Below are 57356 nucleotides of genomic sequence, written 5' to 3'. Positions count from 1 at the left end.
TACTAACACAACTGTACACGCTCGACATAAAAATTATACTAGCAGCGCTAAATGAGATGCCCCCAGATGGGCGCATGCGACGGGTACCCGCTCGCCCGCAGCGGTCTTTCGCAGCGTGCGCCCGCGCCCGCATCCGTTGGCCCGAAAAAGTCTGAATTAGGCTTGTTCAGACACGTGCTATTCGTCTGTAAGAAGCCTAATTTAATGAATATATCCAAAAATATTTTCACCTCAAGACATTTATCAAACAAGATTGAATTATTTGGATTGTGAATTGGAATGGAAAATACCTCATTGCGGGGTATATTATTGAAAAAAATCAATAATAACTAGTATAAGGTACAGAATAAAATGTTACATAAAAATTGTACATCCATTGCATCGAATTTATTCTCTCTTTATAACATTTTTCTACGCACAAACAGCGGTTTATAATAGTTTTATGTGTTAGACAAATACACTGTGATTTCATTTGTATACAGTATAAAACTCTTAGAAAGGTAAAATATCGAGTTTGGCAAGAATTCGTAATAAATAAAAATTAATAACCACTACATAGTATTATATACAGGATTCGTACACCGATTATTGTTCGAACGATTCGGGTTGAGCCTCGTCAGGGGGTGAGTTTTCCCGTGCTGAATTTGTTTTTTGTTTTGAGCTTTCGACATCAACGTATTGACTACGTTCGGATAGTCGAGCGGCGCGAGCGCCAGCACCGTGGGCGCCACCGGCGGCCGCTCCGGCCCAGCCCCGCCGCCCGCTGCGCCCCCCATACCACCCGCAGGGCCGCAGTACGAGTTGCGGACTCGCACGCGCGCATCGCCTTCCGCCAGTTTACTCTTTTTAGAGGACGACTCGTGCGGAGCCCTCGGGCGAGCGGGGTCGCCCGCGGACTCGCTTCGCGTCCGCCCGGGCTGATCGTACCGATCGACCAGCACGCGAACGGACAGGTCCTCGACGGCAGGGGGCGGCTGCGCGGGGGGCGAGGCGGGCGGCCGGCCCCGGGAGGCGGAGCGGCGGAGGGGCTCGCTCTCGGAACGCGCCTCGAACTCCTTCTTGAGGTTGCTGACGAGGCCGACCGGAGGCGGCGCGGCTCGCGGCAGGTCCCCGTGCGACGCGGCGGCGAGCCGGCGCCGGCGCGGCCCCGTCCGCAGCCACGTGTCCGCCGGCGCCGACGCCGACAGCCGCCCGCCCCACGTCGACGCCCCGCGGTCGCGCGCGCTCCCCATGCGAGCCGTCGCGCTCGCGAGTTCCTTTAATATGGCACAAGTTTCGTTAAACTTCCTAACGTTGGCGGAGATGTCCGCGGAGAGCGCGGCGCGGCGCCGCTCGCCGTGCTCGCTGATGATGCCGAGGTCGGACGCCGTCTTGGGCGGGTCCGGCGGGCGGTCGTCGACGCGCTCCTTGGGCCGCTTGACGTCGACGTGCGGGCGGGCTGCTCGCGTGTCGTGCGAGCCCCAGGAGGAGTGGCGCGAAAGGTCGGGCACCACGGCGCTGTCGAACGAGCTCCACGAGCTCTGCCGGCTCGGCGGCGGCGCCTCCTCCTCCCGCCGGTACTCCGAGTCCGCGTTTCGCTCCCCGGAACTAAAAAAAGCGTCACTAGTTTTCGCCCTCACGTCCACTATTCCACTATCACTTTTAAATATATTATCACCGTCACCAACGCCCCGGGCCTCGTCGCCCGGCGTCCACTGCGCCTCCCCGGGATCCCAGGTGTAAAATTTGTTTCCTTCGAAGTCTACCCCTGGCCCCCTCGGACCGGCGAGTCGAACCGGCGACGCCTGGGTCCCGATATCCCCGCCACCGGAGCCGGCGTCGCCGACCCTGGGCGACGCGGCGTCGATCGGGGCGCCGAAATTCAGCCGCTGGATCCGCCTCGAGTACTCCCTCCTGTCGCTCGACGCGGCGTTTTCTATCTCGTTGACGATATGTTTGACGGACAGCGAGCCCTCCTCCTTTAACCTGATAATTTGATTGGGCGAGACGCTGTAGCTGCCGTTGGCGCAGGGCATGAGCTTATGACGGGTCTCGGAGGCGAGGTTCTCGAGCGACACTGAGGTCGGCGGCAGCAACTCAGAGGCGAGCTTGGTGTCGGGCGACCAGGAGCGCGGCCGCCGCGTATAGGAGCCGGTCAGCGCCAGCACCAGCGGGGTGGTGTCCGTCGCTTTGTTTTCTATTTTGGTCGCCGACTTCGGCGCTTTTAAATTCGTCTCCGACTTGGATCTCTGCAGCTTCTCCTTATTTTTCATGGCATCGAGTATGCCCTGGTAGGTTTCGAGTTGGTTGAGAAAATTATTGTTAGGTTTGATGCAGCTCCTCTTCTCCTTGACGTGCTTGAGAGCTCGGTCGAAGTTCCAGTTGAAGGCCTTCATGGCGTACGCGATCACGACGGAGGCGGACCGGCTGATGCCCATCTTGCAGTGGACGAGCACCTTCGAGCCCTCGTTTCTCGCCTTGTTGATATATTTGAAGGTATTGTCCCAGTGCTTTAGTAGATCAGTCTTTTCGTCGTCGTAGACTCTTATATTTAAATAGTCGAACATCCCGGGAAAGAAGTTGTCTATTTCTCTTGTAACGTTCAGTATGTGCTTCACTCTGAAATCGAAATAAATTATACATCAATCATAGTTTTCAACAAGATTAAATTTCAAATTATTAAACATGGGCGTACCGAGGGGGGGCAGCTGCCCCCCCCCCCCCCCTGGATCAATTCCCCCCCTTTAATGGTATTAAACCATTCAAAACTAATATATTATATAATAATAATAATTTAATGTTATTAAACCATTCAAAACTAATATATCAGAGACATAATTTTTCAATATTGAAAACGTGTTGATTAAAAATTAATTCGTACGATATTTGACGTAATATGTAAATAAATACTCGATAAATTGCTAATTAGCAGCTTTAATTAACACCGATGACCGATTCCACTCGAACTCGTGCAGTTGATATTCAATTTATAACTAACTATCCTGTAATACCGACAAGAAATCTACACCTATCTCTTACCAACATAACAATACCCACCCGTTCTTCTGCAGCTCCTCCAAATTGCTCGCGTTCCACTCGGAGCCGAGGTACACGTGGTCGAATATCTCAGTGGGCGCGTCCATCTGACCGAGGATGATCAGCATCTCCTGGTCTATAAACGACTTGTACTCCGCCAGGTCCATATCCAGTTCGTCCTCCAGGCGACCCCTGATGGCCTTGCTGGTGACCTCGTCGAGGTCAACGCTCATCATGATCTCTTTCAACGTGCATTTTATTACGCGCTCCGTCTCGTCCCTTTCGCGAGGCCTGGAACAATTCGTTCACAACGTTAAGTATTTTCAAACAGATCAATTAATTCTTACTTATATGAAATGGACAATTAGTTTTTACTAATTATAAAATAGTCTGTCTGTCTGTTACCTCTTCACTCTTCAAGCCGCTGAACCGATTAAGATAAAAAATATCCACAGCCGAACATATAACCTCCTCCTTTTTGGAAGTCGGTTAAAAATTTGTTATTGAAATACTTACAGGCATAGCCCAAAGGATATTACTTTTTATAGCGGCAGAATGTACGATCACTGCGCGATTAAAGAATTTACGGGCAACATCTAGTTTCTAAAATTAGTAAAGGTTCTGAGAAAGGTTTAAATTTTAAAATACCACCACCACTGGATGTTTTTTTGTTGACTTAGGGCCTGTTTCACCACTTTCTGATAAGGTGCTGAATAGGCTATTCACAACTTTTTTTGACAGATTCTCCATACTTTATCCGTCAAGTTAATTTATGGATAGCCTATTCGTCACTTATCAGGAAGTGGTGAAACAGGCCCTTACATAACACGCGGAGTAAATGAAACATTTAGGTACAATATTTGCATTGTGTTCTGGTGAGGATCTTGAGATAATAAATGTCAAATTCCCGACATGCCTTGGTAATTATACCTACCAAGGGATTGACAACATTAGACTTTTATGTAACATATTTTATACATCTTTTAGTATAATGATGACAACATTTTAAGAATCCAACTCAAACGGAGACGAGATATTTTTGAAATGCACCGCTCCGATCTGTAAGGTTACACTTACTACATTAATTCCCACAGCGTAATGTAGTAACCATTGTCTATAAACAATCATACTTTAAAACTACACATATGAAATACATACCAGCACACATTTACCCTATATAGAGCACACAAATCATGTAATTGTCTTAACCCTGAGTTTCGTTGCCGATGCATTTGATTAACGCATTTGCCAACAATTCATATCGAGGTTAAGAAACTAGGTCTAGGTGCTAAGTCGCTGAACCACAATAAGGTTTTGGTGTATTTCGCGAACATCTAACTCGGTAATTAAATTGTTCACACTCAAACTGTTAACAGTATTAGTTGCTTCATTTACCGTCGAATTTTTGTGGCAATTTGTTTGTTTCAATTTACATTACAATTAACTTGCGCACTTTAAGGAACGTGTCCGGGTTAGTGGTTCCCAAGTGACCGCGTTGGCTTATATATTTTATCCCATGTTACTCAGGAAAACTAATGAGGAAAATCACAATCTAGTCTATCAAAGCTATATTTGTAAACAGCGCATTATGTTATGTTACTTTTAGAGTTCCTTTTTTGGTTCGTAATATAAAAAAAATATACTAACCAATTATAGGGAAATTTAAGTTTAATATCTAAAGTATTGATGCAACATTTACGCACATACTACTAATTTCAATATTGTATTAGGTTGTATCTTTGGAATCTTACCTTAATTAATTATAATAAGTCAACTTCTTTTACGGCACTTATAAGTTATAAGGCTTCTTTGAGAAAGAAACAAAGATATTGCTTTGAATGTCCTCTACATTCAAAGCAATATCTCGATATTTTCACAGAATTTTTTTTTATTCGTTACTTCTGGTCCCATTTATCACCGAAGTTGTTCTTAATCAAATAAGGATCATAATTTATGTCATTTGATTCATGTATGTGTCATTACTAAGTGTACTGTCGTATCTTAGGCCTATAATGAGTGATACTGTAGAATGTAGAGTTTGTGAAATGAGGCGTTCGTAGAATCGGGCACGTAAAGCCACACTATAGAGATGCTTTATCTAATGGGGCTTTACACTGCGCTAGCCTCTATTTCGAATTATACATCAAAACACTACAAATTTCTCCAACTCTGGCCCTTCCTTGACGAAGAAAATTCTCGTCCTTTTGATAAACGGAATATAAATGTAATCTATATATATAAAACTCAAATGTGACTGACTGACATGGTGATGTATCAACGCACAGCCCAAACCACTGGACCGATCGGGCTGAAATTTGGCATGCAGGTAGATATTATGACGTAGGCATCCGGTAAGGATTTTGATCAATTCCACCTCAGAGGGGTTAAAATAGGGGATGAAAGTTTGTATATAGTAATACTTCTTAACGCGAGCGAAGCCGCGGGCAAAAGCTCGTATAACATATACATACAGAATATAATATTTCTCGTTGACAAACAGAAGAAAGAAGAAATCGTAGCCCAGCAATACATCGTCCGTATCCTCAATACTCACTTATGTCTGAGCGAATCAGGCGACGGCGGGCGACGGGACTCGAGGCAGTCCATGGCGTGCCACTCGTTGAGGCAGGAGCGGTCGGAGTCGACGCGGCGCTCGTAGTACTCGCACCACGCGTGCGACGGCCCGCCGGCGAAGTGGTTCAGCTCGCGGGCGCGCGCGCTCGCCCGGTGCAGCGTCTGCAGCGCCGACCTGCGAACCGATAACACGAGTTTAGACAATACTTATCCCTGATAGTACCATCGAGGAAATTGATTTCATTTGGTTGGATCGTGTCAATGTTAATTGTGATCTGTCGGCTGGGTATGACGTAACGCGCATCTGCCTAAGTATCAACTTCTCTAATAACCGTAGTAGAACTTTAGACAAAACTGGTGATTCAAAAAGATGGTTTTTACACCGAGGAGGTACCACAGGCCTAGCCCTAAAACATAAAGTTGGATAGAGAACACCACAAAGGTGACATAAAAGTTGTGACTAGAATTAATAGAATACCACTAGGCATACGACTTGTGAGGTTTGACTAATGGTGGGGGAAATGTCAAAAATGCCCTTAAATGGCCGGAACGTTCGAGTACGTTCCCTTCTATATTTATGTACTTAGATGAAAAAATTACGCCTAAAAATAGGCCCAGACGTTCACCCATCTATACTCGGTTCAGTTGTGTCAAGCATTGGAGCCAGTAAATACAAGAAATCAATCTATAATATGTACCATCAAGGAAATTGATCCCTAATCAGTTGACAGGCCAACGTCATTTGGTGGGATCATGTCATTTCAATGTTAATTGTGATGTGTGGGTTACTGGGTTTGACGGGAGTCGGGACCAAACTACGTAGGTCCCCCATCTGCCTAGGAAACAATTCCTGTGATTGTACATGATATATCCAGATAGACTATGCTTCTTTGTAGATACTTACTACACAATAAGTAATGTAAGACCAAGACGAGGGCTTTCCGTCGTCGTCGTCACTTTCAATACATCGTCAATCGTGTCTATTAAGTTAGGGTTTTGGATCCTGTCAAAATATTTGTCAGCATCCAAAAGAAACCTGTTCAGTAATTTGCAAGTTGTAAACATAACATAGTATAATTAAAATTATTAAATGCCTTATGAATCACCCAACAATAACCAAAAAAAATATCGCTACGTTTCGACCCGGAAAGCGCACTTTCGGAAGTAATCTGAGTCATGTATTAGTAATACTTATCATTAAGAAAACAAAGACTTGTCCCTTGGCAATAAGAATGAACCAATTAACATTTTAGCAATTCTGCCTTTGTTACCCTTATCCATAACGCCAGTAAAATAATTCATAACCTCCTCGACGTCCTGACTCCTGAGGATGACTTTTACTTGAAACAGGCGAAAAACTGATAAGATTGTAGTTTCCAAGCACTTGCTATAAGTAGGTAGTGAAAAAATCGCTTTAAGTAGTACATTGTGGCTTTTTCTAACTTTCCTAGGTTTGTGTCATAAACTCATAAGTCATAAAAGTTAGACGGTGTATGGAAGACGACGATTCCAGGTACGTAATTAGTAATTGGTAAATATGAAAATGTACCAATAAAAGAAATCGATTCATAGGCAAATGGCAGACTTTTTGATCAGGCTGTGTCTAGTAAATATTCCTGACCTTTCGGCTTAGATTGACAATACCCGACCTAATTACATAATATACGTATGCCCGCCATCTGCTATGAATGAATTTTCTTGATAAAATCACATACAAAAAATTCCATCCAACAATCAACTAGCTACGTAATAAATAGGTGTAAACAATACGCACCACATGGCCTGCACGGACACCGGCTTGAATATGTGCTGTCGGTTGCATACGCAAACACTGAAACCCCTGCGGACAATACATGCTTCATCAATTACTGCTCGCCAATGGAAACTTCGTCGAATTTAATTTTATATTTGAATACCAAGAGCAAAATACATATTTGTTTTTTTAATCAGATATTTTGCTCATGGGCTCAGCCCAAGGTAGGTACTTAGTCCATAGTATTGATGGTTCTGGCAGCACGATGTACTTAATTGCGATGTTTAACCAAATTTTTGGTATCTGACTTAGCTGTAGGAAATATCGAAAACAATTTGACTAAGTACCATGATATTATTGAATAATAACATTATAATATGGTACCAACTCATATTGCCTTTTTATTTTCAATGTATATTAAGCACAGAAAAAAATCCCGACTAAATACGACATCGCAAATACTAAAAGGCAAAAGCTACAGGTAGCATTTTAAGCGCTTCTTTAAGTAGAGCTTAGGCACAGTGTAAATGCTTAAGCCTTCTTCATTCAATGAAAATAGTCCAAGAATCGGGAAAATTTCTTATAATGGTCCGAAAAAGTCACACCTTAGTAAAATTTGTAAGGAGATTTGCGACTGATCTCGTGACTTCTTTATTTCGTTTATCGCATTATGGGTACACATATTGCGTTAACCGAAATAAAGAAATCCAGTGGGGTCTTATTACATAATACATAGGCATATAAAATGTAGAATGACTAGAGGATTATTATCAAAACCAAAAAAAACCTTAGTCAACCAAAACAGCTACCCGTTAATCATGGCTGTATCGTGATTGAAATTCCACTTAACTGATATGACGCTTTTGGTTGATAACAAATGAACATTGTATGACTTAAAACGTTATTGCTGTCGTTAAAAGTTATTTTCTAATTCTATAATATGTATTATCAAATCATGTACCTTAGAAACATGAAACAAAAGTTTTTCTACACTGAACATCGTAGTCGATTGGTTAGTATATATTTTGACGTTAGCCAATATAAAACTTAAATAGATAAACTTCAGCCAAAAAAACTTCAGAAAATAAAAAATTGCACTACTGATGGGAAGAACTCACGGGAGAGGGGTCACGTTCTCATGTTTCTGTATACAAACATATACAAATATACAAACAAGTGACATATAATCAGAAATCTACGAACGCTCATAACATATCAGATTTTGTGACGCGAGTACGTTTTTCTGCGTAACTGAAAAGTTTGATCGGTTCCGACAGAGTTCCGTAGCAAAATGACAAGGCCATCTTTATTCTTTTGTCGCAGACCTCAGTGAACTGTTGCGAAATCGCGAATGATTCAATAGCCCTGTTTTTTAAGATACAAATACGTTCTGCTATAAGTAGGATAAGGTTACAATAAGAAATTAGGTTACGGGACAGTCGCGTAGACAGAAAAACCTAATGTAGAGCGAAGGTAGAGCAAATATTTGTCGGTGTGTTTTGTAGTTTTAGGATTAAAAAAGGTTAAAAAGAGAAGAAAATGGCAGGGAAAATGTACCGTCTATAGATAATTTACCGATCAACCGGCCAACGGCAATTTATCTCAAATGCCAAACCAAGACTGCTCCAAACTGTGGTCGCCGTACGAAGGTTTAAGGCTAAGGTTATTTAAATTAAGAGCAAGTGTAAGCAATATATATAGCATTTTCCATTTCACCAGTTTGTTACGTAGTATACTGCTTATAAGGGTTCAGTTTTGAAGGGTAAATGTCACTGAGCTAATCTTTGCGATCAGTTCTAAAGGTTACTGAGCAATAAATTAACCAACATAATAAACATAGACCTGCTACTACATTATGTTAGATAATATGTATTACATTCATTTTAGAATAGTCTGAAACTGTAGTATTCTTAATTCTGATAATACATCTATACTAATATTATAAAGCGGAAGAGTTTGTTAGTTTGTTTGAACGCGCTAATCTCAGAAACTACTGGTCCGATTTGAAAAATTATTTCAGTGTTAGGTAGCTCATTTATCGAGGAAGGCTATAGGCTATATTTTATCACGCTAATACTAATAGGAGCGAAGAAATAGAGGAAAGTGTGGAAAAAACGGGGCAAATTATTTGAAAGGGCTTATCTCACGAACTACAAGAGCAATTTTTCTGTTATTTGGCACAGGTAAGAAGTAGACTACGTGAAGGATCATAGGCTATTTTTTGTGGACTAATTTCTCTGTGAAATATCTAATTTACGCGGGCGAAGCTACGCGGAACGTTATATTTCGCGTGGTCCCGAGTCAAGACATCACGCGTAAACGGCTGGACCCATTTTGCTGAAATTTGGTATAAAGATACTTTGAGTCCCAAAAAAGAACATAGGATACATTTTGTCCCGGAAAAAATACTGTTTACTGCACAATATACTTTTATGATTTGCCTGTAAACTATTCAATATATTTTGATAGAATTAGGTATGGAGATACTTTGAGTCTCGAGAAAGGACAAGGAATACTAATTTTGTCCCGGAAAATGTACGGTTCCCGCACAATAAACTTTTATGATTCTCGCCTAAACTATTTAATATATTTTGATGAAATTTGGCATGGAGATTGGAGATACTAATTTGAATCTGGGACAAGGAATGTTTTTGTCCCGGAAAAATGTGCGATTCCCACACAATATACTTTTCTAATTCGCGCGTAAACGACTCAATCGATGTACGGGAACAACTATAAAGTCTACGCGGACGAAGTCGCGGGCAACAGCTAGTTTATTATATTATACTACTAATACGTAGAAAGTATCAAAGCGTTATATTGTTTAATTATATTATTAAACAACAGACAGTGGTAAACAATGCGAACATTTTTGATTACAAGTGTGAGATTGTAAGGAACACCGGATTATAGTGAAGGTTGTTACAACTTAGCATTTCAAACAAGGGCATTCCAATCACTGGTTCTTCCTAACCTTAAGTGTTTTTCAGAACACACGACTTTGCTCACTACTACTCAAACTATGCAAACTCAAATGTCGCAATCGCTGGTATCAAGCTAATCTGGCTTATTTTAAACAATGCGAATAAACACAAAATAAAGACGCTGCTTGCTTAACACTGCTAAGTTCGAGGCTACAGTGCATGTTTACATCCTATACAAATCCGTAATGTTCTTTAGAAATAATACTACTACTTTTGTCCACAGCAGCGCGCTTAGCTGGCCGCCAAAGAAAGGGTTTCTTCCTTTTTTTTTTTAATTAAATAAGGGGGCAAACGAGCAAACGGGTCACCTGATGGAAAGCAACTTCCGTCGCCCATAGACACTCGCAGCATCAGAAGAGCTGCAAGTGCGTTGCCGGCCTTTTAAGAGGGAATAGGGTAATAGGGGAGGGTAGGGAAGGGAAGGGAAGGGAAGGGAATAGGGTAGGGGTTAGGGGTTAGGGGATTGGGCCTCCGGTAAACTCACTCACTCGGCGAAACACAGCGCAAGCGCTGTTTCACGCCGGTTTGCTGTGAGAACGTGGTATTTATCCGGTCGAGCCGGCCCATTCGTGCCGAAGCATGGCTCTCCCACGTATAAAGCCTTCAGTAAAAAAGACGAACTGAAGGATGTACGTAAAGATAAAGTTTGTACCATAAAGACAGAGCTATTCTTTCGCATTTTACTGTAACCACGCTCAGTCTGGAGTAGTGTACTTGGAGTAGTGAATCATCACTGTGAAAGTATGTTACCCCATTATCTACGTCACTAGGTTCAAGACGCAATTAGCATAGTCCACCGAATTGGCTTATAATGCCCTGTCTCTAAGATTTTTTGGACTGAAGTTTCGTTTTATAAAACTACTGAACACATTCAATTGCGCTTATGAATCAGCTAACGTCAAAATATTAACCAATCAACAATGTCGAATATATACTATAAACTCTCAAAGCTGAAAATATTTTCTAGTGTATTGAATCATCACTCACCCGTCGCCGTCCAACTTGATGGAAGTATCGGCGAGGACCCGGAGTATCAGTCCAACAGTTGTCTGCTCGTTGCAGTCGATCCCCAGCAGCGCCGCCTCGTCATATTGACACACCACCACCAAGTACCTCGTGCGGCCCGCGTGAGCACTCTCCAGTTTCACCGCCTAGACATACCGACCAAACTATTAGCTGAGCTGGACTTTACTACTGAGAACTGAGCGATTAAAATATTGTAGGCGAAAGTCGTATCTAGTTATTTGGCTTAAATGAAACACAATTTTAGTACAGTCCTTAGCATACCGGCAGATACCAACTGACTTGTAACATCGAAATAGCCTTCCCTAATGCTCATTAACGCATTAGGGGATGGTGCTTGATGATTCATTGGATTCATAAAATAATTATTAATTATTATTATAATGCTGTGTGATTTTGTATCTTGCGACAACACTGCACAAGGCGTATCTCCAGATACAACAATATTATGTAAAAAAATCTCTGTAAAAAATTTGGCAGACAACGGATTGTGTACAACTGTTGCATTGCTGTAGCAAAATAATAATAATACCCACACTGGTTTCGGTGACGGTGCAGTGGCCGGTTTCATTGAAACCAGGCCTGTACGCAGTATAGTACCCAAGTGTGTGTGCAGTACACAAGAGCACTCTCTATTCCTTTGACTCTCATAACCCAGTGGGACGGAAGACCGACACGACTGGCGAGAGATCAGGCGCAGGACAGACTTTTTACATGCCCATCCGACGCATGGATCATCTTACTTGTTAGACAATCAGGTGATCAGCCTGCATAGTCCTAACCAAACTTGGAAATAACATGTTTCCAATGCGGGAATCAAACCCACGACCTCCGAGCCACGCTCTTAACCACTGGACGACGGAGGCGTTGTAGCAACTCAAGATACAAAATCATCCAGCATATCATACCGATGCTTTATGAATCCAACGATTCAACAAGCACCTTTTTAACCCACAAACTAAAGAGTACTAAGTTTGACGTACGTTTGTCTGTGTGTGTGTGTGTCTGTCCGTGGCATCGTAGGCCGTAGCATCTAAACTGGTGGACCGATTTTTTTCTAATGCTCCAATTCAACAACGAACATATTATTGTCCTTAATAATAATTTTCATAATACGCTCTACCTGGCCATTCGCCCTACTAGCCCCTTCAGCTACGTCCTACGACATTATGTTCAATATTGTAATCTTTACAAAATGCTTGAAACTCTGAAGAGATCTTGTTCGGTAATAAGACGCGAGTGCGTTCCAAAAATAGTGAAAACACCTATTATAGTAGTCTACCGAAACAAGCCTCTAAAGCTCACCATCTTGAGCGTCTCCTCCGGTCGCACGAGATAGAACATGGAGCGCAGGTGGTGGTGTATGTCGGGCTGCGGCACGGCGCGCGGCTGCCGCTGGTCGGAGCACCCGTGCTCCGCGCCGCCCAGCACCAGCGCCGCGCCCTTGTTCGCGAAGTAGCACTCATTGAGACTGCAACAAACGGGGATTTCAATGCTGAACTAAATAAAAGATTATAACTAGAAATAACAATAGGTGCACTTAGCTATAATATGAAATGCATACTTGCATACAGTGCTTACACCAGTTTCTTTCTTAACGATCTGTTTCTTTGTGTAGTACTTAAGTTTCGGAGTTTAAAAACGTCAGTGATTGGCCAGTTTATTGAAAAAAATTGAAGTCTATTTTAATATTTTGACGAAATTTCGCGCAACAGTTCGTTGATTTCAAAGGTAGATAAGAAGCTAAAGGATTACGATTTTACGAATTTACGAGCGATAAGTACAGTCAACTGTACAGTAAGAGGTGCACCGTGCAGCTTAAAACGACAGGCATACATCGTCAAAACAAGTCGTCCTTCGAACGAGCGAACCACTTGTAATTGTTTTCGTCGCATTTAATTAGCGCACTTAAATTTTTCTACAATAAAATAATAACAGCATGAATGACGCCATTTTAGCAGTTGCGCCAATCCGTCTTGAGTCGACGTTTACCTTCCTTTCACCGGAGCTCGGAGTTCCAAACTGGCTAAAGACGGCTAAGCTTTTCGACACACAGCGACGACGCGCTGGCTGGCCCTTGGATGTGGGCTTGCCGCAATAAACCGATCACGGCTCATTCGTCGTGCGTTCAAACTATTAATAGGTACATCTTGTGAATCTTGTGATATTTCAAAAAGGGTCCTGACATTTTACTTTAACAAAATTAGGTTTTGATACTATACAAGTAAAATAGTAATTTAAAAGCTTTCTATCCTTATGAAAAAGTGTGACTGTTTTTCTGTCTGCCTGTTCTTTTTCACCTCTTCCTGATTCAACGACTCAACTGATTTAGATTAAATTTGGTATTTTGCTTAGATAAATGATTGGTCTCGCGCGCGCGCTCGACCGCGAGCGCGAGACCAATCATTCATCTAAGGTATTTTGGTATGGAGATACATACCTACATGTACTTTAAGGACCGGAAAAGTACATGATAGTTTTTATCGTGGCAAAATGCACGGTTGCTCCGCATAAACCAATTTCTGCGAAACGAAGTTGAATAGATCTAGTAAATTGATAAAAATTAAGAAATGAACTCATTAAATTCTGAAGTAGAGTCGTAACCCAAATCTCAATCATGGCTCACGCACGGGTGACGCAATCCATAAAATCGCTTTCTTTAGGAGCACATTATTTCTATACGGAACTCGTATCCTTCGTAAGTTACCGTAAGTACCCGCTACATTACAGAAAATTAATATTGTCACTTCCAATACGGCAGCAAGGGCGGTTGCTCTCAAGGTTCGTTAAAAATAGAGCAGCGGCGCGCTGCCAAAGCCGCGCTGCCTGTTTATTGCTTACAGTGGAGCGTATATTAAACGGTCGCATCAGAAGTTCGCTTGCCTAAATTTGTTCTTCCTAAATCGGGGCCGCGCGCTTTACATCTTCACCACATGGCACATCTGACACGACGCGTTGCAATACGTCACGACTCACGACAATCGTTTACGTATTTTCTATTTATACAAGGGTCATTGGTCATTCATTAAATGACCAAGCTGTGAAAAGAGAAGTCGAGACGAGAGTCCCACAGGACTATTCCGAAAGCAAGCTATGGCACGATAGCTACAGCTACAACAGATTTTGGATTTGTAACTATTATTTTCAGTAGCTGTGATGCCACAGGTAATAGCCATGCCACACGACGCGGTGCGGTGCCGCACTGGAGGTCATCTCGCCGGACTACCGGCCACACGGTGAGTGCGGCGCCGCAACGTTTTGCAGTACTGTAGCAGCGACGGACTCGAGCTCCACGGGCTCCACCAATACATACACCCCTCCCCGCCTCGTCTTGATTCCACCGCACGACCTAAGACCGCGCACCGTCAATGTGACGGCATACATATATAGAGGCAGCGAGAATAGTGAACAACGATCTCTTCAAACTAAAGTGGGTATATTTGTTTTTGTTTATGTTGAATTGAATTCTGAGTAAGTTGTTACTGCCTAGCGTGTTTATATTTTATAGGAAATATTGGTTTCGAGCAGTCATAAAAAATGCGTCGCCGCCTCAGAAGTTCTCAAATAGAACAAGAACTTTTGCGATTTATGGATATACAAGAAGATGTGTCGGGTGATGAAAGTAGTGATGATATAACAGGCAGTGCTAGCAAAAACCGTGACGCAGAATTTCAGCAATAACTTGTCACTTGTTCATCAGAAGACTTCGAAGTTGATTTATTCGCTACAAATGAAGATATTATTGTAAATTCGCGCAAAGACGCGTCCTTTGCGCGAATGGTATCTGTAATCTGATAGATCCATTAGCAGCTTGTGAACAGCATGCGGTGGACGATGAGCTAGGACATCTTTAGTACCGGAAATCGGTATGTTACAAGTAGCAAGTGACGGCACAGAATGGACCTGTATTCCTCCACACGCTAGAGGAATAGAACGTCGTTGCCAGCAAAATATACTTCCTGGCCTAGCCTGTTTACGTTTTTGTGCAATATACTTGATTTAGCAGCTATAAACCCGTGAATTCTATATCAAAAAGTCATAGGAATAAAAAATTTCGTTATGATTTTATCCTTGAACTAGTAAGCGAAGTAGGTGCAGAGTATGTGAAAAAAAAACCATGTGTGTGGAAAATGTACAAAAGGGTCAAAAAGAACTATTACTTGCTAGAAATGTTACTCAGTTTAGTGCTGAAATTGTTTACCGTTGATAAAAAAATAAATTTATATTATTTTTATGCAAAATATGTAATAATTTCATAAGAATTCTGACTTAATCTCTAGTACCGTCAAATTGACCGCTGCGGTCTTTGAAGGTATAGCATGAAGCCCGGCCCTTCTAGTGTTAATTATATGTCTACTTCAATTTTTAAGAATAATAATAAAATAAAAGGGAGGCTCCCATACAAAAAACACCATTTTTGGCCTATTTTTGCTCTATAACGGTACGGAACCCTTCGTGCGCCAGTCGGGCTCGCACTTGGACGATTTATTTAATGTTTGTGCCATGTGATTCCCGGATTATGACGTCTTTTGTTGCAAGTGCAGAACTTTTATTTGCTAACCAATTTTCGTCTAATGATCTTATCAAAACAAAGCAAAAAATGTTTCAAATTTTACAATCGACAAATTGGCAATATTGGCATTGAACTAATGTTAGAGCATGTCTAGGAGCGTCATTTGATACAGTTTCGATGGTTCAGAAGTTCAAGTATCAATTATTATTTATTAGCCATTTTTTTGGTCTTTCATTTGTGCGTTGAAATTATGAAACAACGTCCAAAACATTTTCTTAAAAAAATCGGCCAAGTGCGAGTTGGACTTGCGCACGAAGGGTTCCATACCATTATACTTATAGAGCAAAAATAGGTAAAAAATGTGTTTTCTGTATGGTAGAACTCCCCTTAATTATTTATTTTATTTAAATTTTATTATAAAGAGCTTTTGGTCGCGGCTTCGCTCGCGTTAAGAAGTATTATTATATACAAACTTTCATACCCTATTTGAACCCCTTGGGGTTGGAATATTGGAAAGAGGCATCTTAAAGATGCCACCGGGACTTGACAGAGGCCAAGATCCACATTGGGTCGGTAATCCACAGCTAGTAAATGATAAAAGGATGTTTCTACTAAATCCATACTTATTATTTGAAAGTTAGAGTTGTCGAGGGTTTAAAATGCTTCCACACATAATAGATTGGGGAAAAAGTCTTTTCGCATTATAGAATGTATGAACTTGTCATCAAATCTCTTGGGCTACTATAACCAATTGTGTCTGTCTGATTTTGGTATCACTAAAAAGTTTTAATTTTACAGAAGACAATTCCAAATTCAAATTAGGTAAATGTGAGATTTTCATTTGTTTTTCTTATTGTTAAAATGAGTGATTCTAATGAAGAAATTCTATACATTATAAAATTTTATTACTTACATAAAAGGTAAAAATGCAACACAAGCCCCAAAAAAAGTGATTTAGACGTGGGAGAGCCATGCTTCGGCACGAATGGGCCGGCTCGACCGGAGAAATACCACGTCCTCACAGAAAACCGGCGTGAAACAGCGCTTGCGCTGTGTTTCGCCGAGTGAGTGAGTTTACCGGAGTCCCAATCCCCTACCCTATTCCCTTCCCTACCCTCCCTTATTCCATTCCCTTTCCATCCCTACCTTCCTCTATTACCCTATTCCCTCTTAAAAGGCCGGCAACGCACATGCAGCTCTTCTTATGCTGCGAGTGTCCATGGGCGACGGAAGTTGCTTTCCATCAGGTGACCCGTTTGCTCGTTTGCCCCCTTATTTCATTAAAAAAAATGTGATGTTTATGGACCTAATGCAGTATCTGTGAGAGTAGCGCAAATTTGGTTTAAGGGTTTAAGCGTTTTCAATCCGAAAATTTTGATATTAATCTTTGATAAGTATATTGACGTCGCTTTGGTCGCCCTGTTACGGACAAAACTGAGGTCATTTTTGAAAAAGTGGATCAAAATCGGCATATTAGTAGTTACGATGTAGCTAAAGAACTGGGGTTTGACCACAAAACGGTTTTGGCGCATTTGTAAAAAGCTGGGTACACAAAAAAGCTCGATATTTGGGTGCTTCATGAGCTCACTGAAAGAAACCTAATGAAGAATTCAAAGTACTCATTAAGAATCACTCAACTGTACTAATTTGTGATTCTTTATTAGGACGTAATGAGACCGAACCATTTTAGAAGAAGCTGATAACTGGTGATGAAAAGTGGATCACGCACGACAAGAACGTGCGAAAAAGATCGTGGTCAAAGGCCGGTCAGGCTTCACAGACTGTAGCGAAACCCGGGTTAACTCGCAACAAGGTGATGCTATGTGTGTGTGGTGGGATTGGAAGGGCATTATTCATTATGAGCTGTTACCGCCAGGCAGGACCATCGATTCTGAACTGTACTGCGAACAACTGATGAGATTAAAGCAAGAAGTTGAGAGAAAGCGGCCGGAAATAATCAACAGATGGGGTGTGGTTTTTCGTCATGATAACCTCCACCATAACAACCACTCAGCAAAAATTACGGGCTGGGAGGTGTTAATGCATCCGCCGTATAGTTCTGACCTTGCACCTTCAGATTTTCACATGTTTCGGTCGCTTCAGAATTCCTTAGGCAGTGTCAGGTTGACATCACAAAAGGACTGCCAAAACCACTCGCAGTTTTTTCATCAGAAGCCCCAAAATTTTTATAGCAATGTGATAATGTCCCTACCAACAAGATGGCAAAAAGTTATCGAACAAAATGACACACACACACTTTAGTGAATGGTAAATAAACTTTATTTAAAAAACCTTTTGAATTTTTAAATATAAAAATGCGAGGAAACTTTTCCCCCAACCTAATAGTAAGTCCAAATGTGGTTTTGACAAAAACTGAGCTTAAGTCAACGGGAAAATCCAGAAGACAAATTCAGGTTTCTGTTCCAAAAACCAGGATTTCCCAGCTTATCAGATTGCCTTTACTCACTCACTCTCCTTATAAAGAAAAGGAAAATCAGAGTAAATTTTCTACGATGAAGTTCCTGTGTCTCTACAAGTCACCAAGCAAGTGGTGAAGGAATCGAGTTTATATAAATAGGTGGACAGTCTTTTGACTTTCGACTTTTTGTTGAATTGTTTGACCAGTTCCACTTATCAGACTTTTTACGTTTAACTGAAACTAGTCTTGGCTCAGCTAGGAACACTAGAGGAACCTCATGTTTTCATCATATAAGTCATATAACAGCAATAAATTTTTAGTTTAGTGACTAGTGAGTGACCCCCTCCAAAACTTTAGGCTACGACCGCGCCTGCATAGGACCTATCAACTTCAGAGTTATTTTTTTTAGATAAAATATATTGGTTAAGTGCATTGTATAGTTACTATACAATGCATTACTACTACTATACTACTGCTTTACTATAGTAAATAGAATATACTTGCCTATAACAAAGTAATGTTTGAGTTATTAAAATAGTAAATGACTGCGATATATTTTCTGTTACAATTTAAATCTAAAGATGGTATATAAGGAAGGTACAGTAAAGGGTTGTAATTACCTAAACGCCACCATTTCAGGTATTAGAAAACACTGTAGTATGTTTTGAAACCGGCCACCACTTTTATGTACATGGAAATATTATTTACGAATGCAAATTCTATAAAAAGACACGGCGAACTTCGACGCATCATTGTCCGACGGTTACCGACACTCGTTTATAGTTGATAAAACAATTTAGCAGCGCGCGAGACGTTCGGTTCAAACGGCGTCAGCAACGTCACTATTTTACTTTTGGCTGAGGGCTGAGGCGTTGCGCGTAAATATAGAATCAAGTATACACAGTAGCGGCTACAGGAACACGAGGTGACCGAGAGCATTATATTCACGTACCTACTAGATCCACAGCTTTGTTTGGCCATAAATTCGTTTTCATTTTCGAGTTCTCTTACCTACATATAGGAAGGTCCTATAATATTATGTAGGATTCATTTACCCCCTTGAAGGTAGAGTTTCGTAAAATTCGTTCTAGGTGGATGTCTATGTTTAATTTTTATGTTTCCTGAGATCTCGTTATTAAGAATAATTGATTAATTATATTATTATCTAAGAAGAAGTACAAAATATATAATATTTGTTCCAGCCAATGTTGAACATTACTTAGTTTGAATGTTACATACAAATTACAATAGACAGTCTATGGTCTATAATAATTATACTCTATGCTATAATTTTATGGCACGGTTTGTCCTTTGTATTATACAATGCTAAGGACACAATATAATTTTATATACAATATAGAGGACATGAATTTAACAATGTGTTCCCATGCTATGAACAATATTGAGTATTATTCACAACATGGGAAAGGTTATTACTTATTATTACTACTTATTAAAATATTTAACCCTTTATCTACAAGTATTTTCTAGCCCGTTGCTCATAGTTAAAAAAAAATACCTTTTGTTGTTGCGGTTGCCACCATCTTCTTCATCAACTGTTTTATTGTCTTCATCCTAGAAAAAAAATCAAATTATTTAGTTTTGATTTAAAATTTTTGAAAAATCTATTATATTTGGTGTACATGATTAACTGCTTATCAAAAGACATCATAATAAATATAATTTCTAATTGATAATTGTATTACATCATACATTGTAAATTGGTAGCTTTCTTTATTGGTAAGTCTACTGTTCTTTGTATTATAAATTATAATATAAGGTACAATTGTATACTGCAGGACCAAAAAAGGGCTGAATAGGTCTTATTATAATAAACTACGGTTCCTTAGCCTGTTTATAATATGACACAGTATAAGCAGATTTTATAAAAAGCTGTAATTGCCCCACTCAGAGACAAATCTTAATTTTTTAACTATAATTAAATTAACATTTTTAAATTATCCCCAAACATAATCTGTCTAAGTTTCCATTAAATTTAAGTTTAATCATCATAAACTGTCTTACTGCCGTACTCAGAGACATTTAATTATGATTAAACTTCAATTTAATTACGAGTTTGACAGATAATGTATGGTGTATAGGACTAACCCTAGATTTTTCAACAGTCACCGTACGCGTCTCATCATACCGTAACCTTGTTTCTTCATAAAGCCATCTCATAAAGTAAAGTCTTTGCCAAAACACTCTGATACTGGCAACTCACAAAGGAGCCATTAATAAAAAAGGAGAAGATAATGTATGGAGATTATGTCAAAATTTTGAATTAATTACATAATTTTTTAATAATTAATGTTCCACTCTGAGTGTGGCAGTTAGAGTGTGGCAGTAAGTATGCCATAATACACTACATAATTCCTGTACTTATTCTAACTGCATGTTATCAAGCTCAGTGTATTTGGATTAATGATAAGCCTATAAATATAGTTAATGTATTTGATTAAATAAATAAAACTAAATTGTGTCCAATCATTATTGGAACATAGTAAGATTTATTAAAAGATATTAAGGTTTATTATATTACAAGGTTCAAACACTTACGGATTTTGTCGCGGAGCACTTTTATTAATCCCGACGTTTCGGCTACTTTACAATTCGGGATTAATAAAAGTGCTCCGCGACAAAATCCGTAAGTGTTTGAACCTTGTAATATAATGAGTGATACTCGCATAAACCTAAGAAATCATTAAATTAAGGTTTTGTTTTACATAATTTTATATGTGTATTAAATTTGGTGAACATATTTATGAAGTAGTAAGTGTACAATCTAAATAATGATTATGAGTTTAGTAAATCTGGATTACCACATTTTAACCAAAATATGTAATACCTCAATCTTGGGAATTGAATAGATGTTCAATTGTTATGCCGCATGGGAGTTGATGGGTTAACAAAATGATACTCCAGACCGCTGTAGAACTCCTGACTTGAAAGGTAGCAGGCATGTTGATTTAACATTTTAAACAAGAAAGCTTCAAAACTGTGTTGAGGCTATATCAATGTTGGATTAAAGTAACCATGGGTGTACCCAGGTAGGGGCAGGGGGCAGGGGGGCAGCTGCTGCGGAAGATAACATAAACATCAATTTTCCTGGCAAGTGAGAATCAAAAACGTGTTACCTACTACTTTGCGCAAAATGAAGTGTTGGAAACAAAATATCTTTTCAGTCAGATTAACAAAAGTTAATTTTCATGATTTTTTGTTTCAATATACCAGACTGACCATCTTCTCGAAACAGGTATGCTGCCCCCCCCCCAGCTAAAATCCCGGGTACGCCCATGAAAGTAACTGAATTTGGGGTAGACTTATTTGGAGTATGTAATTGTAAAATATCGTAACAGGAGAGATATACATATATTTAAACATTAACTTAAATAGGTCAGATACAGAGGAGTTTATATGATGGTAAAGTGACTTATTGGTTATATCCTTACCAATTTATCAAGCTTATTTACCGACTTTAATAATGTGAATCATATAATAAGTATCTTTATAAGCATAGTACAGATGGAACAAGTAAATATGGAGCAGGACAAAACATTGATTAAGAAATTCTGAAGTTTTTTGTTGACACAAAAAAAAACTATAATAGTAAGATTTTGAAAACATATAAGTACATAAGATAATAATTATCTAATCCTGGTAGTTAAATTGTATGTTTTTTTATTCATAGCACTGAGTACTTAACAGTTACATCCGTTTTACATACCGTTTCCTTCGGTGTCTGCACACTCGGAGTACGACGAATAGTTACAAGTGCCATACCACATCAGTCGAATAGATGCATTATCCGAGCAAAACACAATCACAGAACGTAAAATAATATTGACCTAACATGAAACGGATCATATTATGAATCACGGATCAAAGTGAAATTATAACTTATTTAACTTTATCTATCTTTACAAGAGGGTGACACACATAACACTATATACATTGTAACTGCGCGTTATAAATAATATTTCTACAAAATTGGTAAATATTTATAGTTACATTAGTTAAATCTAAACAAAAAAGTTGCATTCGCGAGATAGTGCAATGGAATCACAGAAACACTATTTTTTTTTTGCAGAATATTTTTGTCATGGTCAGTAAAAAAATATTTAGCCTGTTGTTGGCACAGAGTACAAACAATCGAGATCAAGTGCGTGTTCTACATCCCTTTTCAGTTTATCAGCCAGTGCAATTTTTGACTTATCTATGGATTTCATAGGACTTCGTTGGCTACCAAGACGTCAGATGACACTAGCTGTATCGTATTTAGAGATAAGGAACGCATCGTTTAAATCTAAAATAAACGTGTTTAAAGCGCTTATTTCATTTGACTAAATTTAGAAGTTCTAATTAGAATCCTAAAAAGAAGACTAATTAGAAGCTTCTTATTCCACTTGTCCTAATTTAGTAACTAAATCAGTTGTGACGACGCGGCAATTTTGGCTAGACAGTAGACGTCTTCTTAAGGCTCCAGTTCTGTCAAAGCAACAAAAAATTGGTCTTCTCATAGGCTTATCTGTTGGCTCAATGAAAATCAAAATAAATAAAAGGCAAAAAGATGGTTGTAAGAATTTTTGCTCCACGAAAAATTATGAATTATGAACTTTCTGAACTACTTGGAACCAGCAGACTTTAGAAATTACTTGGGTAAAGCCAAAATTTTATCACTAGTAACATAAAAGTAACAGAATAGTAACATAAAAGTAACAGATATGTTACGCCCATACTATTTTCCGGCTTAAATCTCTTCCGAACAATTTTCAAATTCAAAATTGCAAACATTGACAAATTTGACAGATAAGTGAAACAAAAGATATAAAAACCATTTACATAAAAGAGACAGTTCTATTTTTAAACGTCGAATCGTATCGCTGTCTCTTTCTTCGCCTGAGCTGTGACGAAAATTCGATGTTTTCCAGATTGTTCGAAAAAATAATTGAAAATGTACATAATCGAGGTATTTATTGCAATCAAGACATGTGGTAAGAGATTCCATGTGTTTTGTTTACTTTCGAGTCATAATTGGTACATTTTCGATACACGCACGACGTCATTTTCAATTTATTTAGGTAAGACAAGACGCAGCACGTTCGTGCCTGCGCTCGATGCAGACTAAACAACAGACGGCCCAATTGGGCCGTATTTGAATCTTCACAACGCGCGCGGTAGTAACTTATCAGCTTTGAGTTTTTCATCATTGGTTATAAGGCTGCATGTGCAATTAATGAGATTACGAAAATGTCAGGCTATTGTTATTAGTTAAAATAAAACTATTAGTAGAATGTATGTGAACCGATTTTCAAATTTTTTTCTTTTGATGTATAGGATGTGTATAGGTTATCATCCGAATTTGGATCCATAAGTAATCGAGGGAACTCCTCGAAATTTATATGGAAACATGTGGTAACTTCGGTTTCGTGAGCAGTATTCTAAGCATTTGCTACCAACAAGTAAGATTTTGCTTCGATGTATACCATGGTTCGGAAGGTGCTGAGAGAACTCCTGACTCTTTATAGATACAAGTTTGGGAGTGTCAACGTTGTTTTAAGAACGGAAAGCATAATATGCTACTATGCAAATTACATTCATCATCATCATCACTGCCATAAACCATTTTGACCATATTATTGGTACTTTTCATAGCCTTTTATTATATTATTATGTCATTTCAACCGCGGGAAACATCGCGAGGCACAGCTAGTATATTATATTAGTAGGATGTAATGCTATTTTATAAGTGAAGGTTCTGAACTTATTTGTTCTAGATATGTATTTTTTGCTCCGTCTTCCCTTTCTATAAAATTCACCCTTCGCCATTAGTATACACCTATCTTTATAATGCTTTTACGTTACGAAACATAAACTTGTAAAGGGGTAACGTAAGAGTAACAGAAAAGTAACAGAAAAAGATTCTGTTTACAGGCTTAAACATAATTTATAAGAAAATGGGAAGGAATTGTTAGCTGCAGCTATGTTCGCACAAATCTTACGTTCTCAAACGTCAATCTTACATAAACAAGTAGAAAAATAACTTGCAACATACCTTGTAAATCACAGGTACAAGTTAAATAGTTTTTATCACTTAAACACGCCGCGCCACCGATTCACTTGATCTATGACAAACAAAACAAAATGATTGACAGCTAGAATTCTGACAGCGACAGATGCTATACGTGTTGTTAGTGTAAAAAAAAAATAACTACTACCTGAGAAATTTTATAGAAATTTATTAATGTAAATAGGGTAACGTAAAAGCGCAAGAATCAAAGACAACATTATAAAACCTAAAAAAAATGCTAATTTACTTTGAATCTTATAGTTTATCTAACATAATCGTCATTCCAGTTACCTCACACTAAATTATGAATCAGAAAGAGTATTAATGCTATAGAAATTTCACTAGGGTACTCGACATATTTGGGTAGCAAAAAAGGACATTTCTTTTTGTATGAAATTTTTTGTTGTTGTTAATTTGTTTTTAAATTTTTATCAACAAAATAAACGTATACATAACTAGTAAATACATCAATGTAACAATCGGAAACAAATACTCGTCATATTACTCATATTATGGTTTCTTTATTTATCATTAGACGCAAATAAAAATCCAAAAGTTTAATAAAATTTTGGCTTTACCCACCTACGAATGGATTCCAGATCGTATCTATTGACTTTAAATACAGATTTAGCAGTTCCCACTACAGATAAAAGGTTGAAATCATCTGGCAACACTGATTTAGTCAGTCAGAAGCTACACTTTTTCCGATTTAGTACACTAATTAGGATCCTAGCTTTCTAAATTTTATTTCACTTGACTAAATTCAGTTACTAAATCATTTATACGTCTAAATTTAGTCAAATGGATAAGAATAAGAAATATACTAGGTTTTTTTGACTACAACAAAAACTAGCGTATTTGTATATATACAGGCATTACTGTGACAAAATTTCAAGCAATTTGGCATAGCTAGTGATATTCTCTATTGCATTCTCCATTACGAGCATTCTTCGCCTATATGGGGAGAATCTGTATCTGTAGAGGGAACTACTAAATCTGAATTTAAAGTCAATATATACGATCTGGAATCCATTCGTAGGTGGGTAAAGCCAAAATTTTATTACACTTTTGGATTTTTATTTGCGTCTACAAAAGACAAAATTTCAAGCAATTTGGCATACTTACCTAGTGATATTCTCTATTGCATTCTCCATTACGAGCATTCTTCGCCTATATCGGGAGGCGGCCTTAGGCTGCCTCCCCATATAGGCGAACGCTTTGGCAGACCCGTTGGCAGTGCGCTTGCAACGGCGTTTGTGAGTAATCCACACATAGGATTCGTCGTCGTATGCTTTGGATTGATTCTTGACTGTATTAACTTTATATGGTAACGGTACGGTACGGTACTTAGATTTTGACTAGACTTTAGACCTGACGATATTAATATAGAAAAAAATGTAATAAAGAATATTGTTTTCCGGCCTGTTAATATTAAACTCGACACTGGCCATGGTTATAGCCGAAGTGCCATTATAAGAAGAAAAAAAAAATGCTTCAAACGTCAACTTACGAATTTGGATTTTCGGTGATTTTTACGTAATGAAAATGTATTTATTTGCTTAGAAATCAAGCATTTTTTATCAATTAAAAAGGAAAATTAATTAGAAATGTTAAGTTACATGTGCAGGTTTTTAAGCAATAATACAAGTAATCTTAGACAATATAAGGCATCACTTCAACTTTACAAACACTTGTTACGTCAGTGTGAAAAATTACCATCAGATGCTTGTAAACATTATAAATTTGCTGTCAAACAGGTAATAATTTATAACATCTATTACCTAATTAATTACCAAAACTGAAACTATACAAGAAATCTTTATTGACTACTTATTGAGCTTGCTAATTTTATTTTGTTAGAGTTACAAACAACATAAATCAGAGAGTGATCCTGAGCGAATCAAAGAAATTATTGATAAAAGCTTGCAGGATGCTAAATGGATAGTAAACAAGGTAAGTAATTAAATGTTATTTTTTAATATGATGTCTTCCATAAAACTAAAATAAAAATAAGAACAATAATTTTCTTTTCAGTATTGCAGTAAATAATGGGTAACTTTGTTCCATTAGTACTTAAACGAATGTACAAGAAGTATCTTATATTCTATAGACAAATTGTTTAATAAAAGCTATAATTATGTTTGCTGAGAAGATAGAAGACTATGAAATATTAGAACATCTAGGCAAGGGTGGTTTTGCACATGTATATAGAGCAAGATGTCGGAAGACTGGATTGTTTGTTGCTATCAAAATGATAGACAAAGCCTTGATGGCAAGTGCAGGTATGATTGGGCGTGTTCGTCAAGAGGTGACAATACATTCACGCCTAAAGCATCCAGCTATTTTGGAGCTGTATACATTTTTTGAAGATGCCCATTATGTTTATTTAGTTTTAGAATTAGCACATAATGGTGAGTTAGCAAAACACTTTAAACTAGGCACTTGTGGTCTAAGTGAAAAGGCTGCTGCTGATATATTTAGACAAGTTGTGAGTGGAGTTTTATACCTCCATACTCACAATATTATACATAGAGATCTGTCTCTAAACAATCTTCTACTGACTAAGGATTTATATGTTAAAATTGCTGATTTTGGACTAGCGACTCAATTGAATGGACCGGATGAGAAGCATGTTACTATGTGCGGTACACCCAACTATATCTCTCCTGAGGTGGCTTCCAGGGAACTACACGGTCTTCCAGCTGATGTTTGGGGACTGGGTTGCATGTTGTATACATTACTTGTGGGAAGCCCACCATTTCATACGCAACATGTAAAAACTACATTAAATAAAGTGATCAATGCTGATTATAAGATTCCATCTGAATTGTCTTTTGAAGCTCAAGATCTGTTGCAAAAATTATTGTGTAAGGATCCACTTAGAAGAATAACATTGAAAGGCATTATGGAACATCCATTTCTAAACAGTAATGTATGTAGTTATCAAAAGCAGGAATTGTCAAGAGATTCTGGATTTCTTACAACCCTTCATAGTACTCAACATAGCAATAGAACTAAAAGTGACAATATAGTGAGCACTGATAGTTTGAAGTACATTAGGGAGTGCAATATTGTTCCTAGTAATAGTATGCAAGGCAATTCATATAATCTATTTTCACCTGAAACAAATATGAGTAAGGAAAGCAATCTACAACTTAAACAGAACATAATGCCATGTTTTACTGGAAACCACCATTACACTCACAGTCCTACTACCAGTGGGCATGTTTTGGAAAACTTAAAAAAAATAGATATTTGTAGCAACAATCTTGATCAATGTAAAAGTTCTGAACAAAATAAAGAGAACATACCAAAGCCTAATGTTAACACAAATGCTTTAAATGTTCCACCTCTTTGTGCTGATAGATTACCTACTATATCACACAGGACAAGAAATGCAATTCTCAAGATCGAACAAAACAGTGTTGTAGTAGAATTCATAAAAAGAAAAGGTAAAGAAAGAGAAGAGAGAGTGGTAGAAGTTTGTAAAATTTCAAAAGATGGTATGAAAATTATTATATATGCTGTTGACAAGGAGAAAAATGCTAATGTGGAACACAGTCCTCTACCAGATGAAGTTTTTACGTACCATAATTTACCTCAAAAACACTGGAAAAAATATTTATATGCTGCCCGCTTTGTGGATCTTGTTAAAGCTAAAACACCTAAAATCACACTTTATACAAATTTAGCAAAGTGTCAACTAATGGAGAATGGTACAGACATTGAAATGTTTTTCTATAATGGGGAAAAAGTAACTTTTACAGCATCAGAAGGCTTAAAAATAATCGATCAATATTCAAGAACTCATCAAAGCCATTCAAATGATAAAAATTTGCAGCATTTAAAGGATCATTTTGAGGAATGTTCTAGTAGGATGAATAAAATTCAAAGTGTTCTTTCTAGCATACCAGATGAATGTTTCCCATTAATTGTTGGAAAGAGGCCTGTTCAACCTTCGAGCAGTGTTGTCACTTCAGCTATGCAACAAAATAATATAGAGAAAAATAATTACTGTACCCCACCGTTTAGCATAGGATCTTTTTATCGTTCCAATAGTGGTTCTATTCAAACTCATAGTGAATATAAATAGAATTATTGTTTGAGCTACTCACAAATACTGAAGTAATAATACCCTATTAACAAAATTGTTAATATAAAAATTATATTACTTATTGCTTACTTTATTCATATTTATTAATGACGTTTATTTACCTACAAAAGTATATAAGGAAATGTAATTAACCGGCATAGTATTAAAATTTAATTTTGTAAGAATCTGTTTCATTTTTACCAATAACTAGACGTTCCGCGCGGCTTCGCCCGCTTAAATTAAGTAGATATTTCACAGACAAATTAGTATATTTCTTATCTGTGCCAAATAACAGAAAAATTGCTCAGGTACCTACTTCGTGAGATTAAAAGCCCTTTGAAATAATTTCCCCCGTTTTTTCCTCTATTTCTTCGCTCCTAGCCTATACTCTATAGTAGTCTATAGCCTTTTTCGATAAATGGGCTATCTAACACTGAAAGAATTTTTCAAATCGGACCAGTAGTTCCTGAGATTAGCGCGTTTAAACAAACAAACTCTTTCGCTTTATATAATGCGGGCTCCACACTCGCGGGGCGAAAGCCCACGAACCGCGAGTGTGGAGGGCACCGTAAAGCAATTATATTAGTCCCTAGTCTTAATGCTATACTGTGGTGGAGGGTTTCGCGGCTTTCCCCATCCGGTGTCGGTTTTTTGGCCCGCGACAAAGGGCTCGCGAAGCGCGAACGCGAACATTCCACACTCGCTTTTATTCACTGTCGCACACAGTCAGAGCAGCAGCAACAGTGACTTCAAAGCGTTCAATTTTAATTAACGTGGGAGAGCCATGCTTCGGCACGAATGGGCCGGCTCGACAGGAGAAATACCCCGTTCTCATAGAAAACCGGAGTGAAACAGCGCTTGCGCTGTGTTTCGCTGAGTGAGTGAGTTTACCGGAGGCCCAATCCCCTACCCTATTTCCCTCCCTACCCTCCCCTATTCCCTTCCCATCCCTATTCCCTACCCTCCCCTATTACCCTATTCCCTCTTAAGAGGCTTTCCATCAGGTGACCCGTTTGCTCGTTTGCTCCCTTATTTAATAAAAAAAGCCCTCTCTACACTCGCGGCGTGAATTGAAAAACGACGCGAACAAATACGGCCCTCTACACTCGCAAGTCGCAATCTTCGCATATACATTCGCGTATTTGAGTAAAATGGATGTTGAAGTCATTGTTTCTGCTGCTGCTATTTTACATAGAATAAATTGTTTCTTGTAATGTCGTAAATTAAACACACACCAATGGGCCGGCTCGACCGGAGAAATACCACGTTCTCACAGAAAACCGGCGTGAAACAGCGCTTGCGCTGTGTTTCGCCGAGTGAGTGAGTTTACCGGAGGCCCAATTCTCTTCCCTATCCTCCCCTTTTCCCTTCCCTTCCCATCCCTACCCTCCCCTATTATCCTATTCCCTCTTAAAAGGCCGGCAACGCACCTGCAGCTCTTCTGATGCTGCGAGTATCCATGGGCGACGGAAGTTGCTTTCCATGAAGTGACCCGTTTGCTCGTTTGCCCCCTTATTTCATAAAAAAAACACACTATAACTACATCATAATTATTTCAAATTTTCTTAACTACAATATATAATATATACTAGCTGTTACCCGCGACTTCGTCCGCGTGGACTTCAGTTTATAGCGCGCGATGTCAAAAAAATTGGTGTCAAAAGCTTTTATAAAAAAAACCCTGGTACCCCTTAAATCAAAACAGCTGTGCAGTGTGCACATATTTCATTTTTTAAAATTAAACTTTATATTTTATGCCAAATTTTAAAGCTTATTTAGCCCCCCAATTACACAACTTTACCCATAAACTATTTATCATTGAAAGGTTTAAGGTTACGTCACTGTATATAAAATAAAGTACTATTATAATATAATTATAACAATCGAAAATAATTGAATCCCAAATGTATGATGATACCACCTCTTATAGAAAGATGTTGGGCAAGCGTTAGCGCGATGTAAGAGACGCACGGCGCCATCTAGTATGAATTTTTGGAACTAACTTAATTTGAACAAATTTTCGTATTTTCACCCCCTTACAACTAGAGATGGGCGATGGGTAAATACCCAATCTACCCACCTGGGTATTTACCGGGTAGATTGGGTAAATACCCAAAAATGGTGGGTATTTATAATTCAGCGTACGTTTTCACATATTTTTTTTTAGTAAAACCTCCATTAAATAATGCAAATTTGGTCACTAGTTCGTAACTGTTCGAATAAGCCCCTTTAAGTCTTAAACTAATGTATGTTTGCAATACAAATCCATGTTTTTCATGAATTTCGGCCGCATGTCACGCTGTGTTTTTGAACTTTTTTCCTAAATTTTGGTTTTGTATGTGTGATATTAATATTATTTAAAGTATACTGCCTTTTAATGGTGATAAAGTTTTGGGAATTGAGTAAATCGTCTTAGTGGACGCCTTCATCGTTAAGGGAAACACGCGTGCGAAATTTCAAAACATTCATCCCTCCTTTAGGCTAAACTTTGAAAATTTCTAATATACATAGGTTCTCGTAATTCAATATTTGTTGGTAATTGTAGGCACTTAATACGAAATATTGTTGTGTAATTGTGTCTAAGAAATTATAAGGTTCCACTAACTAACCTTGAGCCTATACTATTACAACCTCAAGGTATAAAACCTCTTTGAGGTAAGAATTTTGTGAAATACAATTATAGTGGATGCCTACTTTATTAGAGGAACACGTGTGCAAAATCTTGTCTCCTATATAACCAGTACACAGTGTCATGATGACCCACTGCAGGCCACGCCATTGCCCGCCACGCCTGAAAATCGTCCGCCATCATACACCATTACTCCGTTTACACAATGGCGATGGTTAGTAGTGGGCCAGTATGGTCAATTGTGAAGAGGCACCTTTACAGTCTTGACACATATATATTTTGTACATGCAAATTAATGTATTATGTAAATGAGTACTGTTTTTGTATAAACGCAACTAATGATCAAATATAAAAAGTTCTTGGCCTGTGCGTTACTTAAAAGAAAAAAAATCCCTTTTAACCGTGGGAGAGCGATTCTTCGGTACGAATGGGTCGACTCCGAAAAAACCGGCGTGAAACAGCGCTTGCACTATGTTTCCTTCAACACGCAAAAGAGAATGCCGATCTTATGACATGTCCTCATGTCGTCCAACTCGACCCTTTATGATGAGGGCGGAAACCGCCAACCGGTATGGTTGGTTATGGTAACGAAGTATGAGCGTCATGTCGGATATTCGGTTTTATCAGCGCTCAGTGCAAGTAGCTCCAGTGAGTGCTCCAGAGTTGGCTCCGGTCTTTACGCGTCTTTTTTGGCTCAACTATCCTACTCACATAGTTTCGGCTTCTTGAAAGACAGCTTTTTGAGAACCCGATACTTAAAAAATGTGACCGTTCCAATTCTTCCAACAGCAGATCAATCGCTATAACCTTCTCGAAGATGATGGAGTCCATCATCAATAGCCAACCCCTTTCGACACTTGGACGCTCAGGGATTACTAAGGCTCGGCTCGGCTCTCTTGGCGTACCTAACTCATCGTTGGCTCAGGCGATTGAAACTATGGGTATTAGCTGTCAGTTTGGATATAATATACAATTTCACTATTATCCAAGATTCCATACATCCAAGAAATAATGCAAGAGGGTCACAAGTTTCTTAGCAGTCGTAGTTGATGGTGAATGCTCTGATACTCTATCTGTTGACGCTGGTATCCCTCAGGGCTGTGTGCTATCGCCTACCCTATTCATACAGCATATCAATGACATGTTACAGACCAACGGCATTCATTGCTATGCAGATGATAGTACAGATAATGTGACTTCTCGCATATTTCTCGGGGTGGAATGGGGTAGACGTAACTCAGTCTAATTTAACCGCACCAAAACACAAGTCAGCGCGTTCACCACAAAAAAGTCACCAATGGTATATCCTCGTTTAAGGGAACCACTTTAACAATCTTCCCCAGCATGAAAATTGGCGTAAACATTTCACCAAAAATACTAAAAGAGCTACCAGAAAGTAGAATCAAATATCTCACACAAATCCGCGTGTATTTAAAAAAAAATTGTCCCCCCGCAATGTAAAGTAGAGATTATAATATTAATCCCCAAACCCGGAAAAGATCCATAGGATGAAAAATCTCACCGGCCATAAGTCTTCTGCCAGTGCCCTCCAAGGTCTTAGAAATACTCTTCCTGAAACGCATGATGCCAGAAATCAGAGCGAGTAAACTGTTATCCGATCACCAATTCGGGCAAGCCAAGCGCATGGGACCGAGGAGCAGGTACACAGACTGGTAGAAGAAATTCAAAAAGCTTTTGAAAGCAAATCTTACTATTTTTCTGGACATATCACAGGCCTTTGATCGATTATGGCATCTTGGACTGTTGTATAAAGTTCGTAAAAAGCCACCCTTAAACTTCTACCTCTTTATAAACGCATACCTCAGCAATAGATATTTCTATGTTGAGTACGAAGATAGTGTCACATGTCTCCATGAAATCGAAGCAGGAGTGCCGCAAGGCAGTATATTGGGCCCTTATCTCTACCTTCTAAACACATTAGACCTTCCAAGTACTGATGAAGCTCTGACATATCCATACGCAGATGACACAGCAATCCTCGCAGTAGACCAAACAGCCCATGGAGCATCGGCAAAATTGCAAATAACCTTAATCGAAATATCATAGTCGTTAAAAGATTGGAGGACAAAAGCCAACGAGAATAAATCTGTCCATGTAACTTTCACATTAAGACACGAAACATGTCCAGAAGTAGAACTTAATCGGATAAAAATACCACAGTCAAACGATGTTAGATACCTAGGACTTTATCTCGACAGGCGATTAACATGGAGAACACATATATGGAACAAAAGAAAGGCTTTTGACAAGCAGCTACGAAAGCTTTACTGGCTGATAAAATAAACTTATTTTGTATAAAAGCATACTCAAACCCATCTGGACCTATGGGATGCAGTTGTGGGGCACAACCTCCACATTAACACAGAAATTCTACAACGATTCCAATATAAAACCCTGCGTTCAATAACTGGAGCCCCATATTATGTTACGAATAGCCAAACCTACAATGATCTAAAAATCAAGTATGTAAAAGAGAACATTAAAAACTCCCTTCAAAACTATTGTAAAAGGATAAAATGACATCCCAATATATTGGCAAAAAAATTGATAAAAACTCTATCAAACCAAACATTCAAAAGATTAAAAAGACGAGCCCCACAAAATCTTCTGTAAATAAAGATAAATAGTAAATATATAGACGCATCAATGGATGCGTGCCATACAAATAAGAAATTCAAAACGACTAGTTCAATGTCTAGAAGTCAGATCGCTAGCAGAATGAGAAGTTAAAAAATCAGAAGCAAATCAAAGCAAATCAGATTTTATATAAGATAGGACGTGTTATATGTATAAATAATAAAAAATTATACCTACATATTTTTTTATATAATTTCTTTAACCAGGTACTTATACATTGTCTATTTTAAAAGTAATTTTCAAGGGTCTTCTAATATTTTTTCTAATAATTTTTTTAAAATATTTTAAAGGTTTTTCAAATATTTTAAATTATTAATAAAATAATAGAATGTAAATAAAAAAAATCGGCCAAGTACGAGTCGGACTCGCGCACGAAGGGTTCCGTACCATTATAGAGAAAAATTAGGACAAAATTTGTGTTTTTTGTATGGCAGCCCCTCTTAATTTTTTTATTTTATATTAATATTATTATTAAATATTAAAGTTAACATTAACTAAAGACTGTGTAAAAATTCAAGTACCTACATTTTGCTATTATTGATAAGATAGCAGAAAAGGCCAAAAAAAACACGTTTGTTGTATGGGAGCCCCCCTTAAATATTAATTTTATTTTGCTTTTAGTATTTGTTTTTATAGTGGCAACGGATATACACAATCTGTGAAAATTTCAACTCTCTAGCTATTACCGTTCTTGAGGTGGTTGTGACTTAAGTATTGAATTTTATCTACCCGCCCTTTTGGGTAGATACGGGTATTTACCGGGTACGTGAGGGTAAATACCGGGTAGATGGGTAAATACCCAGGTACGTGCCCATCTCTACTTACAACCCTTTCTTCCAGTAAAAAAGTAGCATATGTCCTTTCTCAGGCTTTAGACTATCTGTATACAAAATTTCATTACAATCGGTTCGGTAGTTTTGGCGTGAAAGCGAGACAGACAGACAGACAGAGATACTTTCGCATTTATAATATTAGTATAGATATAAATCATAATATTTACAACGTGTTTCCGATTCAATGCGGCGCATCTTTTTGAAGACTTTCAGTCGTGGCGGCATACAATTTTCTCGCAACACGTGAGCCGTGTCATACGCCATAGAAGTAGATGACACGGCTACCGTGTCACCCGCCACGTTCAAAAAAGTTTTTTTTTCTTAGTTTTTACGTGTTTATTAACTTGATTTATTTAATTGAACCAAAACCATTGCTGTTAACGGAAGGCTACCTTGTTTTGAGTTGATTTCGAGTAGTTTTACTAAGTTTTAACCTGAAAATGGCAGGTAAGTGATTTTTTTGTTGAGATGTTGCAAACCTTTTGTAGGTTTCAAAGTTAGAAAAATGTGTAAGTTTTTTTTTTTTTATTAAATAAGGGGGCAAACGAGCAAACGGGTCACCTGATGGTAAGCAACTACCGTCGCCCATGGACACTTGCAACATCAGAAGAGCTGCAGGTGCGTTGCCGGCCTTTTAAGAGGGTATACGCTCTTTTCTTGAAGGTTTGCAGGTCGTATCGGTCCGGAAATACTGCTGGTGACAGTTCATTCCAGAGTTTTACAGTGCGCGGCAGAAAGTTACGTGAAAAACGCACTGTGGAAGACTGCCACTCATCAAGGTGATGAGGATGGTATGTTTTTCGCGTGGGACGATAGCGAAAAGTTGCAGGTGGTATGATTCCGAACAATTCCTCAGAGCACTCCCCGTGATACAACCGATAGAGGATGCAGAGTGAAGCAACATCTCGGCGTAATTCCAGGGGGTCCAAGCTGTTTGAAACACTATGGCAGTCAACAATTCGAGCAGCCCTTCGTTGGATACGATCCAGAGGGAGCAGTTGGTATTTTGGCGCCCCTGCCCAGAGATGAGAACAATATTCCATATGAGGCTGAACCTGCGCCTTGTAGAGTTGTAGGCGTTGGTCCGGACTGAAGTACTGTCTCGCTCTGTTAAGAACGCCAAGCTTCTTCGAGGCTAATTTGGCCTTACCCTCAAGATGATATCGGAACTGGACTTCGCTCGATATGTTGACGCCAAGTATCTCAATGCTAGGGGAGATGGTTAAAGATGTGCCCTCGAAACGAGGATAAACGACCATTGGTGACTTTTTAGTGGTGAACGCGCAGACTTGTGTCTTGGCGGGGTTGAATTGGACTAAGTTACGTCTACCCCATTCAGAGACCTTCTCTAATGAATTCTCCACTTTAGACACAAGTTCGTTTTGACTCTCAGTGACATTTTGCCGAGAAATATAATGCCGGTATATAAAGCATCACCTGTACTATCATCCGCATAGCCATGAATGCCTTTGGTTTGTAACATGTCATTGATATGCAGTATGAATAGAGTAGGCGATAGCACACAGCCCTGAGGGACACCAGCATTAACAGACTGAGTTTCCGAGCATTCGCCGTCAACTACGACCTTTATGCTTCTGTCTGCTAAGAAACTAGTGACCCACTTACATAATTTCTCGGGCAGCCCGTATGATGGAAGCTTTGATAGCAGCGCTTTATGCCAAACCCGATCGAAGGCCTTCGCAATGTCCAAACTAACAGCCAATGCCTCTCCCTTCGACTCAATTGCCTGAGCCCAACGATGAGACAGGTATGCCAAGAGATCACCAGCCGAGCGACCCTTACGGAACCCGTATTGTTTGTCGCTTAGCAATCCCTGGCCGTCCAAGTATCGAAGAAGCTGGCTATTGATAATGGATTCCATTATCTTCGAGAAGAGAGAAGTTATAGCGATTGGTCTGTAGTTGGAAGGATTTGAGCGATCACCTTTTTTGGGGATCGGGTGCACCTAGGCTGTCTTCCAGGAAGCCGGGACTATGCCAGTGGAATAGGAGAGCCGAAAAAGACGCGTCAAGACCGGAGCCAACTCTGGAGCACACTTTTTCAACACAATAGGCGGGATTCCGTCAGGCCCACTCGACTTTTGGATATCAAGAGAACAGAGGGCTTTTCGCACTGAGCGCTGATGAAACCGTATATCCGACATGATGCTCGTGCATCGCGGTATGATCGGCGGTTTCTGCCCCCCGTCATCCAGGGTCGAGTTTGACGCAAAGAGCTTGCCCAGAAGATCGGCTTTGTCTTTTGCGTCCTGGGCCAACGATCCATTTCCTACGTGTAGGGATGGTAGGGTTGGCTTGCAGAAATTTCCTTCAATAGCTTTGGCCAAAGACCAGAATGCACGGGTTCCCGAGGGGAGGCGCTCAAGTCTCTTGCCAATTCTATTGATGTGCTGTTGCTTTGCCCGAGTAATCTCTTTCTTGAGGTACCTAGAGGCAAGGTTGTACTCCTTTTTATATGTGCTGGTATTTAAATCCCGAGCAGACACTGCGTTGGCCCAGGATTGGTAAGCCTCCTGCTTCCGGCGAGAAGCTTTTTTGAGGGATGAAACAAACCAGGGACGAAATCTGCCGCCAGTTGGCACTACAGAGGTCGGAATGAAAAGTTCCATCCCCTGCATCACCACATCAGCTACAGAGTTGGCAGTGTTGTCGAGATCATCCGGCGAGAAGCACACGTGCCCCCAAGGATAGGATGCAAAAAACGACCGCATCCCATCCCAGTCTGCTGACTTGTAGTGCCACACACGACGGTATTTAACAGCGCGCTGTCTTAACACCGTCGTAAGTGGCACAGAACTCCTAACAAGGCAATGATCCGATGAACCAAGTGGTGCGGTTACCGATATTTGGTAGCCGTCAGGATTTGAAGTCAGTAGGAGGTCCAACAAGGAAGGATTCTGACCATCCACATCTGGGATTCGCGTAGGCGTAGTAACCAGTTGTGTCAAGTCGTTCGCAAGGGCAAAGTTGCAGACAGATCTCCCCGCGTGATCAGTTTTACTGGAATTGAGCCAGTCGGCGTGGTGGGCATTAAAGTCGCCAAGTATTATGATCTCTGCGGATGGAATCTGCTGCTGCACAAAATCTGAAGCAGCTTGTAGGTGCTCCAAGAGTCGGTCCGTCTCGGGGTCACCACTATGGGACCTATATAGGCACGCATGGACGCGAGGGTGGTCGTCGCAATCTATGCGGAGCCATAAGTTTGATAGGTCCATGACCCCAAGATTGCTGAGGCGGCGAGAGCTGATATCATCTCTGATATACACACACACTCCAGCTTTGGGTAGAAAGGAGTGCTCGAGGTAATACCCTGGGTGGGAAAGGTATGATGTGTCACTCGGAGATGATATCTGCGTCTTGGTTAAAAAGAGCAAAGCCGGCTTTTCCGTCTCAAGGTGGTAATGGACGGCATTAAGGTTGGAGTGTAATCCCCTGATATTACAAAAGTCCATGTTTAATATCGAGGGGGGTGCCTTTGTGTGTTTGCTCTTGCCCCGAGCAGATTGGAGCGCAGTTTTGCCCTTCCCAGAATACGAGGGGCAGCCTGGACGTCCACGTTCAGTTCCAGGGGTTCCTGAGCATGGACGTCCAGAGAGGGATTCTCCAACGCAGTTGGTACCCTCCTGGGGTAACAAATTGTTTTTCAACTGCGGCATTTCTAGGGGGGTAGGGGATTGGGCCTCCGGTAAACTCACTCACTCGGCGAAACACAGCGCAAGCGCTGTTTCACGCCGGTTTTCTGTGAGGCCGTGGTATTTCTCCGGTCGAGCCGGCCCATTCGTGCCGAAGCATGGCTCTCCCACGGACAAGTGTATTAAATATGAGTATTTTAGATTAAAACAAAAATCGTTAGTGGATTAATAATACTTTGATGTCAACGTGAGTATTTTTCTACATTATTATTAAAAAAAAATGCGAGAACTTGAAAGTCTAAAATAATATAGAATAATATGGGCTCCCAATATTACTTCTTTATTTTCTTAAAAGTTTACTACTAAAAAGCCCGGCCGCACAGTATCCGAATTTCTGATCAGAAAAATACATTTTGACACGTCAGAATTCTGATAGTATGCGAGGTCCACAACAAAATGTATGAACAGAGTGCGTTCCGGCGGGGGTCAGGCGGGTGTATGGCTGGGCTAAAAAAGAAGACAGCCCCTACTTTTTCAACTCACATAATATTCAGAAATGAAGCCTATGTAGAAAATTAAGACGGTTTTGTTCGGAGTAGAACCTTCTAAAGTGTAATTTTAGGGAGATACAATCGTTTTCTAAATGACACGGCTCACGTGTCATATGCCACACGTTAAAAACCCATAAGACGCGGCTGCCGTGTAATCCGCAATGAATGCACCTTTTAAAAAAGGTTGACGGCCCTTACTTTTTTTTTAATTCACAGAATATCCAGAGGCGAAGCCTATAGGCTTGTTCTACGTGGAAAATTAAGATGGTTTTGTTCATAGTAGAACCTTCTAAAGTGTAATTTGAGGGAGATACAAGCGTTTTTAAATGACACGGCTCACGTGTCATACGCCACAACTTAAAAACATGTATGACACGGCTCCCGTGTCATCCGCACTGAATCGGTTAAACTGTATTTAATGTAAAGTATCAAAATCTATACTAATACTAGCTGTTGCCCGCGACTTCGTCCGCGTGGACTTTAGTTTATTTGTGTATAACAACATTTGTGTCAAATCTAAAAACTTTTTAAAACCCTGGTAAGTGGTACCCCTCTTAGGACCGCGCTACACCGGAATGGCAGCGCTGCAGAAAGTGCTCGCCTCGCCGCTGCCATTCCGGTGTAGTGCGGCCCTTAATTAATCAAAATACCCAAAAACAGCTGTGCAGTGTGCACATAATCTATACTAATATTATTAATGCGAAAGTATCTCTGTCTGTCTGTCTGTCAATCTCGCTTTCACCCCAAACGCCAAAACTACCGAACCGATTGTAATGAAATTTTGTATACAGATAGTCTAAAGCCTGAGAAAGGACATAGGCTACTTTTTTACTGGAAAAAAGGGTTTTCAGGGGGTGAAAATGCGTAAATTTGTTCAAATTAAGTTAGTTCCAAAAATTCATAATAGATGGCGCCGTGCGTCTTCTATATCGCGCTGACGCTTGCACTAAAGTCTTTCTATAAGAGGTGGTATCATCTTATATTTAAGTTTTGATTTTTTTTCGATTGTTATATCTATTCTACGGTATTAAATAACTCAGTAAGGTCAACCGGGGTAAATGCGTCATATTTCTCGATCACTTCAAGTTAGAGCCTTATTGTGAGCAAATTGATGGCATTAACCACTTTTTGAAACTCTAGTCCAATATTATGGCTATTCCTGTACAAAATTTAACGTGTGAACTCTTCGCCGGAGTTTTAAAAATATCTCATATTGAATGTTTTTTTTTAAATTGGAATTTTAGACGCATTTTCCCCGTTTGGGGCAAATGCATCTTTGTTAAGTAAATACTTAGTTGCCCAAGCTTTTCATGAGAAAAACAAGGTAGTTTTTTCGGATCAAGGTTATGTGCAAATTAATGACAGTTATACTAGACAAATATAATATTTGACGCATTTAGAGAAAATTTAGTAAAAGTGGGGGAAATGCGCTTAGTTTTTATAGACGCATTAGCCCCATACCAAATGCAGATGTTATCAACATTTTACTTGGGTGGTTCGCGCTTACTACCTCTGTAAAAGTACCTAAGCAGGTGCAGTTTGGCAAAATAGTCGTGAAAATAATGGTGGCACCACTTTCTATGCCAAACCAAAAAATTATATTACTATGGTACATTAACCGTACATCTATAATATAATATATAAAACTCAAAGGTGACTGACTGAATGATTGACATAGTGATCTATCAACGCACAGCCCAAACCACTGGACGGATCGGGCTGAAATTTGGCATGCAGGTAGATGTTATGACGTAGGCATCCGCTAAGAAAGGATTTTGATCAATTCTACCCCCAAGGGAATAAAATAGGGGATTAAAGTTTGTATGAAACTTTATCAATTTTAAACTGATCGGGCTGAGACTTTGGATGCATAAATATACTATGACTTAAGCATGCCTTAAGAAAGGATTTTAAAAAATTCCACCCCTAAGGGGGTAAAATAGGGGATGAAAGTTTGGAGCAAAGTGGACACCAAAAAAATGAGCTCTCCAACATCATTTGAGCATTTTGAATTTTTATATTATCCATAACAAAATGATAAGGGATATTTGGTATTATATTTGTTGGCTCTCCACATTCAAAACACTTAGATGACAAGACGAAATGAGTATTTTGCCATGGCCATACAAGTCTTTGTTGTATAAAGTTTTGAAAATCATATTTAGTTAAGTGTTTGTCAACGTCCATGTACTTCAATATCACCATCGCAAGTAAGTAAGTTTATTATCTGAAATAAAATTTCATCTACGTATTAATATGTGCGGATATAAAAAGGTTGACTATTTCTATTTTGGGGCAAATGCGTCCCATAGTCGCAATTGCCCCGTAACGGCAGACGCATTTAGCCCAATACAATAATCCTAACCTTAAAAATGGAGTTATAATTATTTCTTCAAATAAACCTATTTCACTTAAAATATCTGTCTATCTAAGAAACTCATTGACCATTCTTTACAATCATTATTGAATAATATCAGTCAAATAAAGAAAAAATAAAATTAACATGGATTTTTGTACTCACCTCTCGCAGAAACAAATTGTCCAGACACGTGCAGTTTACAAAATGGCGAAATACTTGAATATGTGAACTACAACACCATCTGTATGAACTTTAGTAAAGTATTTAAATTAAGCTAATGTAACTAGGGGGCGGAAGTCAATGTAGATGAAACAGTTTTCGAATAATTTCAAAAAGACGCATTAGCCCCGTAGACGCAATTAGCCAGGTTGACCTTACTTTATCTGTGCAGTGACGTAACCTTAAACCTATCAATGATAAATAGTTTATGGGTAAAGTTGTGTAATTGGGGGGCTAAATAAGCTTTAAATTTGGCATAAAATATAAAGTTTAATATAAAAAGATGAAATACTTATTGTGTGCACACTGCACAGCTGTATTGATTTAAGGGGTACCAGGGTTTTTTTATAAAAGCATTTGACACCAATTTCGTTGACATCGCGCGCTATAAACTGAAGTCCACGCGGACGAAGTCGCGGGCAACAGCTAGTAATATTATACATAAAATATATTTAAGTAAAAAATAAAACGCCATCTGTTTTCATATATTAGAATTAAAATGTTGATTGCATTGATATATTTTCTGGATGGAATACAGGCCAACACGGTACACTCGAACTCCTTTATTTTAGAGCGCCTTCTGTTGTCAACTCTTCATTTTATATGTTCTTTATTTGTAACTGTGATGTGCGCAATAAAGTATATTCATTCATTCATTCATTCATTCATTCATAATGCATGCATTTCTAATATATTATATTAGAAATGCAGTAGGAGTTCTATAAGATAAGATAGATTGATTATTATTATGCCAAGTTATCACTTGGCAACACGGTACACAACTCCTTTATTTTAGAGCGCCTTCTGTTATCAACTTGTCACATATAATTAGAAATGCAGTAGGAGTTCTATAAGTTAAGATAGATTGATTATTATTATACAAAGTGATAATATTATTAAACATAATATTCTAACGTATTAAATACTATAAACAAAAACATAATAACTAATAAGTATGATTAGTTCTATGTTACAATGAAGTAAAAAATAAAACGCCATCTGTTGAATCGTATTAGAACTAAAATGTTCATTGCATCGATATATTTCTAGTTTTTTTATAATATAAAACATAAAATATATTTAAGATTTTTGAAATTTTATTTTAATACACATCCAAGACCCAGGAACATTGAAAACTTTTTGTTCCGCCTGCGGGACTCGAACCCAGGACCCCCGGGATGACCCGGGGGTCCTGGGTTCGAGCGCTGGCCACGCGCAATGCGAATTCATTTTCATCGATATTTTCATGGAAATAAGATATTTTCCCACATCAAATGTAGCCTATGTCCTTTAGCAGACTCTAGAATAACTGTGTACAAAATTTCATTGCAATCGGTTCTGTAGTTTTGGCGTGAAAGCGAAACAGACAGACAGACAGAGATACTTTCGCATTTATAATATTAGTATGGATTATAAATGCGAAAGTATCTCTGTCTGTCTGTCTGTCTCGCTTTCACGCCAAAACTACCGAACCGATTGTAATGAAATTTTGTATACAGATAGTCTAAGGCCTGAGAAAGGACATAGGCTACTTTTTTACTGGAAAAAAGGGTTGTCAGGGGGTGAAAATGCGTAAATTTGTTCAAATTAAGTTAGTTCTAAAAATTCATAATAGATGGCGCCGTGCGTCTCCTACATCGCGCTAATATAAAGTTTTACTAAAAAGAAAAATGAAAATAGCCGTGTTCGCATGAAGGTATAAACTATAATGCTATTGCCTTATATTTTGACAGTTGATAATCTTACTCTTTCGATACTTAACGATGCAGTAAGTTGAGTGAAAGAGAAAGCTCATATCGGTGTATAAACTTCAAAAGCCTGTAATGTTATGTCCGACCGAGTAGAACATAACAAAGGAGGCGGTCTGCTTATTTCATGTTTTAAAAGTGCTAATAAAAGTGCTTAGTGAACGTTAAATACAATATCTTGTTGGGTTTTGTGGTTCCGCTAAATAATAAACCATAAAAACGGCTACGGAATGCCTCAAACACGTGGATTTAACATAACATACGTAAGTTTTCAACAACGTTTTTTGGATTTTTTGTAATCGGTATTTTTTGTAAGTTATAAAGAAAATTTATAAGTTTAAGGGCCTGTTTCACCGCTTCCTTTTTTTTCATATAATGGCACTTCGGCTATAACCATGGCCAGTGTCGAGTATAATATTATGGCGGGAAAACAATATTCTATATACAATTTTTTCTATATTATCGTCAGGTCAGTCAGGTCTAAAGTCTAGTCAAAGTCTAAGTATAAAGTCTTCTTCTTCTTCTTCTTTTAAAAATGGCCGCCTCGGTGAGTTGCCAATGTCAATACAGTCAAGAAGTCAAGTCGGTCGATTCAGTAAAGTGGTAGGACGTTTTACTGAAACTTTTGATGGAGTTTTGGAGGGAACACAAAAGAGCACGTTTCTGGTTATTACATCACTTTCCCACACTTGTGCACGATAACGAATATTTAATGGTTAATATCCTACCAATATTACACATTAAAAACCCAGATAACACAATTTTAGGAAAATAATATAAAAACACAACATCACTCTTTCACATTCTTCCAAAAACTCACCGCTTCCTGATAAAGCTATCCACCACTTAATTTGACAGATGGAGTATGGAAAATCTGTCAAATAACCCTATCGGGCACCTTATCAGGAAGCGGGGAAACAGACCATAATAATCGCTTAATCATGCTGTTTATGCCATTGGTGATAAAAATGTCACATCAAGTAATAATTCGGCTACAAAAATCACAGATTACTAGTATATATTTTTGTAGAACAAAAATGGCATAGTTTTTTACGTGTGATTTAGGGATGCACCTTGCTTGAAGTATAAATTTATATCGACAAAAATATTGTCATCGACTAAATGTTTTTTTTTTTCAGGATTTGAAAATGCTTCAAAATAGACAACGAACAGAAATATTTAGACGCAAGTTTTATGCGTTTTTAATCCTTACTCCCTTATGAAGGCATCACAATATTGGGATTATCATTTCAAACGTAAGTTTGAAACAATGATTTTATTGAAATAAAAAAGTTCTAACGGAGAGTAAAATGATCAACAGCTCTTACACCTCCTTGTAAGTACTCAAATCGTTACTTGGATTTACTTTTTGAAATTTAATCCTGGCATTACCCTTTTTTAATAAATACCAGACACAATAGATATTCAGTTGTTATGCGGCACCTTGGTTCCGCTTGGGGCTTGATGGGTTAGAGAGCCTTTAAATGTTTATGTGTGTGATTTATTTTTCTTCTAGCAATACCAATAACCATAGACATCTAAACCAAACCATAGACCACACTTTACAGAAAAAACTCCATCTTTTCTTTTCTGTCACGATGCCTCCTAAAAAGCAGCCAGAGAAATCAGGTATTTATTAAAATTATAAATTTTCCTTTCACGACTTACTGTTTGTACTATATAAATTTAATATGCGATTAAAGTTTAGCAATTCTATTTGATACTAAGTGCCCCTACGTGTATTTATTGTTGACAAAAATCTTATTGATGTCAGCCACGCGGTAAGCATGGTGTGCGTTATTTCAGGACCGAGGTTCCAAATGAACATGCATAAATCTTCTTAGTTTTGATTTAAACGATCAGTGTTTATTATAGTTATGACTGGTCTTTGCGAATTTGAAGCTACAACTTTTACTTCAGTTACAACTTGTTGAGGTTATAAATTTACAATACATAAATTATTCACGTAAGTTATAAACTTTTATGTGAACAAAGTATCATTGCTTATTAATTATTTTGCAGCCTCTGGGGCCTCAAAGCCCGCAGAGAAGAAGACTTCCAAAACCCCAGCAGCGGCTCCTAAGGCCGCTTCTGCCAGTGCTGCACCCAAGCCAGCTACTGCTAAGACACCGGCACCAGCTCCTAAAGCCGCATCGGCTGCCAAACCAGCAGCAGCTCCCAAGAGTGCCGCAGCCCCCAAGCCCGCGCCAGCGAAGGCAGCGGCCAAGCCCGCTGAAAAGAAGGCCGCCGCTCCTGCAGCTAAGGCCGGATCAGCTAAAGCCGCTGCCCTCAAAGTCAAGTCCAGTGCTAAACCTTCAGCGAAGAAAGCAGCGTCAGCAGCAAAATCAAAGCCAAAGCCAGCTGCGACTAAGCTTAAGATTGCACCAAAACCGAAGAAAACTGGCATCAAAGGGCAAAAGAAAGTTGTGAAGCCAGTAGTTAAAGCTCTTAAGACTCAAAGGAAGGTATGGTGTAATGTTTTTCCTTATAAATCTAATTACAGTAACAATTTTGTTTTATACTATGAAATCATTATGCTCCACATAATATTGACAATATATTTTAATATTTGTAATTGTATTAGCAAAATTAACCTACGAAAACTTATTCTTAAAATTTATACAACAGTTACCTATTAGTATAGTGATGTATCAAATTTTATTAAATTTTGTAGGTAGTGAAGGGTGAACATGGGAAACGCGTGCGTCAGATTCGCACATCAGTGCACTTCAGGAGGCCCAAGACTTTTGAAGCCCCACGTAACCCCAAATACCCAAGGAAGTCACTTCCTAAAAGAAACCGGTAAGTTTTATTTCATGACTAATATAGTTGACAGAATACTTTGATCCCATAAATAAATAAATGAAATAACTTCTTAGTTAACAGTAGATACACTGCTGTGTATATAGATTTTATATTACTTTCAGAAATACCAGTTTAATAGATAGAGTGATGCAAGAGGAAGGCTTTCAAGTATCATTACATTCATTAAATAGTGGAGAAATACTGTTATTGTTGGGGTTTCTAATGTGATGTCGTAAATAATTTTAAAAAATCCGCTTACATTGCAAATTCAGGCTGAACCCTATGAGATTTATCAAAATAATGTACCAAGTATTGTACACAATAAAAAGGTCTATAGAAAACGATGCGATGGTATATGTCTATCTCTTATGGATATCATCACAATCTCATCATCATCAAAATCCGTTGCATAGTTTTAAAGATTAAAGGGAACAAAGGGACATGAGGGACAAAAGCGACTTTGTTTCGCAAGGGCTGCCTTTTAAGTTCTGTCGTTTGTAAACTTCCCGCGATCATTGAAAAAAAACCATATGGGATTTTAATCTCCTTGTATTTGGATTTCAAAAACAAACTTTGCTTTTTTTGCCACAAGTCATCACCGAGTCTCGAAAAAAACGATTCAAGACGTCGTAGGTTCCTGGACATGACAATGCATGTTCGCACATCGCCGGTCAAACAGAGATGTATTTGTGAACCCAAACTATTGAAATTTTAGATCATCCGCCTTACAGCCCTGGCTTGAGCCCTAAGGATTTTAATAATTTCCACAAAATTAAACAAAGTCCTTGTGGCCAACGTTTAAGCTTACGTGAAGAAGCTGTTTACGCGTAAAAATCGACCATTTTGAGTACCCAACTTCGGACTGGAATAATGCAAAAGCATTTTAAATATTGCAAAGAATTCTTAAAAAAACAATAAATGGTGATAATCTATTAGAATGCCAGTATCTATTCCAAATGACAAAACTTAAAAGGCAGCCCTCGTATAATATGTATAGATACTTTGAGTCCCGGGAAAGGACATGGTTACTTTTGATTTTTGCGTAGTAAACTATTCAATAGATGTACGGGAACAACTATAAACCAAAGTCCATGTGGACAAAGTTGTGGGCAACAGCTAGTAGAAAATAAAATAAAAATGTATGGTATAATAGTAGGTCGCCAAACCTTAAATAAATGTTAAAATTTTAGAATGGATGCTTACAACATCATCAAATATCCCTTGACATCTGAAGCTGCCATGAAGAAAATTGAAGATAACAATACCTTGGTATTCATCGTTCACACCAGCTCCAATAAGCATCATATTAAAGCAGCGGTCAAGAAACTGTATGACATCAATGTCGCTAAAGTGAACACTCTCATCAGGTATAGTTACAGCTCATTTTATTTTAATATTTATTTACAATATAAATCTTAAATGATGATAGATTTAGTGGGAATCTCTTTGAATGAGGATGAAAATAAAAATTACACATATCTGACATTTTGATATTACAAATTTATATTTTGTAAAGTGTTAGCAGATGCTCATGACCTTTAATTTTTTTCAGACCTGACGGCAAGAAGAAGGCATATGTACGTCTAGCGAGAGATTATGATGCACTAGATGTTGCCAACAAAATAGGCATCATATAAACATGTAAAATATTTTTATCAATATAAGAACAACAAAAATTTATTTAATTTTGTTTTATTATTGAAACATGCCTATTATTGGGACATAAAATGCCAACAATAAGCAAAATTGATGTAAAATTATTATCAATACTTACATAGCTAAAGCCAAAACACACAAATAGGGCCTTAGTTTTGTCTACTCTGGTAGGGGCAGGGCTGTCTGGCACTAATGACACTAGAGCAGTGGTACTCAACCTTTTTTCATAAGGGCCACAGACATGTTTTGATCTCGTGGGCGGCCGCGGCACACAGTGGATCGAAAATTGAGTATCATAGACATAGGAACTTGAGTTTCCAGATGTCATTTTTTTGGGCTGAAATATTATGTTCTCCTAGTTATTACATAACAAAATATAAAAAGACTCAGCTGCGTGTAATATTAAGGGAGTTATAATTTTTTAAAGAAATTTTCGTATGGAACCGACAGGAAAAATGAGCATATCTCTGGAATCGCATGGTTGGCCGTTATATCCTCACACACTATTATAGTCATATATATATATATATATATATATATAGTACTAATTATTACTCATATTTTTTATTACAGCACCATTTGCGATTTTTTTTCTAAAATTTAAAAATGTTCTATTTCTATTTTTTGCAAAAGTTTATGTTGTGGTTAAATGAGGTCTTTTTCATAATATTTTACAAAGATTACTAGATATTTTAAAACCATAGACATAATATAATGCTAAAGACCAACAAAGAGTGCGAGAGAGAAGAAAATCCTTTATGGAATTATAACAAGATGAAAAGAGAGAGGCAGTCTAATGAAAATTGTAACAACTTTTATTTGACAGGTCGTCAAAAGTCGTCAATCGTTTTTATGCCCTTTCGGTATTTGCAATTTATTATTTAAATCGTATGTTATTTTCAACAAATACTATTATATGGGTCGATCAACTTTTATTGGTCCGACGGTACACGCATCATGTCCCTGAACGATAATTAATAGATATTAAATCATAAAGAGTTAAATTGGTTTTAATTATATTCCTTTTAATATTTTCTAGCATTATTGTACACAATATTTTACTTGTTTTATTAATTTGTGCGTAGTTTAATGGTTGTCCGACAGACTATATGCAATTTTCCAGTACTATCACATTTGTCCCCAAGCCACAATGCATTAACAAACTTCGCATCACGAAAAACATACTATCACGACCATAAATACCAAATACATTTCTTGTTTCAGTTCATAATTGTTGACATCAAAACATACAAACAATTTTTTTTTATTGGATATAATAAAAATTTCAGGCATTTTACTTTTGTCCCCATAAATCACCTACATGGCACAGGTCTCACGGACAACCGTAATTTAGTTATGGAACCAAAACACAGGTGGCGCGGTAGACTCCTAAACAACAAGCCAAACACAATAGTTAACTGTCGGGCTCAAACGCCATTTTGATTTGTATAAAATCACGGCGACCGTCGTCCGAGCGAAGTTGGTGAGTGTGGGTGGCTTTATTGTCAGTCCGTCGGACAACTGTGATTAAAACGTAAGTACTTGATGCATTGTTATCAATTATACTACACGAGATGCGCTTTCGTCTATATTTTAGTATGAGCTGAGATTAATATATAAAATAACAATAGTATTTGCTTGGCAGCTCATAATTTTAAAAATGTCCCGCGGACAACCAGTCACTTTGACAACTAAAGTGGTTGTCCCACGGACAATTTGGTTGTACCTAGGACAATAATTATTTAAAACTTACTTTAACAGTTAAATAGTTCATGTTTTGTTTATTACTCAGCTGTTTCGGGAATACATTTTTATTACGCGATTTTATGTCTAGTTTAATTGTAATTTTTAATTTTTTTAGATAAGACAATGGGATTGTCAGAGAAAGAAAAGTCAAGACGCTACAGAGAAAGGCTTAAAGCAGACCCACATAAATTGGCTGAACGGAAAAGAAAAAAAAGGGAAAGTTATCACAAAAATAAAAAGTTAGTTGCGAATATGGAGCCGGAGGAAAAAAATAACTGCAAAATAATTTGGAAATCGTTTGGACAAACAAATAATGTCCCATGGACAACCAAATATGTCTACTAGACAACTAAGATGTCCCCATATGAAAATCACATTATACTTCATTCATTCAGTTTTATCGAGAATCAGTTCATTTCAATTTAGTAAAATCTATAATACAATACGTAACAACCTCGCCTTAATAGTTTTTTTGTAAAAAAAATATCACTATTTCCGCTTTACTTATTTTTTTATATTAGAAACATAATTTGGTTGTCCAAAAGACATCATTCGTTTCAATTTTAATAAAAATATTTCGTATTTTGGGTGTACATAGAACAAATATCAAAATATTATTTATTATTTAATATTAGAAGAATTTGTTTTAATTCTTAAGGGCATTTAACATTTAAAAAAGTACTACTGTGTAAGTTGTCCAAAGGACATTATTTCCCGTAAAAAGAGCGGTTAGTGAAGTTAAATCCACAAATGTGTTTAATCAACATCACTGCTGCTTATATAATCTTAATCTACGAAGAATCCTCTTCTAAATGAAATAGTAAAATGCTGAAAAAGAAGCAAAAAAAAAAATAGCAGAAAATTATGATCGGGACCTTTAAAAATTGATTGACCCATATATAACAATAATAACTTGTGCTGTGACTTGTGAGTGATTGCAGTGTAAATCATAGGAATAATCCTGAAAAATATACATTTCACCCGTAATTAATCTTCATGTCCTAATTGCTACGATGTGTTTATTTTTGCTATATTCTAGTCTTTAGTTCTCTATTTCAAATAAAATATTGTGAATCCTCCCTTTTACTTTCATATTTTGCGTAACTAAAGGTACTATTGTTCCTATATTACACAAATTTTGAAGAAACATTTTTCATCAAAATTTCTTACGTAAACGCTAGTGCTTGAATCAAATTTATCGATATGCTTATCGACATTTTACAATGACATAAATCTAAAATAAAAATCATTTACCTTTATATATTTTATCACCTTAAGCCCGGCCGCACATTATCCGAAATTTCTGATCAGAAAAATTCGGACGCCCGGCGGAACGCACTCTGTTCATACATTTTGTTGTAGACCCATCATACTAAAAGAATTTCTGACGTGTCAAAATGTATGAGCGGGGCGGGGCGTCCGAATTTTTGTGATCAGAAATTCGGAAAATGTGCGGCCGGACTAAAAAGGACATATTATCTTATTTTAACTAATATAATATAGTATAGTGTAATATAGCTAATATAATATAACTACTATAATATAGTGACTCTAAAACTAGAGGAAGGTTTATATTTATATATCATAATCATTTGTTTTACAGATTCCCTCAAGATCCTCTAATAAGAGGAAAATGGCTGAAATTAATTGGGTGTGTTGGTTGGAATCCCAAGAAAAATTCAACAATATGTAGCAAACATTTCATTGAAAAGTTTTAAAGAAAAATTAGAATAAATACTATTTTGGTTAAAGGAGCTATTATATAATTTGAAAATCGGTTCATAAACGGCGTAGTAATCGTTGAACATACATAAAAATATATCCACAGGCGAATGTCTAGACTCCTCCTGTTTGGAAGTCGGTTCAAAATAATTGTAATAAAGTATTATGATATTTTATAATATGTATTTAATTTAAGAATAAAATATAATATACTATGTGTGTTGTTTACTTTCAATGTAAGGACTGATTTACCAGATAGATTTTACCTGAGTAATAAATAAGTAACTTTATAATGTGTTAAGTGTATATTATTTACCCCTATAAGAACCTCATGTCATAACTCATAACATGTCCGACGATTGAAAAATCATTCCAAAAGAAAATGTGTATCTACTTTTCAATCGTCACCTTTTTTTGCCAATTAAAATTTATGATACCTAATTTGAAATACAAATCTATCAAAGTTGCATATTATTTATTTCTTATAGAAACTCAGGTAAAATAACTCGAACGGACTAAACTATCGATAGCAAAATACTATACTATCGATAGTAAAATATACATCACTAGCACACGCACACATTGACAGATCAAAAATGGTCACGCTTTTTCGAGTTGTCAGGTGGTCTTTACGACAGTATATATTATGTCTATGTTTAAAACCATGCAATGCAGGATTGTGAATTGATCACTTGATTGACAAGTAATTTTCGTCTGCTAGAAAGAGTGCAACAGCCAACAAGTGTAACGTGTGTGGGAAAACGGATGCAACAAGTTTGGGGGTCATCACAATATATTGTGAGTACGTGTAGAGATTATAGCCAATATTAAGCGGATCCAAGACGATCATGCAGCATGACGTGCGTTACGTGCTGTCATGCACGCATGATCGTTTATTGTATTTGAATGCGAATGACATGCAAACTACTTATATACGTGCAGTGTTGTCAACTTAGTGGAATTTCCACTAGATCTGGTGGTTTAGACGTACCTTTCGGCGGGAAAAATTTGGTTTTAGTGGCTAGTGGATTTCTTATGCTCGGGTAACACTAACGGGAAACTACGTTAATTATCGCGTTAATTCTAAAACATGTTATAGCATTATCGCCTTTACATGCCACTAATTAAAGGCGATAATGCTTTAACAAGTTTTAGCATTATCGCGATAATTAACGGCATTTCTCGTTAGTGTGGCCCGAGCATTAGTGGATTAGATAATTTAAGTTAGTGGTAGCTTCGACGTTAAACCACTAGTTTTTTTAATTATGTTTCTAACCTTTGAAGACGCACACTGGAAACTTAATTATATTATTATTATCTTTATTCGTTTTGCCGCATTCTAACGCTGATATAGAGCGATTATTTACCATGATGAATGTTGTCAAGACTTAACAGAGAAACCGGATGAAGTTTCATCGCCTTTCCTTCGTGCAAGGTTAGCACGCGAAGGCAAATGCTGTAATAACAACATAATACCAAATACCGTATTACAAAAATTAGAACTAAAGAAATTTATTCTTCCCAAACTGAACAAGTAAATGACAATGATTTCTCTAAAGACGTTCATCTTTAATCTTTAGTTAAGTACCTACTTTACTTTCCTTTTTGTAGTACCTAACAAAAATAATTATTTCATAATAATAATGACGCATTGTTGTTGTATTATTTTCAAATTATATTCAGATAGGTTGTTGTTTTCTTTACGTTATTTAGTGGAATTCTGGTGGTTTGAGAGGCCAATTAGGTTTTAGCGGTTTCTGGTGGTTTACGCTGCTGAATTGCTGAATTTGGTGGGTTAGTAAAAAAAAGTTGGCAACACTGTATACGTGTACTGTCTTGTTTTGTTTTGTGTTTTGTATTTGTATTAATATTGTATTTTTTTTGGAGCAAAGAACTCGTTTCCAGCTCCCAATAAATTAAAAAAAAAAAAAAAAAAAGTACTGTCTTGTACTTGCATTGCATTGATTGACAGGACACACATAGCCTGTAAATATGTAATCTATATACTAGTAATCTGTGTATGTAATTTTGTTTTGTAACCGTACACGTCTTGTTACTTCACCAGACCTTCGCTACATAGAGCAAAGTCCTTTAAGCCACCCTGACATTGGCAACTCACCGAGGCGGCCATTTTTAAAAGAAGAAGAAGAAGTAGCAGGACGAAAAATTAAACAAATTTTTCGTCCTGCAATATGTGCACACTGCACGACATACAAGCTCGCAACCATTGAGATACTATAGGAGAGAGCTTATATCGGTGTATAAGCATCAAAAGCGTGTAATGTTATATCCTACCTACTAGAACATAATGTTACCAGAGACCATATATTTATTCCTCTATGATGTTACGTGCTAGGGTTAGGAGAGAAAGACCTGCTGACTCTCTTGAAGACTTTATTCACAAACACTAAGGCCGGTATAAATAGTCAGTATATATGTTCCAGTCAGAAGATGCATACTGAATGCCCAACACACATTACTTTGTTCAGTGACGAGTTAGGTAAAGATTTGGGTGTATATTTGAATAGAATGTGTATCGGACAATCTATCTCTAATTTTTGTATGCCCGGAGCTACATACAGTGAAATTTTAAAAAGGGCCATAACTATGAATTATTGTCCGAATACTACATTAATAATTTTAGTTGGGAGGAAAGGTAAATAGGAAACAGATGACTGAATTTTTTGACCAGTTATTTAGTATTGAAAATCTTAAAAAAGTTATCTTGTTTACTTTTCCTTATATACAAATGTTGCCAAAGAGTGATAATAAAGAAAATTTTGCTAGATATCAGCTGAACAGCCTTATGTATACTGCTGTAAATAATAATTGTATAATTTTGAATGACTCACATAAGGAATGTCAGGTTATATATATCAATAATTTAGATTTTAAGGTATCCACAATGAAAAGAGATAAGTTCTTCTTATCTAATTTTTATAAACGACGTATAGCCAAGTTGCTATTTAACTTTTTATATATAAACCCAGCCAAGTTTTTGGCTTCCCCGACTACTGCTTTTATTGAGCAGAATGTTAGTCAAAATGTAAACGATTTGGAATAATATGTTCCAAATGTTTATTTAAATTAGATAATAAGACAATGGAGGACATCTCTTGCACAAATGAATTAAGTTCAAGTCTAAATCTTGAAAATCCTACCAATAATTTGATAGACTCAATTAAACTGAGGAAAAATAAATGTAATTTGATTAATCTGGTGCATCAGAATTTACAAGGTATGGTAGGTAAAGAACTTGAAATTGAGTTATTTTTAAAGGAATTTAACATTGATATTATGTGTATATCTGAACATTGGTTCAGATCACATGAACTCATTTTCAATTTCAATGATCACCAGACAGCAAGTTCGTTCAGTTGAGAAAATGCCATTAGAGGAGGCTCTCTAATTTTAATCAGAAAGAATTTGAAGTTTAAGGAACGTAAGGATATCGTGAGTCTCTCTACTGAACGAATAATAGAGGTGGCCTGCATAGAGCTGAGCCATCTAATCATTGTGGGCGTATACAGGCCTCCATCAGGGTTATACGATTCTTTTGAAGTAACAATGGAACAAATTTTGTCGAAAATATGTGCATCTAACAAAAAGGTGGTGATTTTAACATTAATTTATTAGATTTAACCTCCACTACTGTTAGATTCACATCTTTATTTCAATCGTATAAACTTTACAGTTTGTTTCAGGAACCTACAAGGGTCTGTGAGACTACAGCCACTTGTATTGACAACATATTTACTAATCTTATTCCTGATAAAAAAGAAATAATTAATAAGCTAAGTTCTGATCACTGTGGGCAAATAGCTTCTTTTAATATGAAATGTGACAGTGACGCGAAGAAAAATCTTGTGTTTATTCCTGTGACCACAAAACGTATTGAGCAATTTAGAAGTAAATTAAATTCAAATATCCATTTATTGGATAGGTCACATAGTTCTGATGAAGCTTTTAATATATTATTTAAGGTGATAAGAACTCAATTTAATTCAATATTTACTTCTAAAACAGTTAGAAACAGTAATAAAAAAACTAAATTTATTGAATGGGCAACAAAGGGGATTAAAATTAGTAGAAAAAGATTATATGAACAGTGAACTATATGATGAAAGGTGTATTAACAATAGTGAAGTATTTAAAGCATATGTTAAAAACTACTCAAAAACCTTTAGAAAAGTTTGCAAAGCTGCTAAAGCCCTGTACCCTGTACATAAAAAACAAAATTAAACACTCTAAAAATAAAATAAAAACAACATGGCAGGTTATAGCTGGTGAGACTGGAAATGTATCCTGTCGCAGCTCTGATTTTGAACTATACTTTGAAAATAAAAAGATTACTAATGATCAAGAAGTTGCGACGGTCTTTGAAATCTTTTTTGCTGACATTCCGGTCTCAACGACTAAAAATTTAAATTCTTCACCTGAAGCTCCCGAAAAGCTACTCAGAGACAATGTAAAGGAGTGTGATGTCAATTTCAAGTTTAGAGAAATTAACCCCAGAGATATTATTGATACCTTTAAATTGTTGAATATTAAAAATACTGCAGATCTCTGGGGCATGCCTACAAAAATTATTAAATCAATAATTGATATCGTAGCTCCTCATCTAGCAATGATTTTTAATGACTGCATAAAAAATGGTGTTTTTCCTGACTTGATGAAGCATAGCAAGATTGTTCCTTTATTTAAAGCCGGGACTAAATCGGATCCCACTAATTTCAGGCCTATATCGATTCTACCGACCTTTAGTAAAATATTTGAAAAAAATATTTTAAAACAATAATTACTAGTGCATTTTAATTCAAATAATTTGTTGCACGATAACCAATACGGATTTACTTAGGGTCGATCCACAACGGATGCTGGTATAGGACTTCTTTGTAGTATTTTTGAAGCTTGGGAGGAGTCGCAGGATGCCTTAGGTGTGTTTTGCGAACTCTCCAAAGCCTTCGATTGTGTTGAGCATGCTACATTGATCGGAAACTGCGCCACTACGGCATAAAGGACTCTGCTCACAGCCTTTTGACTTCTTACCTTAAAAATAGGACTCAAAGCGTTGAGTTAAATAGTAAAAGGTCCAATGGAACCAAAATAGAATTAGGTGTCCCACAGGGATCTATCTTAGGCCCATTTCTTTTTCTCATCTATATAAATGACTTACCTTATCTAGTAAAGGATAATAATAATGAGATAGTGCTTTTTGCTGATGACACTTCACTTATTTTTAAAGTGAAGCGACATCAGTCGAACTACGACGAGGTAAACAGTGCTCTCTCAAAAATAGTACATTGGTTTAATGTTAATAACTTACTTTTAAATTCTAGTAAAACTAAATGTATAAAGTTTACTTTGCCCAATGTTAGGCAAGTCCAAACCAATGTGCTATTAAATGATGAGAAGATGAATTTGGTAGATAACACTGTATTCCTAGGTATTACACTTGATAGTAAATTACAGTGGGGTCCTCACATTGCTCATCTAGCAGGTAGGCTCAGTTCTGCAGCATATGCAGTCAGAAAAATTAGAGAAATTTCTGAGGAAGACATGGCACGATTAGTATATTTTAGTTATTTTCATAGTAGGATGTCATATGGAATCCTTTTATGGGGAAACGCTGCCGACATTAATACAATATCTGTGCTGCAGAAGCGAGCCATACGTTCTATTTATAAAATGTCTGTTTTAGAATCTCTGAGAGATAAATTTAAAGAAATTGGTATTCTAACTGTTGCTTCTCAATACATTTTGGATAATGTAATAGTTAGAAAAAATATAAATAAATTTAAAGTTAAAAGTGACATTCACTGTAGAAATACTAGAAATAAGCACAAGCTGGACATGCCAGTGATCAGACTTAGTAAAGTCAGTAAATCTTTTAAAGGTCAATGTATACGCCTTTACAATAAAATCCCAGAAAACGTTCAAAATCTTTCCATTAATAAATTTAAAAAAGTAGTCAAAGAGCGTTTGTGTGCTTATAATAAGGTCAATGATTTCATAGAAGATGGCACATCTTGGGAGTAGGATGGCTTCTTGCAAGGCTACTTCTACATTATTATATTATGACTTACAATTATGTATGTTGACATTGTATATAGTATTAAGTTACAAAATTGTAAACTTTATTTTAAAAGAATAATTTTTCTCTCACTTTTTTGGTAAAAAGTGGAACCCATGCTAGTTTCTTACGCCGGTTCTTCTCGCCGGGGTGGTTCCCGAACCGGTGGTAGGCATCAGGTAGACATTCTGAAAAAAATTGATTCAAATTTACTCAGAAATAAAACATTTTTTTTTAAATGTTGGCTGTACACTCTCGCCG

General features: G+C 37.6%; 3 protein-coding genes across 5 annotated transcripts; 2 read left to right on the top strand and 1 right to left on the bottom strand.

Moving 5' to 3' along the window:
* Positions 1 to 361: 361 nt before the first annotated feature.
* LOC121732013 (protein phosphatase Slingshot homolog 1) lies at positions 362 to 22338 on the bottom strand. 3 transcript variants are annotated; one of them, XM_042121753.1, is made up of 9 exons: positions 22009 to 22338; positions 19801 to 19856; positions 12655 to 12820; positions 11314 to 11477; positions 7364 to 7429; positions 5570 to 5764; positions 3037 to 3306; positions 794 to 2598; positions 362 to 760 (listed from the first exon to the last, which is right to left on the bottom strand). In XM_042121753.1, the coding sequence occupies exons 1-9, from the start codon at positions 22060 to 22062 to the stop codon at positions 552 to 554; spliced, it is 2985 nt and encodes a 994-aa protein (XP_041977687.1). In that variant the 5' UTR covers positions 22063 to 22338; the 3' UTR covers positions 362 to 551. The 3 variants fall into 3 exon arrangements, with proteins under 3 accessions (XP_041977687.1, XP_041977686.1, XP_041977688.1); XM_042121752.1 differs by having other exon boundaries at positions 362 to 2598; XM_042121754.1 differs by lacking the exons at positions 19801 to 19856; positions 22009 to 22338 and adding an exon at positions 18902 to 19110 and having other exon boundaries at positions 362 to 2598.
* Positions 22339 to 26212: 3874 nt separating this feature from the next.
* LOC121731756 (serine/threonine-protein kinase PLK4) lies at positions 26213 to 28591 on the top strand. The gene is made up of 2 exons (XM_042121354.1): positions 26213 to 26304; positions 26386 to 28591. Exon 2 carries the CDS (start codon positions 26489 to 26491, stop codon positions 28442 to 28444), a length of 1956 nt encoding a protein of 651 aa, XP_041977288.1. The 5' UTR covers positions 26213 to 26304; positions 26386 to 26488; the 3' UTR covers positions 28445 to 28591.
* A 16055-nt stretch (positions 28592 to 44646) lies between these two features.
* On the top strand, positions 44647 to 47576 carry LOC121731813 (60S ribosomal protein L23a-like). Its single transcript, XM_042121473.1, has 5 exons — positions 44647 to 44722; positions 45116 to 45558; positions 45768 to 45895; positions 47089 to 47265; positions 47451 to 47576. The coding sequence occupies exons 1-5, from the start codon at positions 44692 to 44694 to the stop codon at positions 47533 to 47535; spliced, it is 864 nt and encodes a 287-aa protein (XP_041977407.1). The 5' UTR covers positions 44647 to 44691; the 3' UTR covers positions 47536 to 47576.
* Positions 47577 to 57356: the final 9780 nt, after the last annotated feature.

Source organism: Aricia agestis, chromosome 11 (assembly GCF_905147365.1).
Source record: "Aricia agestis chromosome 11, ilAriAges1.1, whole genome shotgun sequence".
Taxonomy (NCBI): domain Eukaryota; kingdom Metazoa; phylum Arthropoda; class Insecta; order Lepidoptera; family Lycaenidae; genus Aricia; species Aricia agestis.
The sequence above is the reverse complement of the archived record's forward strand: the minus strand, read 5'-3'. Positions and strand labels throughout refer to the sequence as shown.

Bases quoted from the DNA above. Each gene is read 5' to 3' on its own strand.
- LOC121732013 (XM_042121752.1), bottom strand. From the start codon at position 22,062: ATGGCACTTGTAACTATTCGTCGTACTCCGAGTGTGCAGACACCGAAG. The intron at 12,821-19,800 runs GTATTTTTTTTT...CGTTTGTTGCAG, and splicing joins GGCAACCGCAACAACAAAAG to TCTCAATGAGTGCTACTTCG. The intron at 2,599-3,036 runs GTGGGTATTGTT...TTTCGATTTCAG, and splicing joins GAGGAGCTGCAGAAGAACGG to AGTGAAGCACATACTGAACG.
- LOC121731756 (XM_042121354.1), top strand. From the start codon at position 26,489: ATGTTTGCTGAGAAGATAGAAGACTATGAAATATTAGAACATCTAGGC.
- LOC121731813 (XM_042121473.1), top strand. From the start codon at position 44,692: ATGCCTCCTAAAAAGCAGCCAGAGAAATCAG. The intron at 45,896-47,088 runs GTAAGTTTTATT...TTAAAATTTTAG, and splicing joins TCACTTCCTAAAAGAAACCG to AATGGATGCTTACAACATCA. The intron at 47,266-47,450 runs GTATAGTTACAG...AATTTTTTTCAG, and splicing joins AAAGTGAACACTCTCATCAG to ACCTGACGGCAAGAAGAAGG.